Below are 72,089 nucleotides of genomic sequence, written 5' to 3'. Positions count from 1 at the left end.
TGTGCTTTTAAAACTTTGGAAAGGTTTGGTAAGGACTCTCTTCACAGCTTCCTTCACGTCCTTGTTCCTCAGGCTATAGATCATAGGATTCAGCATGGGGATCACTAGTGTGTAAAACAATGAAGCTATTTTATCAGTATCTAAGGAATGGTTTGACTGGGGCTGCAAATACATGAAAAGGAGTGTCCCATAGAAAACAGTGACGGCTATCATGTGGGAAGCACAGGTAGAGAAGGCTTTCTGTCTACCTTCTGCTGAACGTATCCTCAGGATGGCTAAGATGATGAGGGAGTAGGACACCAGGACAGTTGTTATGGAAAGGAAGAGATCCGTACCTGCACAGATGTACATTGCTGTCTCTGGCATACTGGTATCAGAACAAGATAAAACTAATAAAGGGATATTATCACAGTAAAAATGATTAATGACATTGGAAGAACAGTAGGACACGGAGAAAACACAAGAGGTGAGTGTCACTGCTACTGAGAAGCTATAAATGTACGCAAGGGCAACAAGTAGAATGCAAAGCTTCCGTGATACCACAACCATGTATAATAGGGGATTGCAAATAGCCACATAGCGGTCATAGGCCATGACAGCCAACATGAAATTCTCAGCAACAATGAAGACTAAGAAGCCTCCAAGTTGGGTTGCACATCCATAGTAGGAAATGGTTTTCTTCTCCACCAAGAAATTGACCAGCATCTGGGGAGCAATGACAGTAGAATTACCAAGATTGATGATAGCCAAGTGTCTAAGGAAAAAATACATGGGAGTTTGAAGTCGAGAATCAATACTAGTGAGTGTGATGATTGCCACATTTCCAGTTACTGTCACTCCATAGATTGCTAAGAAGATGAAGAAGAGGGGAACCTGAAGCTCTGGATCATCTGAGACTCCAATGAGAATGAATGTGGTCACATGGGAGAGATTTCCTGGAACCATTTTTGATTGGTTTCATCTGCTATGGGAATAAATGGAAAAACAGTTTAAAGTCAAGGATGATTTTTCTAGAACTTGTATATCAAGTAAACCACTAAATCCTGGGATTAATTGTTTGTTTCTTTTTTAAACTGTTTAGAGAAGCCTGTTTTAGATTTGAACAGATATTTTACCTGATTCCTGAACTTTGAGATGGTTTAAAAGAGCTGATTGTTAAATTTTCAGTGTGAGAATGTACACCTTGGAATTGGCAAAAGGCATAAATCCTGGCTTGATTTATTGTGTTGTTGAATGTCAAGACTTAAAAATGGAGGAAAAGTTAATAGTGAAGATTCAACTTAAAAATGCATATTGAGTACAGCCCCTCCACACACAGCTAGCTAGCTAGATAAGATAATAATGGTAGGTATCTTCCAGATTTAAGTCTCTGATCCTTGAATTAACAAAATTAATAGCTGCATAGCTGGAAAGCTGATATTTTCCTTGGCCTCTCTCACATATAGAAGAAGTGTATCAATCATGTAGAAAATGGTCAGTAAACGCCTGTGAGACACTACATTTAAATTTTACAGTAATTTTTAAATGACGTCTTGCCCAATCCACCTTAATTTTAGTACCCTCTCTCCATTGATTATCTAAAATTTATTCTGTCTACACCTTGTGGTGCATAGTGGCTTTCACGTTGTCTCCCTCATTTGATTGGGTGGTTCTTGAAAGCAGGCAATGTCTTTTGATTTTTTTTTTTAATATCCTCAGCAATTAGCAAAGATCTTGACACATAGCAGGATTTTAAACATTATTTATTGACAAGTTGATTGACAAATATCTGTCTTCTGAGGAAATCAATCACAATTTTTAAGTTCTGATGTTGCTATTTGTCAAGATAAGAATTGCCATGAGGGAAAAATATGTGGGGACTTTGGTAGATTCATGCTTGATATAAGTTCATAGTAACTATTCAATTCCATCCAAAAGTAAGTAAAATATTATGCTGAATTAATGGAAATATACTATTTAGAATGAACTGGAGTAATAGCCCAACTCTCGGTTGTCATGATGAAATCTCCTTTGTTTCCTTCTAGGCACAATATTTTAAGAAACATATTGACAAACTGGCAAATTTCTTTGATGGGAAGAATGCCCAAACTTTACCATGTAAATACTAGGTAAAGGAAGTGAAAATGATTGTCCTAGAGAAAATAAGACCTCGAATTGGTTGGGATAAAACATCTGTCTTCAAAAATTTAAAGAACTGTCAAAAAAAATTTTCTCGTTCTGCTTGGCTCATCAAGATAAAAATAAAAACAATCCATAAAAATGGCAGAAAATCAAATTTGACGGTAGTGGAGCCAAGATGGCAGACTTAGAGCAGGGACTGGCCTGATGGCTCCCCCAAATACCTTCAAATACCTCTAGAAAGTGACTCTGAACAAATTCCAGAGCAGCAGAACCCACAAAGTCACAGTCAGATTACCAACCCAAGATAACCTGAAAGGTCAACAGAAAGGGTCTGTTGTACTGGACTGAGAGAAAAGCACAGTCTAGTGCAGGCCCCACCATCATAGACCTGACTCCAGCAAAGCTGTAGCAGACCTTGGGAGACTGAATCACTGGCAACAGTGGTAGTTTCCAGACATCTCAGCCCACAGATGCTAGAGACAACTTAGAATGTCAGCAGAAGGGGTCTGTCAGAAATGGGTGAGAAACAAGCTCAGTCCTGTGCACGCCACAGCAAACCAGGAACAGACATTGGGAGTGAATGAATTAGCAGCTATAATGTCAGTGGCAGCAATGATGGTGGTGGCAGCAGTGGCAGTTGCTGTTCCTGGAGCTATCAGCCCACAGAAGGAATGTTTAAAAGTCACCTATTTTGACATCTGGGAACCAAAATGGCAGAGTAAGTGGTAAGTGGCTCTCACCCTCCCTTATTGACCTTGAAAAACCCAGAGAATATTGCCCCAGGAAAAATCCTGAAATAGTGGAACCAGCAGAAAGATGAAGTACAGCAGTCCTTTAGCTCGGGAGGCTAGGTGGAATAAAGGGAAAGGTCCTTGTTGCTGTGGCTGAAAGTGACCGGTACAGGACAAGAGACGTCTCAGCAAGCCATCAGCAAGCCCCACCTCAGCAAACCTGATCCGCAGGGTGGTGGAGCAGGAAAGCACCAATAGAGGCACGTACAATCTACCACCACCAGCTCCAGCTTTGCAACAGGCAAGCCACTAGACACCTACAGCCTCCAGCTGCAAGTACCTGATGCCCCAGGACATGAAACCAGTAATCAGGCCTCCAAACCCCAGCACAAGAAGCCTGGCACAGCACCCCTGTGCCCCAGAAGCAGAGATCAACTTTAAAAGCCAGAAAATAGGCAAACAACATGACCAAAAAGGAACAAAGCAAAACCATGACCATAGAGAAGTATCTGAAACCTTAAAGAAGATTATGAACTGGTTTTAAATCCAAAAACTTTCTTGGAAGAGCTCAAGAAGGATTCTAAAAATCAAATAAGAGGGGTAGAAGAAAAATTGAATACTTCCTTTAAAATACAATAGACAAAATGGAAAAAAAAATACACTGAGGAAAACATGTCCTTAAAAAATAGAACTGGCCAAATGGAAAAGGAAGTACAAAAAGTAACTGAAGAAAACAATTCATTAAAAATTAGATTTGGGCAAGCGGAAGCTAACAACTCTATGAAACATCAAGAATCTATCAAACAAAATCAAAAGAATAATGAAAAAGAAGAAAACATAAAATACCTAATATGAAAAAACTGACCTGGAAAATAAATCCAGGAAAGATGATTTAAGAATTATTGTTCAACCTGAAAGCCATTATCAAAAAAAGGAGCCTGGAGAGCATCTTTCAAGAACTCATCAAGGAAAATTGCCCTGAGATCCCAGAACCAGAAGGTAAGATTGTCTTCAAAAGAAGCCACTGATTACCTGCTGAAAGAGATCCCAAAATGAAGATGACAAAGAACATTGTAGCCAAATCCCAGAATTGTCAGGTCAAGGAGAAAATACTGCAAGCAGCCAGAAAGAAACGATTTAAATGTCATGGAACCAGAGTCAGGAGTACACAGGACCTTGCAGCTTCTATGTTAAAAGATCAGAGGGCTTGGAATACAATATTGCATAAGGCAAATGAGATGGGATTACAATCAAGGATCAACAACCCAGCAAAATTAAGCATAATCTTTCAGGGGAGGAGATAGGACACTCAATGAAATAGGGGACTTCCAGATTTTTCTGATGAAAAGACTAGAGCTCAATAGCAAATTTGATTTTCAACTACAAGAGTCAAGAGAGGCATAAAAAGGTAAACAGGAAAGAAAAAAACATGTTATTTATAAGGGCAAACTGTTTACATCCATACAAGCGAAGATGACACTTGTAGCTATTGAGAACTGTATTGTTTTTAAACCAATTAAAAGGAGTATACACAGGCAGAGGGTGTGGGTATAAGTTGACTTTGATGTGATAATAAAAAGTCTAAGTGAAGAAAAGAGATTGTACTGGGAGAAGAGGAAAGAAAGAGACAGAAAAGGGTAAATCACATCTCATGAAAAGGCACAAAAACCTATTGCAGTAGAGGGAAAGAAGAGAGGGAGATGAGTGTTATTTGAAACTTATTCTCATCAGAATTGTTTCAAAGAGGGAATAACATAATCAGGCAGACAAATCTTACTTGCCTTATAGGAAGTAGGAGGGGAAAGGGGAATGAAAAGGGAGGGTTCTGATAGAAGAGAGGGCAGATTAAGGCGGGTCATAGTTGAAAACAAAACACTAGTGAGGAGGGAAAGGGAAAAAAGGAAGAGAAAAGCATAAAGGAGGGAGGGGAAATACGACAGAGAGAAAGACACAGATATAATCATAACTGTGAATATGAATGGGATGAATGCTCCCATAAAACCAAAGCAGATAGCAGAATGAATTAAGAACCATTATCCTACAATACCTTGTTTACAACAGACACATTTGACTCAGAGGGAAACACACAAAGTAAAGGTAAAAAGCTGGAGTACAACATACTATACTTCAGCTGAAGTTAAAAAAAAAAAAGCAGGGGTAACAATCCTGATCTCAGAGAAAGCAAAAGCAGAAATACATCTAATTAAAACAAGGAAGGAAACTACATCCTGCTAATAGAAGTAATGAAGTAATATCATTACTAAACATATGTGCAACAAGTGGTATAGTATCCATATTCTTAGAGGAAAAGCTAAGGCAGTTACAGGAAGAAACAGACAACAAAATTATACTAGTGTGAGGCCTCCCCATCTCCCTCTCAGAACTAGATAATAGTAACAACAAAATAAATGAGAAAGAAGACAAGGAGATGAATAGAACTTTAGAAAAGTTAGATATGGATGACCTCTGGAGAAAATTAAATGGGGATATAAATGAATATACCTCTTTTCTCATTGGTACATGGCACCTACACAAAAACTGACCATGTATTAGGGCTTTAAAACCTCACAATCCAATGCAGAAAGGCAGAAATATTAAGTGCATGTTCTTCAGATCATGATGCAATAAAAATTATATGTAATGAAGGGCCATGTAAAGATAAATTAAAATTTAATTGGAAACTAAATAATCTAATCCTAAAGAATGAATGAGTGAAAAAACAAATCACAGAAACAACCAATAACTTCATCCAAGATAATGACCATAATGAGACCACATATGATAACTTATAGGATGCAGCAAAAACAGTTCTCAGGGGAAGTTTTATATCTCTAAATGCTTACATGAATAAAATAGAGAAAGAAGAGATCAACGAATTGGCCATGCAACTAATAAAGCTAGAACAAAAAGAACAAATTTAAAATCTCCAAATAGATACCAAATTAGAAATTCTGAAAACTAAAGAAAGGATTAATAAAATTGAAAATTGAAAAAAAAAAACTTGAACTAATAAAAAAACTAAGAGCTGGTTCTATGGGAAATAAACAATAAAATAGATAAACCTTTGGTTAATTTGATTAAAAGAAGAAAAGTCTATAGATTTCAAAGTCTATTGCCTTAAGTTGCCCAACAGTACAGCTAAGATCACAAGGACAATTAAAACAATGGTACAGTGTCACATTAAGTTAGCTTTGTGGGGACAATACTTTATTATGCTGCTTGGGAAACTTGTTAATTATTATAATATTTAAAATGAACTTTATGTGATCTTCACCCAAAATGTCAGTTGACCCCAGTAACTTTTGAAGAATACTGGAGATGGCTGCAAGGAATTTGGGGTTGCATCAGACCCTAAATCCACCCAAAATAGTTGTGTTGGGTCCTAATGGCCAGATCTTGTTTGGATCTACCCAAGCTTCTGTTTTGTGTTCTCTTTTGTTTGGGCTTCACACAAATTTTCTGGAATGTTGACATTTATTCATATCCATCTCAATCTACCTTGCTTTCAAGTTGACCTCTTAGTAAAACTTCCCAACTGCATATATGTGGTTCATCTTTGGATATCCTTGTCTAAATCTACATGATGTAAACCTTCCAGAAGCTGGGTGAGAGGGAGCCATATGTTCTTTCTAGCCTGTGCACTTCTAACAAATAATGTAACAAATTGCTTTCTAAAACAATTTCAGATTTTGACATTTGTTCTCATTAACAACAACTTAGAAGACTAATGATCATCCCCCCAAAAAATCTCCATGCCAATGACTGATGGGATTGATTATGGTGGGTAACCTATAGAAGTAGCAAGATATGACATTGACATATCAGCAGTAATCCAAGAAGATATTGAGACCCAAGCAAAAGGTCCTTCTCAAGTCAGAACAAAGCCGAGAATTCCTCATTCCCTCTTCCTATAATATAGTAGGGGACCATCATTTCTCAATACTTTCAATATTTTTCCACAGCCTTGCTCCAATGGCTTTCCTTTTTGTGAAATTCTAGCTCCTTGAAAGAGTAGTCCTCTTATTACATATTCATCGTGTTTCATGTGTGGAAGAGTGGAAATGGTCATTTTCCTTCTGGAACTCAATCCCTAAACAGAAGGTATGGATCACCATTTTTCATCTTTTTCGTAGGCTTTTTCCTTCTTCTTCTTTTAGCAGGTCACCTTGACCTAGTCTGAGACAAGCAGTAATCATATTCTAGAATGTTATCACTTACTTTAACAAGCAGGGGTTAGGTAGGGAATGAGAGAACAATTGTCACAAATTCCTTTAAACCATTATGTGTCACCATCTGTGGGAGACTTTAAAACTTTGTCCAAATCTACCTGGCTCACCCAATCATTCCAGAAAATTCATGCCTTTAGTCATCAGAACATCAGAAACAAGCTCCTAGGATTCCACTTTCCAGAAGCTAAAATATCTACATAACACCTACAAAAATCATTCTTATAGTAGCATATACTCTTTCAGGGATATTTAACTTCCGAAGAAGGAGGCCTTTAGTTCAACTATTCCTTTCACTTAGATAATTTATATTCAACTACTTTGCACAAACCTCATGACTGTTTTCACCTACAAATGGTTCAATGCTTTATCTGGATTGTTCATTATTTCCAAAAATATACTCAATACTCTAGTATCAAGTGTGCTGCATTTAATATTCAGCTTTCATTTTCCTGCTTAAGCTTTAAGCATACAATTGTCCCATTCAGATCAGGTTTCACCTGTACTCCCTCCTCAGGACTGCCTGAACATGTATCACACTAGTTGTACTTAAAGAATGCAATACCATTGTGTCAACTTCCTAGGCAAAATGTGATTGAGAGTTGAAATTCTTCCCCTTAGCTATCAAATATAGCTTTCTTTAACCCAAGGCAAATTATTGTGTTCCCTAGAGTACAGTAGCTATTGTTTGGTCAGGTTTTAGTTATGTCTGACTCTTGGTGACCCCATTTGAGGTTTGCCTGGGAAAGATACTAAAGTAATTTGCCATTTCCTTCTCCAACTCTTTTTACAGATGATGAAACTGAGGCCAACAGGGTTAAGTGCATTGCTGAGGTTGACACAGTGAATCAGTATTAGGGAAGATTTGACTCATCTTCCTGAGTTCTAGCTGGGCACTCTATCCACTGAGCCATAAAGCTTTCCCTAGTAAGTAGTACTCTACCATTAGTGCAGATAGTCAAGAGTTCCTAATTCCTCATTTCCCTTCCTGTCTGATATCACTTGAGAGATACAGGATGTATAAAAGGGTGTTTGGATTTAGAGGAATGGGAGGATAGGAGAGGGATTGTTAGAGAGGGAGTAAGTTAAGTAATAGGAGAGCAAGTTAGAAGGTAGATGTAAAGTAGAGGAGTTAGGAGAGATAGGAAAAAAAAGAGATATACACAAATATAAAAATGAGAAACACAAATATAGAAATGGGATTCAACGTTAGGAAGTCATGTTGTAACTGATTATCAAGCTAGAACAAAGCTGAGAATTCCTCTCCACTCCCTCCTTTCCTACCTCTGATCAGCTGTGTGATCCATCTTGAGTTGATTAATCTCCCAGTATCCTAAACAGCTGTCTAAGAGTTTGAACAAGAGTTGCAGATATATTGAAGGAAATCTGTACAAACTTGGGGAAAAAAAGCTCATGATGAAAATAGAAAATGTTCAATAGATTTTCCTTTTCTATTTTAAGCTCATAACTTATTTTCTAGAAAAGATATTTGAATAGTGTGCAATCCTTGGGCTCAGAAGCAGAAATAACATTCCAGACCTTAGTGTAATGACTATCTATGCAACATGTTGCTGACTTAATTAGCACACTGAAGGCTGCTTCCTTTTTGATCACATTGTTCTGCTCTGGTAAAAATAGATAGACAGATAGATAGATAGATAGATAGAGAGAGAGAGAGAGAGAGAGAGAGAGAGAGAGAGAGAGAGAGAGAGAGAGAGAGAGAGAAACAACAGAGTGATACTGCAGCCTACCTGTTGAGGCGAAAAGTTCTGTCCTAACCTTGTAAGGCCCAGACAAATGAAGTTTGTTAGGGTTTTTCCTTGCTCCTGAAGCATCTAGAGACTTCTGATTAGTAATAAATCACAGTCTCCAGCCTCATGTGACATGGAAAAAAATTCCCCAATTTACATAGCCTTCCTCAAGGGAACAAAGCAATATTAGGGACTCATTACTCTGGTCTCTTTCCATCATCCTTCTCCTCAAGTGAATACAGGAAAAGAATTTGGGAATTGAAGTTAGTATTTGTACTACTTTTTTCTGGTGGAATATTGCCAGGAATGATTTTTAACACATAGAAAAAAAATTGACTGAATAGGTCACAGTTAGCTTTCCCAGACCCTATGCTAGCTAGTCTCATCCTAAATATTTCTTATTTATTCCCACTGCTGCTCTCACTTCACCTTTCCTTCCTAGATTGTCCCCTCCAACTTCCCTCTTTGAATTTCACCATCATTTAGTAAATTAATATATGTGAACTGGTTCAACTGGTTTGGCCTCTCTAATTTCCCTGACACCAAAATGGCCATTGACTTGACAAATAAGTGTTAACTCAGCTATATGGATAGCTTCTGTGGGAGCAAAACCAGATACCATGCTATCTTTTCTTACATTTATGTATTGGCCAGTTGCCAACAAAAATATATATACAGGATAAATGTGAAATAATCAACTTAGTGAAGGCACTAGAATTTAAGGCAATTTAGGCAATGTGGCAAGAGCTACTGCCCAAATCTATGATTCTTCTTCCAGCTTACTTGAACCAGTAGTTCCCCCTAGTCCCAATCAATGCCATCACTCTGGGTACTTACTCTCAGTGTCTCTGCCAAGCTACATTTCAGAAAATATAATCTCTACTTTTGGAGAAGGAAATGGTGATTTACCCCAGTATCTTTGTGAAGAAAACCCCAAATGGAATCATGAAGAATCAGATATGACTAAAATAACTGAACAATAATAATCTTTGCTTTGGAAACTGTGTTGCCATATTGTTGGTGCAGGAAGGATGTCTATCTGGGTGTGGGCAAATAAGTGGGAGTGCAGAGAGAGTCTAAAAATGAGCATATCACTACTATATATTTTTCTAAAAGAAAAAAAGGGGAGGGATTTAGAAGGAGTCTAGAACAAACTTGGTTTTGTTAATACCTGATCAAATTAATAAATGATGGCAAATATCAAAGTGAAAAGTGAAGAAAGAGGGCATTCCAGGAAGGAATAAAAAGTGAGAATAACAATGAAAATAAATGAAGAATTTTAAGGATTAAGCCAGTTATATTAGGATACAGGTGAGCTGAAGTGAGACATTTTTTAAAACAATATGTATGTAATACAAGTCTACAATTCCATGCAAAATCTTCTTCATATGTACTTTGTATACTGTAAAAGTTATGTTTTTTAATTATTATAAAGTTCATCAAAAAGGAATATATACAATATGATATATTGTATATAAACATGTCTCACATGTTTCTACGTATATATATCATATATATGTATATTGGGTATCTTATATATTATCTATAAATACAATGTACATATTTGTGTGTTTACATATAAATACAAACATACATATATATGTTTATATGTGTATATATATACATATATACGTGCACATATCTTTTTTTTCATAACCCAGACATACCCAAAGGTTAAGGAAAAGGAACATAAAATCATAGTGTATGTGTGTGTGTGTGTTTGTTTGTGTGTGCATCACAATTTAAATTAAAACACCATCTTGGGAAACATCCTGTCTTTTCTACTTCTTGCCAATTAACATTGATAAATTTGAGCTACCATCTTTAGTGTCCATAATTCATGTTCAGTTCACTAGGATCTCAAAAGACTTAGAGTTTAAAATAATCTTGGAGATGCTGAATGGTACATTGGAAAGAAAACTGGATTTTGGGGGGAAAACACTGTTGGTGTATAACCTCTGCACTGTAATCCATACCTCCGTGACCTTGGGCAAGTCTCCTCAATTTCACTGGCCTCATTTCCTCATCTATAGCACTGAGAGGGAATGGCCTGCACTGTTTCCATGGATCCTTCTAGCCATATTCTATGAGCCTATAAATTAAGTTGTAGATGTCTCTCTAGTCATCAACAATGAACATTGAGGACATAATCTAATGTTCACATTAACATTAAACCTGTATCAGACTGCTCCCAACTCCAAGATTGCTGTGGAACAGTCACTGAGTTTGGTTGTTGGAGGACTCTGATTCCAGTCCCAGCCCTCATACTTCTTATTGGTATAACTTCTCTTTAAGTTATTTTAGCCATCTAAAAGTCACTTTCCTTCTTGACACAACAAGGGAGATATGTTGTATGATCTTAAGGTCTCTTTCAGCTCTCAATTTATGACATTATCACGTCAGTGGACAGAACTCTAGTCATGCAGTAAGGAAGATCTAAGTTCAAATATAACCACAGACATTTACTAGCTGTGTGACTTTGGGCAAGTCATTTAAAGTGTGTATGCCTCAATTTTCTCACCTGTAAAATGTAGCTAATAATAGAACCTATCTCCCAGGGTACGTGTGAGGACAAAATGAGATCATATTTGTAAAGTGCTTTGTGAACCTTAAAGTACTATATAACTAATAGCTATCTAGGGCAGAAAAGGATGCAAGAGGTTATTTAGCTCAACCTATTCATTTTACTCTTGAGGAAAATGAAATCTAGTCGGGGTAAGTTACTTGTCCAAGGCCATAAAGCCAAGAAGTGACCAAGCAAAGGTGAAGACTCTCATCATGTGATTTCAAACTAGGTACTTTTTTCCACCACAATAAACTCCTTTCAAGCATCTTGTTTCTAGGATCTCCAAACATTACTCCACTTTTTTTTTTCATCAGAGGACCAATCCTTTTGAGTATTTGCAGTAGTCATCGAAACTGATTTTATATACAATGATCCTTTTAGCTACCCACAAAGATTAGCAATTTAAAAATCAAAACAAAACAATAGCTTTAGCAATTCTGGCAGCAACTACAACAACAACAAGAAAAAAAAAAAACTACCCTAGAATTTGTTTCTCAATAAAACCCCAAACAAACCGCAAGGAGGGCTCTTTTTCTTCCAACAAAATATTTTTAAATGAGGTTTTGCATATAATTTCTCAATAACACTCATCTCACCTACCTCTCACTATTTAGCTACATTTTTACCCACTTTGCACTTTTTCCAACCCCAAAAGGATCTTAATTCCAAATGGGCTCCTATGCATGGATACATTCATGCTGTCCTGCTTTGAGATAAATAAACACTGATATAACCTAATCCTGTTTGTCTTTCTTAGACCAAACTCTGAAGGTTGACAAAGTGCACACTACCCCAAACCCCATCCTCCCACAATAACAGAATCAGAACCCTGTCTTATTATAAGAATGGTAGTAGTCCAACAAAAGGGATCAATAAATTGTCTATATCTTAAAATGCAGGCATCCTTTCATCCTCATTGCCCAATGTTTATTAGAAATCATGATTTCACAGTATGGCAGAGGCATCCTCAGAAGTCTGATCCTCTCACACTTGGTCTAATTCTATGTATGTACATATGCATGTGTGTGTGTGCATCTCTATGTGTGTATTTTACATATATGTGTATATATATATATATACATATACACACACACACATATACAGATATCCCTTCTACATCACAACTTTCCCCATTATGGTTTTGCTATATGTCAGGTTGGCATTGTCATAAGAAATTAAATGGGAATTTGGGGGAAGTTTTGTGGAAGCCACAAACAATAGGTGAAGCTCAACTGATGACAGAGAAAAAGTTTAGAAACTCAGAAATGCATAAAATATATGTATAATATCAATATATGTGATCTTTTAATGCACTGTAAACACCCCATTAAAAAAGAATTCAGACTTTTTCTCAGGTACAAAGGGAAGGCCAAAAACTTGTATGTGGAATTTCCAGATTGCAGGGGCATCACACCCCTAACCTCCCCTGGCCCCTCTCATGTGGGAGGGATAACTATATATAACTATAACTATATATATATATATATATATATATGTGTGTGTGTGTGTGTGTGTGTGTGTGTGTGTGTATGTGTCTGTGTATATATATATATATAACTTACATACATATACACATATACATATATATGCATATATACATCGTGCATGCATCTCATGTGCATATTTCATTTGCTCATGTGTCTGTACCGCATTTATATATATAAATATATATATATATATACACACACACATATATATACCATAAAGATTACTACACGTAAAACTATATATCTTTATCTATCTGTCATCCATCCATCAATTTAGTGATATCCCCTATAAAGATCTTTATTCTAAGTCAGCACCCAGGAAGGGAGTCTTATTAGGTAAAAACAGACCTTGTGTCAATAGAATATATCATGAGGGAACCATTCTCTTTTCACGTTTGCCCTATGTGAATTCTACCTCAGCCTCTTTGCCCCCAAGGGTTGGGCTATATCTCCTGAGATGATTCCCAGGAGAAATCGTCAGAAGCCAGAAGAAAAAAATGTTATAAGTGACCTGAATCAGATTGAATCTGCTTAACCCCTTCTCTCTGTTTCTCTAGTCCACAGGCAAGGTCAAAAACTCTCAAGTTTGGAAGAAATTCTGATGCATGGTAGAAACTGCTCATTTTTTGTAATTGATTTAATGAAAGGATTTTAATGTGTTAACGACTGGCATTGATACAATTTTTTTTAAATGCACTATCTCCTTGGGCCTCAAAAGGATTCTCTGAGTTCGAGAATTATCGGTACTATTTCCCTTTTTTAAAGTGTGAATCAACATACATCTATTAAGTGCCTTCTATTCCCAAATCAACTTCCTCATCATCCTGCAGTGATTTGAAGTGTCTGAGTCTGGATCTGAACCCAGGTCATGCCAACGGCCAGTCAATTCTGCCGTTAATTATACTGTGATGCTTCTCTGGTAAGTTGAGGGAATGAACCGGCCCAGAGACAAGTTTTTCTTAACCTTCATAAGGATGGAATAATCAGAATGAAGACATATGTTATATTTCACATAAGTTTACAGATATCCATAATCTTGTTAGGTCCTTACAAAAGCCTTGCAATGTAGAGAAAGCACAATTATTGTTATATCCCTTTTGTGTATTGAGGAAACTGAAGCATGGAAAGATTATATGAAAGAAATAGGCATTTAGTTGACACAGTGGATAAGGGGAGAGGGGAAGGGGAATAAGCATATATTAAGCTCCTACTGTATGCTAGGCACTGTGCTAAGCACTTGGGATTGTTATCTAAATACTAGTGAATAATAATGATGATAGCTTTTATAGCATTTCTCTATTACTATGTTTCAGGAACTATGCTGTGTTAAAAATATTATCTCATTTTATCTCACAACTATCCTGGGAGGTAGGTGATGTTTTTTCTCCCAATTTATAGTTAAGGAGACAAAGGCAAATAAAGGGTCACACAGCTAGTAAATTTCTGAATTTTAATAATTTAAATACAGGTCTTCCTGCGTCCAGCACTCTCTCTACTGTGCCACCTAGCTGCTTCTAATAAAAAATCAGAGATTTGAGTTTGAACCCTGCCTCAGACAGCTACTTACTACCCCCTATATGGATGATCCTGGACAAATCATTTAAATTCCCTCTGCCTCAAATTCCTCATCTGTAAAATTAGGATAAAAGTATTACCTACCTCACACTTTCGCTGTGAGGATAAAATGAGATATCACATGAAGAACACTTTGCAATACTTTAAGCATTATAAATGCTACTCATTCTTACTGCTATACTAAAGAGTACATAACTCTTAAGTGGTTAATGTGAGGATTCCAGTGTAGAATTTTAACATCATAATCAGCATTTCTTTCACTTTACTATCCCATCATGATAAAGAGTCCTACCACTTGGCAAATGGAGAGAACTTCTTGGAGGAATCTTATTTGGAGAATTCGGCAATAGACCCATGCATTTTCAGGTTCCTCTGAAGTACTTATTTCAGGAAGATGAGAATATCATCCAGCCAGAACAAAGAGATTAAAGGCCTCAGGACAGAGAAGAAGTAAAAGAAGTTAATTCATCTGTGCTGAGTTCAGGTAAATATCTTTCAGTTGTAATATTTATATTACAGAAGTGGTACAACCTGTTGCATTTGCAGTCTTGATGTGAGGAAGAGATGGGCTTGTGAGAAGGATGGTGTATTAATTCTAAGTAAATTTCCCAAATCAACTTCTAGTGTCTATTTTCCCCCAGTCTTATAAACTTTCATGTAATTACCAGTATCCTTTCTGAAAGATTTCTTTCTAATCAGCTTTTCTTTCTGAAATATCAACCAATTTTTCCCATGGCGTGTGGAATCTTTCTGATGTCTGCTTTGGTAACGATTGGGGCCATAATTAATTTCCTCTTTTTTTCTCCCTTTTCATCCTAGCAGTAATAAGACTTAAAAAGCTATATTCTAATCTGTTGTTATCCAGTCTCCCCAAAGCTGGGCTACTATTATTCTAGATCAGTCTGCTCAGTAGAATTGTTGAGCGAATAAATACATACTGAAGATATCTTATAGCAGGTGTAAGGTTCCTCATCTTCCCTCTGAAGCTCCATTTTCTAGATTCCCAATGGGAGCCTCTTTCTAGTAATGCTAGACAAAGTGAATAGTGTTTTAATATCCTAAATGTCAACCTGATTACAAGAGAAAACAGCAAATACAATAAAATGGAGGTGTTTAGGTGGAGGAAGTGAGTTACAGCCCAGGTTGCTACACAGCAAGTACTGGGGTACCAGAGGAGGGGGCAGGGAGCAGGGTTAACTTGGGGTACTAAGACACAGAGAATCCTGCACATGGGAGGGTTTAGGCAGAGGGATTAGCAAGGCTGCAGTGGGGAAAGGCTTAGGGAAAGGGATGGGCCAAGCTGAAAGTGGGCAGGGTCAGGCAGAGAGATGAACCAGACTGCAAGTAGGAGGGGTCAGGCAGGGGGAATGGCCAGTCTACTAGTGAGGGGTGCTTACGTAAAGGGATTGGCCAAGCTGCAGGTGGGAGGAATTCGGGGAGTCTCACAGTTTCACCTGTTAAGTTGTTTTGTATAACAAGCAAAAGTCCTCAGTGAAAATTTGGGAATCTCTGGAAGGGGAGAGTTTGGGACATTTAGAAAATTAGTCTGATGCTGGGAGTGATTATGTCTAGTCAGTCTCAGGCAATTTATGGGTCTGGGAATGGGGACAAGGTCATATTCAGTCCGTTGACTTTGACATAGACACTGTGCACATGAATTTGAAGCACATTTCAGTCTATAAAGCTTAAAAGCAGTGCAAGAAGCCAATTGTGGCCATTTGACATTGGGAAACTGGTTGCTTATTCCTGGCTTAGTGGATAATATCTCTACCGTGTTCGTCTTGGTGAGTGAGTGGACATCTGATATTATTGGTCTTTTTTCTCTGCCCAGGTGGCATTATACTGGAAATTATCTTTCCAACATTGATTGAGAGAGGGGGATGTGCAGAAAAGAGACAATGGGAGGATTGATGCACAAAGAATAATTGAGTGAGGATAGCTGAAGTAATCAAGGGAAGAAAAATATCTGTCATGACTGATATTGACAGAGAAGAAATAAACATTATAGTATTGTGTATTCTACAAGTAAATAAAAGATAGAAAACTTGAAGAAGTCATGGGCTGAGACTATGAGAGTTGAAGGGACCTTAGAATAGAACCTAGAGTGTCAGAGATAAAGAGTCTTAACTTAGAACATAGAATGATAGGTCTGGAAAGGACCTCAAAACTTACACATCCCGAGGATCTTGTAAGTTTAATCTAGAAAAAAACCCAAGAGGAAATACCATCTATGGAAAATATCTTGAAAAACTCTAGTGCATAGTGGGAAGCCCTTCTTCACTCAACAACCAGTGTATGATTTTTCATTCTCTCATTAAGTTGGCTTTACCAGAGAACTTCCAAAGAATGCAATTTGCTCATTTCATGAAGCCATGCATGCAGAGATTCCTAGGGGGCCGCTCAACACAAAGACAGATGAATTTCACATAACAGACAAGCCCTGATCCAATCTCATCCAATCCAATTTATTGAAATCTCTATTCATGGAACTGTGATAAGTAATAGAGGCAGAGGGGAAAAGAAGATTGTGCCTTCAAGGAACTGGCATTTTATTGTGAGCAATATACCACAGAAATAAAATGGAAAAAAATAACATTAAGAAGGAGGGGATCAGGAAAAATATAGGGTGTGGGATATAGGATGCGATTACAAAAGGGATGTTTTTGTCTTTATGAAAATCCTGCTCACTAAATACCTAAAATCAATTTCTAGTGTTTATGTAGACTTCTGAAATTTGTTAGGCTTCTAAACTTCTGTATAGTATATAATACCATTTCTAATCAGTCTTTATTTCAGAAATATTGCCCACTTTTTCCCTATGGATTTTGGAATCTTTCTGTCATCTACCTTGATTATAGTGGGGGACCAGATGTAGATTCCTCTTTCCCCCATCCTGACCTATATCTTGCCGCTGGACCCAGATGGCACTGGAGGAGAAAGTGAGGCTGTTTGGTGACTTTGTATAGCTCTTTCTCACTTACATCCAGTTCACTTGCAAGTCATAGCATCATCTCGCTAATGTTATGGTCCTCTTCAAGAAGGACGAAAACAATCTTTCTGGGTAGAATAAGACTTCAAAGATGACTTTTCTTTTACATTTAGTATCTGACTCCACCCAAGGTGTGCTGACATTATCCCTGAATATTAGAATTCTTGAGTCAATAAATATATACTGTAGATCTATAGTAAGGGTAAGGCGTATAAGTTGGGTCTTGAAGAAAGTAAAATATTTTAGAGATTCATTTAATGTGAGAAGCCATTTGTAGTATAGGACAAAGGAAGAGAACTGGTAGATAGAATTCCAAGTTCAAGTTACAATAAATAAAATATTTTTTTTCTGGAATGTAAAGTTAGTAATAGGAAGTAATATCTAATAATCCTGGGATTACAGGCTAGAGAAATTTTGAAAAGAAGTTATAAATTAGAGAATTTTATGAATTGAGCATTTAATAAAAATATGCCACAAGAATAATTTTCTCTTATCAACTATAAAATTGAATACTTTTTGAACACTTTTCAAATACTTGAGTTTCTGGGTCTCAGTGTCATTCTTTATAGAATGAAATAGTTGCACTGGATGGCGCTGAAATTTCCCTTTCAAATTAATTAGATTAAGTCATGGTTAGGGCTATTTAAGACTAAAATGACAATCATGAGATTTTAGATTGACTTTTAAATATTGTACCCACAGGAAAACAAAACAAAAACCTTGTATCTGTCATCCATACCAAGCTTCTCTTTCATATAGATATGTCATCATCATTACCAAGTGTAATACTAATTAAGGTGGGACTTTTTGCTGTTGACCTTTAATGATTCTGGCCTTTGTTTTAGTGGGACAGACAAAGTGGACTATTTTTGTATTTCTCAGCACTGAGACAATTGGGAGCCATTGATTTGTATCTGATGTGATATTGGGGGTGGGGAACTTCTCCGTGCCCAGCCTGGGTGAGGTCGTGGCCCTGAACAGGATATATAAGTGCAGATGTTATCATTCTCTCTCAGAACTCTGAGCCACAGCAGGAGTGGCACGTGACTCTTGATCAGCTGTTATAATGAACTCCCAGGCTGAATATTCAGATGTTGATAACTACGAATTATATTTGGCCTGTAATTCAGGGTGCTGGTTTTTTCCCCTGAACTAAGTAAATGATATTTGTATGCTGGATTAAAGTAAGATTGTTAACCCCTTAACATTGCTTTCCTTAGTAAAGCAGCTGAAAAGGACCTGGGCTTGCAGCATTCTGTGAGCTGGTTGTTGTTGGCTTTACACCCGCACAGCAGCTGCTAGCCAGATTGTTGAAACTCCAAGGTACCTAAGTGGACTTGTAAACAAATTAAATGCAGTTTACTTATTACATAAGTCTGCACTGTCTTTGTAAGCTTTTTCGTGGATGGCAAAGGTATTCTAAAATACATAAATGGCTCATTAAAATGTGAAAAAAATCAAGCAGCTGTCAGTTTAAACAAAAGTTTCCTTTCCCACTCAACACACTCATTTTTCTAAAGATAGTAGCAATAGCATGCTTCTTTGCTTCACCTTTGTTTGGACTGATTAATGTCTAGGGTAGTATGTAGCACCAAAGACATGTAAAGATTAATGTGACCAATGGTATGGGATCCAAACATGTCAACAATTGACTTTAATACAGATATTCTATTCCATATAGCATTGAACATGGGAGGTACTCCAAAAAAGTGTATTGAATAGTATTAAATAATATCCACAACTCTTCTTTGTCCTCAGGGTTGGATAAATTTAAAAAAGAAATGATGTCTAATAAGACAGAAGTCACCATGTTTGTTTTGCTGGGCTTTACAGACCATCTGGAGGTACAAATTATCCTTTTCTTTGTGTTCTTAGCAATCTATCTCTTTACACTGTTGGGGAATCTGGGATTGGTTGTGTTGGTTGTGGTGGATTCTCGGCTCCACACCCCCATGTACCATTTCTTGAGTGTCTTGTCTTTCTTGGATGCCTGCTATTCCTCAGTGATCACACCTAAGATGTTAGTCAATTTCTTAGCAGAGAATAAGACCATTTCCTTCTCTGGTTGTATAGCCCAGATGCTTATCTCTGTAACTTTTGGGACTACTGAGTGTTTCCTCTTGGCTGCCATGGCATATGACCGCTACATTGCAATCTGTAACCCACTGCTCTATACAGCCATCATGACTCCGCGAGTCTATGTGCCTCTCATCCTTAGTTCATACATAGGGGGTCTTTTACATGCTATTTTACACACTGCGGCTACATTTAGTTTATCCTTTTATGCATCCAATGTAATCAGACACATTTTCTGTGATATCACTTCACTCCTGGCCCTCTCCTGTTCTGACACTCATGTCAATGAACTGTTGCTTTTCATCTTTGTGAGCTCGATTGAGATCTTCACCATCCTGATTGTCCTGGTTTCCTATGGCTTCATCTTGGCTGCCATTTTGAGGATCCGCTCAGCTGAAGGGAGAAGGAAAGTCTTCTCTACTTGTGGTTCTCATCTGACAGGTGTTTCCATCTACCATGGGACCATCCTCTTCATGTACCTGAGGCCTGCTGCCAGCTATTCCTTGAGCCATGACATGGTAGTGTCTGTGTTTTACACCATTGTAATACCCATGTTGAATCCCATCATCTATAGCTTGAGGAACAAAGATGTAAAAGAGGCAGTAAAAAAAGTTTTGGGGAAAATCAAGTTCTCGAATCACCTTTTAAATGCTGAAGTAAATATCAGATGAAAGCAGTAGGAAATTTGATAGATTAGATAAGATAAAATAAAAAATATTCAAGAAAAATAGAATCAAAACTCTTGATTTATCTCACAATTGTTCAATTTGATCTTTATGTTTATTCCAGTTATAGTAATTTATGTATGCAGGTTGATTCAGGTGGCTATTTGTATTTTCCCACTAGACTCCAAAGGATGTCTCCAGGAGTCTAAAAATATCCGTAGGTCTTTCTTAATAATAGTTTTCCTCTTTTATGAGATACGTTTCTATATCCCTGGCCAGACTTCTGTTTTGGGGGACCATTGCTGCAGTTTATTTGTCCTACACATATGTTGTTACATATAACTGAGTTGAATATAGCCACCTCACTAATAAGATAAGACAAAAATTGAAATTGAGAGAACACCCTGTCCAAGGATAAGAACCTTCATGAGTACACAAAGGAAGGAATGAAGAATGAATTCCTTTCGTGCTATCACCTTTCCTGGGCAAAAGTTAAATATGTTCCCTTCTAGCATTGGTAATGTATTACAAGTCATCAGTAAAATTAGGTGATGTAATCACAAATGGGGGAAGGGGCATTTTATAAACTCTGTTATTATATTCAGTGCATATTTTCCTATCAATATTTTAAACTTCTGATGTACTATTCATGTTCAGTTATATGAAAGATAAGGGAAAATTAAAGTTGTAGCCATGTCAAAATAACGACTTCACAGTCATCTAACTGATAATAGTAACAGAGTTATACACCTCAACGCTGATGGAATGGAAAAAACAATATTGAAGTCTTTTTTAGAGGTAATCTGGAAATATATATAACTAGAATTTAAAACAATCACCTTCTTTGAACCAATAATGTGGTTATTATAAGTAAATACCATGAACATTATCATAAGAAAACAAGGGTTATGTGCTGAATGATATTTAGGTCGACATTAATTATAATTGAAAACTGTAAGTGATGCAAGTGTCTGATGGTTGTTGACTGCATCCACAAATGATAACATATGCATTAAGTAGCATATTGCAATGTAATGAAAACCAATAAGTATAGGGAGCCCACCTTAGGAAAATTTTGAAAGACTTTTATGAAATAATGTAAAGCAATAGAAACTGAAATAGAAGATGAGTATGCATGCTAACCCTGACTCTGTAACAGCAAATTCCACACAAATTTAGAAATAAGGAAGTCATCAGCAAAATATAATTGCCACTTTCAATGAAGACATTGATTTTAAGATTATGAATACTTGCAAATGCATGTTTAGTGTGTTTGGATATTTCAAGCAAAGTACATGACAAGTGATTTTAGATGGTTATTGATGTCTATTTTGACAAGAGTAGAGACAAAATATTTTACACTTTGCCATCTCCTCTATCACTAATACCTCACCCTAGAAGGAATTTATCCTAAAATCAAATTACTTTTTAAAATATTTTCTCTTGTGCTGAATTTTCTTGTGTATACTTTGTATCTTCTGCCTTGAGTATCGGATCTTGGAAGCAGCATTTCACTCTTTGGATTTTCCTAAACCACTTCACATATAAATGAAGCCTAGTAAATTGTTATTGATTTGAACTGAGTTAATTACTCTGGCATACCATGTTATGATTAAATACTTTCAGACAGGAAAATAAGCTGGGTTAGTAAAAATGGAACCACAATATCTCTGTTTCTCCTACATTACATCTTATAGTCATTGATAAGAATTTTTAAATTTTTGTTTTTAGTTCCAAATTCTCTCCTTCCCTGTATTCTTCTCTCATTTATTGAGATGGTAAGAAATATGATACCCATTATAAATATAACATTATGCAAAACATATTACTACATTAGCCATGTTTTCCCCCAAAGCAAGAAAAAAATAATATTTCAATTGAATAATGCTTCAATTCATACTCCAAGTTTTCTATCCGGAATAGAAGGGCATTTTTTCTTCATGAGTCTTCTGGAATTGTCTTGTATCATTCACAGTTGATTTTTGTTATAATTTTGCTGTTACTCTACGCATTAGTCTCCTGATTCTGCCCACTTCAATTTGCATCAGTCCATATAAGTCTTCCCAGGTATTTCTAAAACCATCCCCTTCACCATTTGTTAGAACACAATGATATTCTTTCACATTCACACAACACAGCCATGATGGGCACTCTTTCAGTTTCTGATTCTTTGCCAACATTATAAAAACAGTTATAAGTATTTTTGTATGTATGGGTACTTTTCCTTTGCCTTTATAGCCCCGTGGACAGAATTCCAAATTGAACTCCAGATTGGTTACACTACATCACAGCTCCACCAACAGTACTTTTGGCACATATATGTTTCCCCACATCCCCTCCATTTTTTTTTTTCCATTTTCCTTTTCTGTCATCTTAGCCAATCTGTTGGGTGTGAGGTGATACCTCAGAGTCGTCTAATTTGTACTGTTGTAATTATTACTATGGGACAGCTAGGTGGTGCAGTGGATAGAGTGCTGGGCCTAGAGTAAGGAAAACTCATCTTCTTGAATTCAAATCTGACCTCAGACACTAGCTGCCTGACTCTAGGCATGTCACTTTACACTGCCTCAGTTTCCTCATCTGTAAAATGTGCTGGAGAAGAAAATGACAAACCACTCCAGTATTTCTACCAATAAAGCCCCAGATAGGGTAACAAAATGTCAGGCACAACTGAAATCGACTGAACAACAAACAGCAATTACTGAATTAAAGATTTTTTTGTGAAAATTGATAGCTTTTATTTATTACAATGAATATTGCCTTTTGTATACTTTGATCATTTAACAGTTTTGGAATGGGCCTTACTTTTTATTAATTTTGCTCAGTTCTCTATATATTTGAGAAAGGAGACTTTTATCTGAGAAACTTGCTATAATCTCCATCCCCCCCCCACTCCCCCTCCGCCGCTGTTCCCAGTAATTAGCGTTTGCATAACAGGTTCAGAGGAATCACAAATTTTTTTTTGTTATTACCATCATACTTCCTAACCAGAAGAACTTCATATTCTCCTGACAGAGATATAGTATGTTCAGTGTTTTCCTGAGGAAACATTGTAATAGTGAAGTCAACCACCAACGTTTTCCAGGTGCATCATTCTCATTTATACTACGTATACCTTAATGGCCCCTCAGATGTGTCTCAATGTTAAGAAATCAGTGCAATGCTATGGAAAGAATTCTGTATTTGTGCCTCTGGTTGCTGCTGTTGCTTCTTGCTCCTCCTGCTGCCTCTTGCTGCTGTTCCCCTTGCTACCTCTTGCTGCTGCTGCCTCTTGCTGCTGGTTCTCTTGCTGCTTCTAATTTTATTCCAGTTGAAGTGTTTGATTTCATTATTTTAACATCATTCATGTATTCCACATGTAGTAGATTTCTCATGGGGAGAAGAAGTATCAGTCATAGGATGATTCAAAGCATATTATGCTACCAGTGATTCCAGAAGAACAATTCCTGGTACTTAAGTTAAGCACCTCTCATTAGAATATTCCTTTAGTGCTTTACAACGGTTTAGAAATGATCTAGAAGGGCAGCTAGGTGGCGCAGTGAGTAGAGCACCGGCCCTGGAGTCAGGAGGACCTGAGTTCAAATCTGGCCTCAGACACTTGACACATGTACTAGCTGTGTGACCCTGGGCAAGTCACTTAACCCCGATTGCCCTGCCAAAAAGCAAAAAAAAAAAAATGATCTAGAATTATTTAAGGATTTACTTACAAAGCCTAGTTTCTGTCACCTAGGGACCAGCCTACATTTGGTGAATCTTGTCATCCAGGCATGGCTGGCTGAAATTTTAAATCCAGAAATTCATGCACTTCATCTCCTTTATCATAGAAGAGTTGTGATATGATAGTCACAGATCTGAGTAGTCAGTAAGGGAGAAATTACATAGGATGGGACAGACACTGAAATAAATGTTGGAGAAAAAAAGAACAGCAAAAAATATTGTGTCTATTAGGGATGATAATACACAGACATCTATGTACATACAAGATTTATAAAGGGAAGGTAATCTCAGAGGAAAAGTACTAGTGAGGAAGGTAGGATAGAAAAGGGTCTTTTTTCAGAAGCTGAGTCATGAAGGAAGCCAGAGTGGCAGAGAGTGGGAGGGATAGCCACTGAAAAGGCACCCTAACCCTAGTCAGGGGATGGAGTGAGAGCGTAAGAAGCAGTAAGCCAATGTTACTAGATCATAGAGTACAAGGAGGGAGGGTAAGGTATAGGAATAATGGAATCTTCCTGTTGAGAGTTATGTTGACTCAGATTGTTCCCAGTCCTGCTTATCAACCAGTGCTAGAGGAGGCTCTGGCAGGGAAGGCGACTTGGTGTCTTGAGACCTGCAATTTTTCCTATCACCTGCTCTTTGTCACATACCCCACCTGCAAATTGTCACATTTTTGCTGCCTTGGGGATGAACTGAGATATAGGGGCCCACCCCCTTCTGCTGAGGTGGACCTATTGGAATTGTGTTGTTACCTATAAAAGCTGTCCCCACCTTGAAGCCATTGCTGATCTCCAGTGATCAGCTAGTCAATATGTTGCTACCTTCAGATACTTATAATAAAATCCTTTTAATTCTCTTTGTCCTGAGTTTTGCCTTGTTAATCAGGGTGGAAGCCCAAATGAAGAATTTTCCTTTCAGTAGTATGAGGGCAATGAAAGCTTTAAATGCTAAATCGAGGATTTTATATTTATTCTTATTCAACACAGAAGTGGTGATATTTCTGTTAACAGCAGTCACTCTCCTCTGTTCTTTTATGATCATCACAGTCTGTTATGTTGCCATCCTCTCTGTCATCCTGAAGATACGCTCCATAGAAGTTTGATTGGTATGGCACTGAATAAGTAAATTAGTTTAGGCAGAATTGCCATTTTAATTATATTGGCTTAGCTTACCCATGAGCAATTGAGTTTTTTTTCCCAATTGTTTAGATCTCATTTTATTTATGTTGAAAGTGTTTTGTAATTGTGTTCATATAGTTTCTGGGTTTGTCTTGGCAGGTAGAGTCCAAAATAATTTATATTGTTTACTGTTATTTTAAAAGGAATTTCTGTCTCTATTTCTTGCTGCTGGGCTTTGTTGGTCAATTAAAGAAATGCTGATGATTTGTGTGGGATTATCTTATATCCTGTACCTTCACTAAACTTGTTAATTATTTCAAGCAGCTTTAAAGTTGATTCTCTAGGGTTCTCTAACTATATACCATCATATCATCTGCAAAGAGTGATGATTTTGTTTTCTCATTGCCTATTCTAATTCCTTGGATTTCTTTTTCTTTTCTTATTACTATAACTAACATTTCTAGTACCCTATTGAATAATATTGAATCCTTGCTTCACCCTGATTTTATTGGGACGGCTTCTACCTTCTAGCTTATCCCCATTACAGATAATGCTTGCTGATGGTTTTAGATAGATACTGTTTTTCCTTTTATTCCTTATTCCTATGTTTTCTCATGGTTTTTTTTTATAGGATTGGGTTCTATATTTTGTCAAAAGCTTTTTCAGTATCTATCTATATAATCATATGATTTCTGTTGGCTTTGTTATCAGTATGGTCAATTATGTTCATAGTTTTCCTAATATTGAATCAACCCTGGATTCCTGGTATAAGTCCCACCTGCTCATTAATATGTAATCCTTGTGATGTATTGCTGTAATTACCTTGCTAGTATTTTGTTCAAAATTCTTGCATCAATATTTGTTAGGGAAGTTGATGTATAAGTTCCACTCTCTGTTTTAGGTGTTCCTGGTTTAGGTATCAGCACCATATTTGTGTCATAAAAGTCTTTTGGTAGGAGTCCTTCTTTGCCTATTTTTCAAAATAGCTTATATAGTATTGGAATTGATTTTTCTTTAAATATTTGGTAGAATTCATTCATGAACTCATCTGGCCCTTGGGAATTTTTCCTAGGGAGTTCTTTACTGGCATGTTCAATTTCTTTTTCTAAGATAGGATTATTTAGGCATTCTATTTCCTTATCTGTTAATCTAGGTAATTTATGTTTTTATAAATATCAGCCAATTTCACTCAGATTGTCAGATTTATTAGTACATAATTGGGCAAAATATTTCCTAATGATTGCTTTAATTTCTTCCTTGGTGGTGATTTTACCCTTTTCATTTTTGATACTGGATTTTGATTATCTTCTTCCTTTTTTAATCAAATTAAGCAATGGCTTATCTACCTTATAGGTTTTTTTGTTTGTTTGTTTTTGTTTTTCCCCATAAAACCAGCTCCTGGATTTATTTGTTAGCCCAAAAGTCTTTTCTTGTAGTAACACTCATGGATTTTTTTCTTCCATGGAGAAATGTAAAAGTTCACATTGCAAACCCAGGCCAAAATGCATAGATAGAATGTCCATCTTGTGGTGAGGAAGACTTAGGCTCAAATCTTGCTTCTGACACATATTAACCATGTGACCATTGTTATTTAAACTCTGCATACTCAGGCAACCATCTAAGACCATACATTTGAGAGGTACTGTCCATCTTTGTCAGCAAGGGAGTTTCTACACATGGTATTCCCTGTCAGGACAAAAAAAAAAAACATCTTTGTCCTGAACCCAACTATAAGCAAATCCAATTTCTTGGTCTATAGGACACCAAGCCCGGTTAAAAAGGTTAAAAAATAGTGTAATTATTGTAACTTTTTTCCTCCAAATAAATAAAAATTAATAATTAAAAAAGAAATACTGCAATGTTCTCCTAAGAGAAGGTAAATAAGCCTGCTAAGAGTTACTCTGTCACATACAATTTAAGCTCATTGACTACACAGTTTTCAATTAACATTAATAACAAAAGGTCCCTTTTCTGTCTCTCTAGGAGGCTAAAATCCTTAAATTCATTTAGTTAGAAAGTTAGTTAGAAAGCCAAGAGTCTGATCTGAGTTATCTTAAATATCTGTAGGATAAAATACAAATTTAATGTGTTATGCAATCAGGTTGACTTCTGCATTCTGAACTCTCTCTCTCTCTCTCTCTCTCTGTATATATATATATATTGCTCCCTTTAATACGTAGGTAGCATTTATGTAAGAAATACGGTGTGTCAGTCGGAGTGCTAAACTCTTTACAATTATCTCATCCGATACCTACAAAAACCCTGAAATGTATGTGCTGTTTTTACCCCCATTTTAAAGTTGAGAAAACTGAGACAGGTGAAAATTAAGTGACTTCTGCACCAACCAGGAGAGGGCAGTATCATGTAAGTTACATGAAGTGAAAATTTCGAAGTGGCACTTCTCAATTGTTCAGCCAAAAAATATTTTAAAAGTGACTATATATGTATGTATGTGTGTGTATACACACACACACACACACACATACACACACACACACATATATTACCACGTACTGTGCTAGGTGTCGGTAACATAAACACACAATTGTGACTGATCTTGCCTTCAAGGACCTTAGGTTGTACTAAGTGGATATAGTGTTCTAATAGTCAAGATAAATAGAACATATACATAATAAATATATAGTAAAATTAAAAACAAATGCATAGTGATGATTTTGGGGATAAGAACTTGGGAAATTAAAGAGTATCAAGTTCTATGAGCAACACTAAGTCTCTCTGAAGAACTTTGGAAGCAGTTGTGAGACATGGGAGACACTGGCACCACACCTCTCAGCATGGCATGCCTGCATCAGAGAAGGTACTGTGCTCTATGAGCAAAACAGAGTTGCAAATAGCTCAAAAGAAATGAGAAATAGACAATCCACTCTAAATGTTGGTGTGGACTATTTGCACCCAACTTGTGGTAAAGCCTTCTGAGCTTGCATTGGTCTGATCAGCCTCTGCTAGACATCCTGTACCTCGATGCCAATGTAGTGATGTCATTTTGGTCCTCTTGGAGAACGAAGGACAGCAATCAATGATCAAACACAAATTTAATGTGTTAGGAAACCTGCTGGTCCTCCACCTTCCAGGAGTACACATTATTGCATTTAACACATGACTATCGTTGATACAGGACATACTGTTTGGCAAGCATTGTGCTAAACTCTAAAAATATCTCATTTGATCCTCACAAGATCCCTAGGAGTTACGTGCTATTATCAGCTCCCTTGGGAAACTGAGGTAGACATAGGTTAAGTGACTTGCCCAGGGTCACACAGCTAGTAAATATCAGTTTAAATTTGAAGTGAGATCTTCCTGGCTTACTTTCTTGGCCAAGTGCCCTATCCACTGTGCAACATAATAGCCTTCAATGCACTTTTCTACGTAGTCAAACTGTTCTCATTATTATTAATAAAAAAATTCCATCTTCCATCTCTGTGTCTTTGCCCACTATTTCTACTTTTTTGTTTTCCCTTAATTAACTCCCTACTAAAGTCAACTTCTTAGAATCACTAGATTTCCTCAAAGCTACTTCTCAGTTAAAGGGATTCAGACAAGTGGTTAATTGTGAGAATTAATAGAACCATAATTACTCCTTCTTGTGACACAGTTCCGGAGCTCCTTTAATTTCTATTAAGTTGTGGGTCTAGTCCAATTTCTGTGTTATCTGAAACTTTATTCAATTGAGGGAATTGGGAGAAAACCTCATCGTATTGTTTGAATGCCTGGTGCTGGGTGGCTGGGAAACTGGACCACCTCTCCCTGCTGCTTACACATCCTTCACTAAAAGACCTAGACTATGATGTCCAGAAACTCAGATAGATCCAAAGACTGATGCAAGGAGTTTTCTCACAATAGTCCATCTCAAGCAACCCCTATATATTATCTGAAAACTTGTACCATACTTATCAGTTATTGTTTCCATGTTCCTTTGATTTTTACAGACACTTGGGAGGAATGGGACACCTCTTTTCTTGAATTCAGGGAATTGTACCTGTTTCACTTTCCCTGTCCCAATTCGGAAATTCCCTACTCTTTCCTCAAGGTAGAAATCAGTTTACCTCATGTTGTATTGTTCTCTTTTTTATTAACAACCTTATTTGATTGATTGTTTTTAATCTATAAAAATCTGTCTTCCCCTGTATTCAGGGTCCTGGATGAGGAAGGGGTTTGGCCTCAGTGTGTTAGGTAATTAGCATTCATTGCTTAATAAATTTATATGCTTGGGAGATAGACCCTTTGTTTCCTCAGTCATTTCATCTTTCACCTGCCACAAAGTTCCAGAGACACATCGAAAGTGGAGGTAAGGAAACAGGAAGAAAAAGAGCTATACACAGGTAAAATGGGCTATTTTTGGTAAGAGTCTCATCCTCTGCACTTGAAAGAGGCCTTCAAGAAAAATCTGGAGACCACTTGCTACAGACATTATAGAGAAAGTTCCTGGTTCTGTATAACTTGGGGTAGAAGGTCTCTGAAGTCCTTTCCATTTCAGAGATTCTAAAGTTCTATAAAATCACCTAAGCCCTTTACCATTGTTATCTCATTGGATCCTCACAACAAGATGGGGAGTTAAGTGCTCTTATTATCCCCATTTTACAGGTGAGGAAATTACATCAACCAGATGTTAAGGGACTCACCCAGGGAAACACAGATTGTATCTTAGGCCGAATTCGATCTCAGTTCTTCCTGGATCCAGGCCTGTCACTCTATCTACTGTACCAACTAGCTGCCTCCTATGCACATACCTGCCAAGTATGGAAGAATTTGAGGAGTATATCATAGCAGCACAGAATTATGGAATTTTAGGGTTATGAAGAGGCTCATTAGCCACATAGTCTAATAAAATTTTAAAGGAACTGCTACTATAATATCCCCAACAAGTGACCATCTGTAACAACAATCCTGCTTGGAGCTGCTATGGAGGTATAAGCCAACCACACCAGCACACAGGAGTGCTGCTAGCACAAGTTCTTTTGATCTGCTTTTCTAAGGAAAGCAACTTTAAGGGGTTTACAATCTCACTTTATTTAAACATACATATATCATTCACTTAGTTCAGGGGGAAAAGTCAGCACCCTGAACTTCAGAGAAAGCACAAAGAGAAATTAGATGCAGAAATTATATAAACAGAGCAAAACAGAGAAGCATCAACATCTGAGTATTCAAAGCTGGGGGGGGCTCCTTAATGGCTACCCAGAGTGTTGTCTGGATGAATCACATGAACACTCTTTCAATGAGTGAGCCTCCAAAGCAAAATGCTAACCTCAGAGTATGTATACACTTCTTCAGCCCACAGAGGGCACCACAACCACGTGACTCAAACTTATGTGACTAAGGCTATCTTGTGATTTAAGCAGGGCATCAAAGACTTTTAATTCAGTTAAAAGGCTCTTGATTCAAACAAAGGCAAGGCTCAATCAAAGGCACTTGATTGTCTTAGTGCTGAGAAGTACTCCACAAGAAAAATAAACAGCAAAAAGGCCCACTTTGCTTGCCATTATACCAGGCAGTGCCATGAATGCTTCTAATGAGAGGGAACCCATCACATCTTGAGTCATCACTCTCCTCTTTGAGGAACCTCAAGTTAGAATTTGTTTTTTGTCGAACGCCATCAACTGATCCTCATACAGTAAGGAGTCAAGGCCTTCACCATCCTGACTGCCATGTCCTAGATACTCTTTAGATTAGCGATGTCATTTTAAAAATGAGTACCTAGATAAAAAAACAAACAAACAATAATGTCATTATGCTTTATCCAGAGCAGATTACTACTGTCTTGCCCAAATGTTTCCAAGTTTAAAACAGGTTAAATTAAAGAAATATTGACAGAGGAATCGATGATATGTCTTTCTCATTGTTTAATTGTTTTTCAGTCATGTCTGACTCTTCATGACCCCTTTCGGGGGTTTCCTTGTCACAGGTACTGGAGTTGTTTGCCGTGTCCTTTTCCAGCTCACTTTACAGATGAAAAGACTGAGGTAAATAGGGTTAAGTGACTTGCCCAGGGTCATACAACTAGTAAATATCTGAGGCCAGACTTGAACTGAGGAAGAAGAGTCTTCCTGACTCCAAGCCCAGTACTCTATACACTGTGCTTCCTATATCTTTGATTCCTTATATAATCTTAATTCCAAGTTGTGGAATCATTAGTTTGGAAAGCAATGCAGGGATCAAATAAGTCAACTTTTTCTGAAAGAATGGAGAATACATCCCTTGGTGATTCACTTGCCATATGGGCTACATTTTTCAGCATTTTAATATGTACAATTTAGAGGGATATATGCCTATATCTAAACACACATATGCGTAGATATATACACATATACACAAATATAAATATGCATATATGTATACACTCACACACACACTATATGTAATTGTCAAAATTGCCACGGCCTTCTATGCCTTTGTCTAAACCATCCTCCATGGGGAATGCATGATGTTGTCTTCACCTGCTAGAACGATTGGCTTCCTTCAAGTCAATTCAAGACCAAGTTCTTTTTGATTTCCCAGGGAAGTAATGCTCCTCCTGTCTTCACTTAACTTTTATTTACATATTTGTGAGCATGTTTTATCATGCAAGTACAATGTAAGGTAGGAGCAGCAAATATTCTACTTTTGGTTTTAAAGCCTAAATACCTAGTACATTGCCTGTAAAAATTGTTGGCACTTAAGAAATGATCATTGGATTGAATTGATAAAATCATTAAAAGTCTGTGTATTAACTTTTACAACTCAGTTCTCAAGTTTATGGATCGTACCATACTACGGTATCAAATTTTTAGTCTTTCTTAAATGCATGTCTCCTTTGTAGTGGGAGGGAGAAGGTCTAGATTAGGAAATGTAAGGATTGAAAAATGAAAAAATAATAAGGGTAACAGAATGATATATAATTCCATAAACCAGATTCTGGACTAAAATGGTTAGCATTAATAACAATTTAGAATTTTGCTGTTGTTAAGTTATGTCTAATGCTTCATGACCCCATTTAGGGTTTTCTTCATCAAGATATACCAGAGGTTTGCTGTATCCTTCTCCAGTTCATTTTATGATGAAGAGTTAAGGCAAACAGGGTTGTCTGACTTGCCCAGGGTCACATAGCTAGTTGGTATTAAGGCTGGATTTGAATTCAGAATGAGGAGTCTTTCTGACTCTAGGCCCAGCACTCTAACCACTGTGCCACTTAACTGTCCCTAAATTTACTATTAGAACGTTTAAAATTAAACTGCCATTTACTACCTCTATGTCCTTAATGCCTCTTATTGCTCTAAATCCAATCATACTTAACTTTCTGGGAATTGCCTTGTTGCTCTAAGTTGTAACTTGTAGGAGTGAGCATACCACTCCTAGTATACAGATCTCTGATGTGGAAAACCACAGTGATATATACTCAGTGTATTATTATATTGTTAGTTTTCTTTTTTAAGTGATTTTTCTTGGGATGTGAGAAAATGTATATAATAGAACAAAGTGACAGGATTTTAGTGATCAATCCAGAGAAAGCTTGATTGAATATATGAGCATTTTTATCAGATATTACTGGTCATCCTATTGGATGTAGCTGAGAAAGAAATTTCTAGAGATAAATTCTTCAACTTGTCCTTTGGGAACATATAGAAATTAATTAACAAATTTATCATTGGGATACTGTGAAGGGGGAGGTATTATTCAGGAAATGAGAGTATTTTATAAACCCAATGTAACATTATGTGTGACTTTTTATATATAAAAAATGGCATGGTTCATGGTGCACTTGGAATATAGATAAGTTCTGGATTAAGAGTCAGAATCTTTATTTTGCTACTTATTCTATGAATGACTTTGGATCACTCCGTTCCCCTCTTTGAAACTCTGTTTCCCTATGTGTAAAATATAAATTTTAGAACAGGGGATCTCTAAAACCTCTTCTAGCTCTAAATGTGATAATAGGACATTAGGAACTAATATAATAATAGTTATTATTGTTATAGCTAACATTTATATAATGTTTTCTATGTGCCAGGCCTTGTGATTTGTGCTTTGCAGTTATCTCATTTGAGCCTCACAACAACCCTGGAAGGCAGATACTATTATCATCCCTGATTTACAGATGAGGAAACTCAGAAAGATAGAGGTTAAGTGACTTACTCAGGGTCATACAAATACTAAGTGTGTGAGTCTGTTTGAACTAGGGTCTTCTTGATTCCAGGCCTAGTGCTCCATCCACTAAGTCATTTATCTGTCTGTCTATCTATCTATCTATCTATCTATCTATCTATCTATCTGTGTGTATATATACATGTGTGTATGTATATATATATATATAGTGTTGGCAAAGTATTTTATATATCATTTACAAAGTACTATAATTATAAATTAATAAAATACTTTCTAAATTTTAATTTAAAAGTATTTCACATATTATTTTTATATATTACTTAAATGATATGTATAATATGCACACATTTATACAGTTCACAAAGTAATTTATTTAATATATAGTTTACAAAATTCTATATATAAAAGTACTTTGCAAACTAAGAAGTACTTTACATATAAATGTGCTTTATAAAATATTACACAGTTTTAAATGTACTTCATATATATTTATAATATCTTACTTGAATATTATGTATCTACACATACATATATATCAGTTTACTATCTATCTTTCTGTCCGTCTATATCTCAGTAGCTCTACACGGCAATCTTGTCAGGTAGACCTTTTTATTATCTGCATGTTACAGATGAGGAAACAGACTAACAGAGGTTATTTTACTTATTTGATGTTGCCCACCTATAAGTGTTTGAGCCAGAATTTGCACTCAGGTCTTCCTGAATCCAAATGTAGCATGCTATTCACTATGCTATCTTGCTGCCAAATGTTGAGGGACCTGATCAGGTCATGAGTCTACGTTTGATTCTTCAGTGGGTTCTGAGTGGTATCATCTGGGCTACAACAATGACTACTGGGGAGAAAAAATAAAGAATCAATATAATTCTTGACAAGAATAACCATTTGTTGTATTTCTTAAGTTCCAGTTTATATAGATGACTTCCATTTTCAGTTAGGTTACAAAAACACCCATGAGCAAGGATAATATGCAAAACTTGCTCATAAAATCACAGAACTGGTATTTGGAAGACAAATGGTTAGACAGTGGTCACTTTATCCAACCTATCCTCACAACCAATGCCCAGTATACCAGAACCACAAGGTGGGTCCCTGACCATTGCTTAAAGATCCCCAGTGAGGGGGAAACCACTGCTTAGCTACATAAAGCATTCCATATTTGGAAACCTCTCATTGTTAAGAAGTGCCCCCCAACCCCTGACACTGCGCATATATTTATTTTCTTGTAATTTCTACCATCCTCCTTTTTTCTACACTTTGTGGCCAAACAGGACAAATATGGTCCCTCTACCATGTGACAACCCTTCACATATTCAAAGACAACTATCGTGCCCTCCCTAAGCATTCCCTTTCCCAGGCTAAATACTTCCACTATATTCAACCGGTCCTCAAATTACATGAGCTCAAGATCCTATCTTCTTTGCTATCTTCCATGTATTCTCTACCTTATGATTCATTATTCTTTTTCACTGGAGTTCAAAAAAATATAAACATCAATTACAGGCATTCATTTATTCATATAGCATTTGTTAATTACATATAATGTGTGAGGCATCTGGAGAAATGAAAAAAAAATAACGAAATGGTTCTACTCTTAAAAAATAAATTATAGTTTGCAGAGGAGGGGGCAGAGATTAAGCATTTATACAGTGCTTACTACATGCAAGGCACTGCGTTAAGAACTTTTTGCAAATATTATTTCCATTAATCTTCACAACAAGCTTGTGAGGGAGGTGGTCTTATTATCTCCATATCACAGTTGAGTAAATTGAGGCAAACAGAAGTTATATGACTTGCTGTCACAAAAAAATGCACCCTAGCATACCCAGGATGGCCTGCTAGCACAGGTTCTTTAATCTGCTTTTCTAGGAAAGACTGCTCAAAAAGATGTTAACAATCCTACTTTTGATCACATTCACTAGCTCAGGAGAAAAGTCAGCACTCTGAACGTCAGAGAAAATACAGAAAATATACAAGCAGTGAAATTTGCATAAAGACCAACAGACAGGGCTCTTAACTGCCTGAACTAAAGCAATATTGCTATACACTTTACATAAACCACTGGATGTAGAGAGCCTTTATATCTGAGCAGTCAGGGGTGGTGGTGGGTGGGGGAGAGGTCTGAACATACTGCTAGTCTAGTCAGAGTTGCCTGACTAAGGAATCACAAGGTCCTTCTTTTAAGTGAACACCCAAAGCAAAATTCCAACTCAGAGTGTATACCTACTTTTGCGTAATAGGCTCAAAGGCGGAAGGCATCACAACCCTGTGACTCAGTGCCTAATTAGCTTTGGTACAAAAAGGTACGAAAGCCTTCCTACAAGCAAGCCACCCCCTAAGTAAGCTCCTCCTTAGGCAAATCCCTCCCTCAATGGGCTCCAAGTGAGGCCTATTAATGGGCAGTGAAGATCTTATTATCCCATTAACATGACAATGTCAGAGCCAGAATTTGGATGCAGGTCTTCCTGGGGATAGGATCAGGACTTTATCCACTGACACACCAGCTGCCTCAGTAAACAATGGGAGTATTGCCTATTTACATCAATAATACACATAATAGTAATATTCACAAACATTCATTTTGTCTTCCTTCTTCCCCCCAAAATGATCAATGATTGGGAAGGGAGGTAATAGAACGTGTATATTCATGAATATAATACACATTATATAACATGTATTATGAGTCAATATGAAGGAGAATTACTGTTTCTTGAGAAAAAAAGGAAAACTGCCTAGTAGAAATAATCTTTGAAATTGGTCACGAAGGATGGGAAAGACTTGAGCCGGTCCAATAGATGGAGAGATTTTTGAGGAATGCAAACCAGTGGGAGCAAAGGTAAAGATGTGAGCAAACTTGGTGTAAATTCAGGGCATAGCAAGTAGCCAAATTGTGTGGGAAATTTTGTGTCAATGAAGGCACTTAATATAATGCAGTAAGTTGTAACTAGTGTGTAGAGGGACTTAAATGTCAGATTTAGCAGTTTTGACTTTATTAGGTAATGTGCAATCATTAAAGATGATTTAGCTGCTGCTTAGCATAGTAACATTACAACATGCTTGCACAATCATAGTCATTGGGCAAGTATTTTCCTCTGTACCATTTTTCTCAGAGCCTCCTTGGTCTCCTTGTTCTGTAAATCAGGAGGTTAAGAACTGGAAGCAAAAGAGTATAAAACACAGATATGATTTTGGCCCATTCTGATGGATGGGCCGAGCTGGAGCACAAATATGTAAATATCACTGTTGCATAGAAAAGAGTGACCACTGTCAGGTGAGAGGCACACGTGGAGAATGTTTATACCTACCTTGGGGACAAGGAATTTTCAGGATGGTGATTAAGATACTGAAGTAAGAGCTAATAACTATCAGAAAGGTGGTTACTGATGTTACCCCCGAGAAGATTAGGAGCAAAATCTCATTCCTCTGAACATCAGAGCAGGCCAGATGAATGAGCACTGGGATATCACAGAAGTAGTGATTGATAATATTGGGGCCACAGAAGGACAAGCTCAGCAAGCTTCCCATATGTGTGAGGGAGGTCACAGAGCCAAATATGTAGGAACCAGCCACCAGGTGCAGGCAGAAGCTGGTCGTCATGATGACTTGGTGGTGAAGGGGTCTACAAATGGCCATGTATTGATCATAGGCCATGGCTGCCAGAAGAAAGCATTCTGTGGTCAGGAAAATGTTAAAGAGGGAAAACAGAAGGATGCAGCCAGTGTAGGAGATGACTTTTCTCTCAGTTAAGAGATTCACAGGCAATTTAAGGATGCAGATAGATGAATAACAGAAATCCAAGAAGGCCAAGTGGCCGAGGAAAAAGTACTTGGGGGAGTGAATTTGGGAACTGGAGCCAATTAGTAGAATGAGCCACAGGTTTCACACCACAGTGATCAGATAAATTAGGAAGAAGAATACAAACAGGACATGCTGAAGGTGCAAGTACATACATATGCATATGTATAATAAGCAGATATATATATATATATATGGCACATCATACATTATGACATGTGACACGATGCAATATAATATGGTATACTATCATGTAAGGTAACACAATGCATCATAACACAACATGATGTAAGGTAACATAATGTGGCATATAAAATAGAACAAACTACAAAGTGTGCATATATCTTCATATTTACTCATATGCCCATTTCATATACTTATGCATGCATATATAGTTATATTATCTTCCTATATGTTTTCTCTCCTACTCCCATAGAATATAGGGATTACAAGGCAGAACCTCTCGTTTTTCTTGCCTCCTCTACTCCTGCACCAAGCACAATTCATGGTGCACAGCTGATATTTGATCAATGCTTGTCCAATAAACAGATGTGGCTTTTCAATGCCAGGAAATGTGCTCTTCATCTTCTTCCTGTATATCTCACAGCTTGGTTTCTGATATGAAAAGTAACATGCAGGCTCTCTCTCAAAATATTTCTTACTGTCTCAAAAGGTTATATATGGATGAGCTTACATCAGCTAAAGCACAAACCATGCTGCCAATGCACCATATAAAACTATATTAAACTGTTCTCTATCTGTCTCTCTGCCCCTGTCTCTGTCTCTCTCTGTCTCTGTCTGTCTCTGTCTCTGTCCCTGTCTCTCTCTGTCTCTCTGTCTCCCACATTCTCTCTCTCTCAATCTGTCACCATTCTGAATACCAATTTCTCCATAGCCATCCTGGACTACAACTTGCCAGACTCTAAAAAGACAATGCATTCTGGATGGTCAGACTTTCAAAGGAAGGCACTGACCAGACAAGTCTTTGAAGTCTAAATATTTCATGTGGCTGTCATGAAGCTGACGTTTACACTTATTCCAGAGATTGTAGTAATATCCACTTCCTCCTCTCAAAGAGCAGATTCGAACTGTTTGCTGGCACACTTCATCCAACATTTCATGGATCTTCCTAGCAAGTTAAGGTCAGTCCTCTGAATGAACCCAGTCTGATGGATCCTGGACAATGAAGGGAGAATAGAGAAAATGAAAGAAAACATCTGGATACAGATCATTCACTGTTGAAAATGAATGTTACAGCTACTATACTGTGACCAGAATGGCCTTTGTTTTCTTTGAGTGACTCAGCTTACCTCATTGAGCCTCGATGGGTGCTGGGGCTTCTCTTCCGGGGCAGGAAGCCCAGAGAGCATGCCAAGAAGCAGAGAATGTCCTGTGTGATGAGTCATGGGGCTGGCTGAGGGAAGGTGTTGACTCCAGAGCCACGCCCTACTGGGTGTTAACCTAGTCTACGCTAAGGGGAGGGGCCAACTCAAGAACCAGTGGGCCCTGGTCATTCAGGTGGCGCTTGATGATGTCAAAAACTCTATAAGAGGGAATAGGACAGCTTGAAGAGCCCTCTTTCCTTTTCCGGTTGGGGTGGGAGCAGTGGCAAGCGTGACTCTGGGCCAGCCCTTGCTCTCCAGCAGAGCATAGATGTTGGTACCTATGAATTGTATTGCATCTGTCTGTTGATATTTGTAATTTGTTTGTATTTTGGTTTTGAGGTTCAGGGTACTGGTTCATTTCCCCCGAACTAAATGAATGTTCTGAACCTCAGGGTGTATTTGGTCTGTCTCTTGATGCTTTCCTCTTTGCTCCCCTGAACAAACTGAATGCTAACTGAATGCTGGTGTTTTTTCCCCTGAACTAAATGGATGTTGTCTTTATGCTAACTGAATGCTGGATTAAAGTAAGCTGGTCAACCCTTTCACTGTGCTTTCCTTGTTTAAGCAGATAAAAAGAACCTGTGCTTTCCCAGCAGCCGCCTGCCTGCTGGCAGCCTCCTGGGTGCTGGCTGTGGGGGAGATATTATGCCCCCAAAGGAGCTACTAGCTGGATTGTTAAAACATATACCCACTAAAAATGATAACTATTGAGTCTACTGCAATCCTATGATCTGCCTACATGATAAATTGGTAACCTTTTAGAAATTTAATTTTAGGTGAGTCCCATGTATTGCAGAGAAGTTTCAAAAATACCAGGGGAGAGTAAAACATGGACAGTACTGGTCAAACTTTATTAAGGATGCACAAATATCTTCCTATATTATATGAGCATACTTTTCCAGCTGGAAGCAATTTTTAAGGTAATTTATTGCAAACCACTGAACTTTAGGTGAAACTGATGCTCAGAGTTGTGTTTACACAAAGTTAAATAGATAATGCTTAAAAGAGTCAGTACTTAACATAGTTCTTGGCACATAATAGGGCCTTAATAAATGCTTTTGAATGACAAGTTTTAAATTTACATTGTCTGGCTCAAAATCCAGCATTCTTTCCATTTTGTTTTGTTACCCATTACATTGTAAAATCAATTGAGTCACTGTGACCATTTCATTCCTCTCGGTATGCCTTCCCCCCCCCCCCCCCACCATATTGGCTAGCATATAAATTATCTCTGGGTTCTCTTCTACCTCTTACAATCTCTGGTTCAGCTCCTCCTTCTTTGGTGTCAGAAGGAAACTTCTCATCCTGCACAAGGATCTAGAAATAGAAACTTGGTTTATTCTTCAGAGAAACTTTATGTAGGTATTCTCATTGAGTGTTGCCAATATATCACATCCTTCATCCTGCCTTATCCCACCACTCCATCTCCCTACCACCAGATTGCTGAATAATCTGCAGGGAAGCATAGACTTCCACTTTTCCTATTCTTATTTTACAAACTACATGGTCCAATTCACCTACATGACAAAGTGGTAAAATTGAGAACTTAAAAAGTAGTCCCATGCTCATAATTTTAGAGGAGTAAACTGAGTCCCAGATAGCCTTGTTCCAAATTCAGAAAGCAAAATTTTGTAGCAGATCTGGGACCATATCCTGAAAGTCCTGATTCCCAGGGCAGGTGTTATTCTACTCCACTAACAGAATTTACTGAAGTCAACACAACGGAAAGATAAAATACATGTGAATGTAAAGGAATCAATTTAATTCTTAATAGTACCAAGCATGTCCTGAGAGGCCATACAGCTTTAGCAACTGTCATCAAATCACTTTAATTAGACTAGTATGTATTGTTCCCTTTCTGTGTGAAAGACTATGAGCCAGGTGCTTGAGATACAGTGACAAAGGGGGAACACTCTACAAGCTCAGGGAACTTCTATGATAATGGAATCAACCTGGCAAAATAATTATGATGGATTACTTCATGTGTCCAGGGATGTTGATCCTGTTGGGGGTTTAGGCTCTGCCCATCCATGGTCCCCCAAAAGTGCTGCAGTTTTACGATGTGTTGTGGTGGAAAGGTCTCAAAGAATTCAGAGTCGGACCACCTTTAATCCAAGTATAGGCACTTATTGAGAGTGATGCCTCTCATGAAGTTCCAGGAGGAAACAGCGACTTCAGAGAAAGCAAGATGGATTTTTACTGGGTAAAGATGCAATTACATAACAGAAATTATGAATGTTAAAAATGCAGAATGAGTTTGCTAAGTCATCAGGCAGTAGGGGAGGGTTCCCAGCCACTGTGGAACTGTGCCTGCAATTACCCATGATGCATACAGAAAAAAAACCATTTGAGGGGGTATGTACGTATGATAATGATATTATAATAAGCCTCTCTATGTCATGAGTTCACTCTTGGTCACCTCTGTATTATTACTCGGGGTGCCTACATAGGGAAAGTCCCTTCTATTGTTTTAAAATTGATTACTCAATGTATTTATGTATACCATCCTGAACCTTTTGTTACAATTGTAGTTAATCTGGCAACTTTTAAATGAATTTATGTATTGGAGTCCATCTTCTTATAAAAAGTGTCCTGTTATTAATTCCTTAGTGGAATCTTATCTTCCAAAGGGCAAATGGATAATGTGAAAGTAAAACTGGGTTCTATTTTTTTCTGTTTTGATGTAAGTTCCCTGTTCTAAAAGTTTACAAACTTGATTATTATAATAAAAGAGCCATAAAGCTGTAACAACAGTGTGGCTTGCCACTACTGTGACTGTGTAACAACAGCACACAGGAAGGCTACTACCACAGATTCTTGGATCTGCTTTTCTAAGGAAAGCAACTTTAAGGGGTGGACAATCTCACTTTAGTCAAACATATGTCTATATCTACATCTACATCTACATCTACATCTACACCTACATCTACTTCTACATCTATATATCATTCACTTAGTTCAGGGGAAAAATCCAGCATCCTGAACTTCAGAGCAAATACAAATAGAAATTACAGACAGAAAATATCAATAGATCAAATAACACAAACTTGTCTATCCATAGCAATACATAGTTACCAGAGAAGCACCAACATCTGAGTTTTCCAAAACTGAGGGGCTCTTAACAATGGCTGTCTAGAGTCGCATCTAGTCAAATCACACAACAGTCTTCCAGTGAGTGACAATCCCAAAGAAAATGTTAACCTCTAAGTTGATATACCCTGTTCAGGGTCAAAGGGCATTACAACCATGTGACTCAAACCTATGTGAACTAGGCTTTCCCTTGTAATAAGCAGATCATAAAACGTCCCAATTTAATCAAAGAAACAACGGCCAGACTCATGAAATACACTTGATTACTTAAGTGTTCCAAAAGAGAAAAAAGCAAAAAAAAAAAAAAAAGTCCCACCCTAAATAGCAATATACTCCACCCATTTCCAGGATCCTTGGCTTTACACAATCTAAATAACTATGGATCCTGGAACAAATAGTGGCATTATACATTGAGATCCAATCTGGGAACTAAAACAAAATATTCACAACATAAAACACATCATTCAGGATCATTTCCCAAAAAACTTGTTTACAATACAAACACCACCCACCCCTAGGTCACAGGGTCTTTAGTAAATACAAGAGTCTCTAAGTAAAGTCCTTCTTGAGGGTTCCTCCTGGCATCTTCAGATACCAGTGTGCCTTAATTAGAAAAATCCCAACCCAAAAAAAAGAGTCCAAGTAAAGTTCTCTTGGGTGTCTGTTCTCCCCATACTACTCCAGCACCCTGCTTCCAAGTCCTAACGGGCAGCTGAGCAACAAAACCAACAGGGTGGGGTCCTTAGGGGTCCCTGAAACTTCCTCCCACCCACCACAGACAGCTCCACCCTCCCCCTGGGTGCTAAATCATCCTAGGAGAAGGCAGCAAAAAAAAATCACACTCAGTGCCTTGCAACAAAGTTTCCATTTGCCCCAGAACTGAATTTCAAGCTCCTGGGTTCCTGGTAAGTCCAGCTCCTGTTGGCTGCTCCTGACCTCTGCCTAAATCCTGATGCAGGCAGCTCCCTACTCTCACCTTTCCGAAGTCCTTTGCTCTGGCTGGGTCAGTAAGTTGGCAGCCATCTGCTTGTTGTCTCCCCTCACCAACTGTTCCTGCTAAGTCTGCACAAAGGCAGTTCTCTGCTCCTGCCTCAAGGCTCCACATATACTACAATCTCAAGACATCCACCCCTTCAGCAAAGTCCTGAGCTGGGCTAATCCACTCAGGCGGTGGTCATCCCTGCCCTCCCTCCCACAAAGCCTCTGGTTGTTTTCCTTCCACAGCTGCTGCTCTGGCCTGTCTCCTCTGGAGTGCCAGTGGGATAGGGAGGGGGAAGGAGAGGATATCTCCTAGGGCCCCTGCTCTAGGCACCCAGGAAACCACTTCCATCACCGTTACTTGCCTGTTCACTTTCAGGCCTCTGCTGCCCCTGGGGCTGCACAGAATCATAGCCACCACAAGGATAAAGAGCCACCCAACAACTGGGACACATCCAACCACTATCTCAGGTACCCCACAACTCCATACTTTCCTTTTAATCTGCAGATCCTGCCAACTGCACGATTTTGTAACATCAGTGTGGCTTGCCAGTATTGTGACTTTGTAAGACCAACAACAGCACACAGAAAGGCTGCCAAAACAGGGTCTTCTACCTGCTTTTCTAAGGAAAGCACCTTTAAGGGGTTAACAATCTCAGTTTAATTAAACATACATATATCATTCACTTAGTTCAGGGGGAAAAGATCAGACTCCTGAAGTTCAGAGCAAATACAAACAAATTTCAAGCATACGTTACAAACAGAGCAAATAACACAAACCAGTCATTATTTGAGCTGGTTATTGGCAAAGTGATTTAAAATTGTTTTATGACAAACTTACAAGAGATTTTTAACAAAGAAAGAGGATCCCAACAAGTGATCTGACAGTCAGCTGGAAACTGCTTAGACAAAACCCAGAGAACTTCTTCAGATGGTGTCCTGAGAACCAGACAGCTATATGAAATCAGACTTCTGAGCCTTAAATAGACAACTTTATTCACTGTTTGCTTTTTTCATTTGTTTCTTTTATCTATAATGTCTAATTGCTAAAGGAGACTGCCCCCTTTGGTTTTGTCAATGCATCAATCAATTGCTCTCCTTTCCCACCCTCCCCAACATTGTCACCCTTTATCCGTCCTAAAGCCCTTGAAGAAAACTGATATAGCCATATCAGTTAGTTATTTGTTGAGGATGTTATATCTCTGAATAGAATCAGATGAGGGAATATGAAAAATTATTATTAATAGCCAATATCTTGGAGTTTCAGAGCTTCCCCTAGCCCCCTTCTTCCAAAGTCCTCACTTTAAGCTCAGTTTTTCTTCAGAAGGAGATTACTGATAATGAGATTGCATTGACTCTCCTTGACCTGGTCAGCCCTTACCCAAGCAGGCGAATTATTCAATCTAAGGTAGGGAAGCCCATTGTGTTCTACATATGCTTAGGTGGAGACAGATTATTTTCTCTAGATAGCCCCAAAATGGGAATAGTCTGGGATGGCTGCGAGTAGTCTGATAGGCCAGGAAGTGATCTTGCATAGAGTTATTTTCTCCTTACAGGGCTGAGGGAGTAAAATCAGTCCCTGTTGGAGGGGTATATAAACTGAGCAACCGAAACCCAAAGTGAGCTTAATTGCAAACTGCAGCTCCCATGCATGGACACATGCATGCCACCAACTTTAAGAGAAATAAACATAGATACAACCTAGTTCTGTTTCTCTTTCTTAGATGGAACTCTGAAGGTTGACAACATATAAAGTAGAAGTACCCTAAGTCTTTGAGGTGAAATGAGATCCCTGCATGTGTAACATAGCCTGCGGCATTTCCTAATGGTGTGTACAATGATGGCGTGACAAACACATCCATGTGTATATATACACACATATATTTATAAATACCATCAAACTGGTTGTGTGATATTAGTGGTATAAGAATTTATGGAGCCTGAAAAAAGTGAATTGGCATCATTTTGGCAATTTGTAATTTTAGAGTGTTGCCTAGCCACAGAAGGTATTAAGGATAGAATTATGAATCATATACCAGGTTGAACCCTACTCACATATTTCTTAATCCACTTTTAAATTTAAATTAAAAGTTTTATTGATGTAATTTTTTTAACATTACATACATTTACAAACTACGCCTTTTTTCATCAGAGTTCTCTTGTAACAAAGTTAAACCCATTAAATGAAGGTAACAATACAGTAAAATGAATGTGCCTGTAACATTTCACAATTATAGTGTCCCTCCAGTTTTTTTTTTTAATTTACAGAATCTATACTCCCTAATGCCTACTTCCATGTCTTTGGGGAAAAAAAAAGAATTGAAAACAATTTTGGGGAGTAAAAATATGCATATTCCAACCAAATTCTATCAGTTGCTATATACACACACACACACATATATAGATAAATACAAACATACATACATACATACACATAACCTCTGTTTTTATACCCTAAATTTATCACTTCTTATGTTTCACTAGTTTGACTACTGAAATCAAGAATGGCCCTTGTATTGTTCATAGTTCTTACAGCTTGGAAAAAAAAAATTTATATGAGTTGATATAGAAGGAAGGAGAACCAGATGAACAATTTCCACTATAAGATCACTATTACAAAAACGAATAATTTTGAGAACTCTTATTGATTGAGGAAGAATGGAATGAGAAGGACCAAAAATTTTTATACAGTATCAATAATGAACATGTTAATTTTAATGTTGGGCTTTTTTATTTATACAAATTTCTGGAATATTTGGCTGAACGGAAGCAAAACACTATTTAAATCTGCATCAAGTTTATTTTTGTATTTTTATTGAAATTAATTCAAATAAAAATGTTTCCTTTTTCAAGTACGTGGTAAAAAATTGTAGGGGAATTTTATATGCTCCCTTGTTGAGAGAGACAAATTCTCTGTTGAGAGACAGAAACAATAGACAAAAGTGAAGAGACAAATATATCAGAAAATATTTACTTTTCTAATAGTTTATGATAAGTTTATGGTGTGTTATATTAAATTATACATATACTTAAATTCAATTGCAATTTAAATTCATTTTATTAATTTTTCACTTCCTAGTTGCCTTCCATTCCTGGCAATTTACTGTTTGGCCCCATCACACTCCTATAGCTCCTGCCTCAGATCATGACTCTCTTGTTTTATTCAAACACTTGTCAAATCACCTGCTTTTAAAACTTTGGCAAGGGTTGGTGAGGACCCTCTTCACAGCCTCCTTCACGTCTTTGTTCCTCAGGCTATAGATCATAGGATTCAGCATGGGGATCACTAGTGTGTAAAACACTGAAGCCATTTTATCAGTATCTAAGGAATGGTGTGACTGGGGCTGCAGATACATGAAAAGGAGTGTCCCATAGAAAACAGCGACAGCTACCATGTGGGAAGCACAGGTAGAGAAGGCTTTCTTTCTCCCTTCTGCTGAACGTATCCTCAGGATGGCCAAGATGATGAGGGAGTAGGACACCAGGACAGTTGTTATGGAAAAGAAGAGATCCATAGCTGCAGAGATATAGATTGCTGTCTCTGGCATATGGATATCAGAGCAAGATAAAGCTAATAAAGGGACATTATCACAGTAAAAATGATTAATGACATTGGAAGAACAGTAGGACATGGAGAAAACACAAGAGGTGAGTGTCACTGCTACTGAGAAGCTATAAATGTATGCAAGGGCAACAAGTAGAATGCAAATCTTCCGTGATACCACAACCATGTACAAAAGGGGATTGCAAATAGCCACATAGCGGTCATAGGCCATGACAGCCAACATGAAAATCTCAGCAACAATGAAGAGTAAGAACCCTCCATGCTGGGTTGCACATCCATAGTAGGAAATGGTTTTCTCCTCTACCAAGAAATTGACCAGCATCTGGGGAGCAATGACTGTGGAATTACCAAGATTGATGATAGCCAAGTGTCTAAGGAAAAAATACATGGGAGTTTGAAGTCGAGAATCAATACTAGTGAGTGTGATGATTGCCACATTTCCAGTTACTGTCACTCCATAGATTGTTAAGAAGATGAAGAAGAGGGGAACCTGAAGCTCTGGATCATCTGAGACTCCAATGAGAATGAATGTAGTCACATGGGAGAGATTTCCTGGAACCATTTTTGATTGATTTCATCTGCTATGGGAATAAATGGAAAAACAGTTTAGAAAGTCAAAGATAATTTTTCTAGAGCTTGCATCTCAAGTAAACTACTAAATCCTGGGATTGTTTGTTTCTTTTTTAAACTGTTTAGTGGAGCCTGTTTTAGATTTGAAAAGATAATTTACCAGATTCCTGAAATTCAGAGATGATTTAAAATTGCTCAATGGTAAATTTTCCGTGTGAGAATTTAGCCCTTGGAAAAGCATATATCCAGGCTTGATTTATTGTGTTGTTGAATTTCAAGACTTAAGAATGGAGGAAAAAGTTAATAATGAAGATTCAACTTAAAACTGCATGTTGAGTATGGCCTCTCCACAAACAGCTAGCTAGCTAGATAAGATAATAATGTTGGGTATCTTCCAGATTCAAGTCTCTGATCCTTGAGTTAATAAAATTAATAGCTGCATAGATGGAAAGTTGATATTTTCCTTGGTGTCTGTCATGTATACGAGAAGTGTGTCAATCATGTAGAAAATGGTCAGTAAACACTTGTGAGACACTACACTTAAATTATACAGTAATTTTAAATGAAGTCTTTCCCAATCCCCCTTAATTTTAGTACCCTCTCTCCACTGATTATCTGTCATTTATTCTGTCTATACCTTGTGGTGCATAGTGGCTTTCATGTTGTCTCCGTCATTTGATTGAGTAGCTCTTGAGAGCAGGTAATGTCTTTTGACTTTTTTTTAATATCCTCAGCAATTAGCAAAGCTGTTCAATAACAGCAGGATTTTATACATATTAATTGACCAGTTGATTGATTTCCTCAAAAGAGAGAGATTTGTCAATCAGTTTTCAAGTTCTAATGTTGCTATTTGTCAAGACAAGAATTGCCATGAGGGAAAAACATGTGGGGGCTTTGGTAAATTCATGCTTGATATAAGTTTATAGTAATTATGCAATTTCATCCAAAAATAAGTAAAATACTATACCAAATTAATGGAAATATATGTTTAGAATGAATTGGAGAAACAGCCCAACTCTCAGTTGTCCTGATCAAATCTCAAGTTTGTTTCATTCTAGGCACAATATTTTAGGAATCATATTGATAAACTGGAAAATTTCTTTGATGGGAAGAATGCTTAAACTTTACCATGTAAATACTAGGTAAAGAAAGTGAAAATGATTATCCTACAGAAAGTAAGACTTGGAATTGGTTGGGATAAAACATCTGTCTTCAAAAATTTAAGGAATTGTCAATTTTTTTTTTCTCATTCTGTTTGGCTCAGCAAGATAAAAATGAAAAGAATCCATATAAATGGCAGAAAATCAAACTTTATGGTGCCAAAATCAAGATGGCATACTTAAAGCAGTGACTTGCTTGAGCTCTCCCCCAAATACCTCCAAATACCTCTAGAAAGTGACTCTGAACAAATTACAGAGCAGCAGAACCCACAAAGAGACAGACTGATGCTGATTACCAGCTCAAGAGAACGTGGAAGGGCAACAGGAAGGGTCTGTTGTACTGGACTGAGAGAGAAGCATGGTCTAGTGCAGGCCACACCATCATAGACCTGATTCCAGCAAAGCCACAGCAAACCTTGGGAGACTGAATCGCTAGCAACAGTGGTGGTTTCCAGACTTATCAGCCCACAGATCCTAGAGATAACTTAGAATTGCAGCAGAAAGGGTCTATTGGAACTGGGTGAGAAACAAGCTCAGTCCAGTGCAGGCCCCAGCAAATCAGGAACAGATCTTGGGAGTAACTGAATCCGTCGCAAGAAGTGGCAGCAATGATGGTGGTGACAGCAGTGGTAGTCACTCTTTCTGGAGCTATCGGCCCACAGAAGGAATGTTTGAAAGTCACCTATTTCGACATTTGGGAGCCAACATGGCACAGTAAGTGGTAAGTGGCTCTCACCCTCCCTCATTGACCTTGAAAAACCCAGAGAATAATGCCCCAGGAAAAATCCTGAAATAGTGGAACCAGCAGAAAGATCAGGCACAGTAGTCTTTTAGCTAGGGAGGCTAGGTGGAATAATGAGAAAGGTCCCTCTTGCTGTGGCTGGAGGAGACCAGTACAGGACAAGAGACATTCCAGCAAGCCATTAGCAAGCCCCACCTCAGCAAACCAGCAGGAGATCCTGAGCACCAGGGTGGTGGAACAGGAAAGCACCAATACCAGTTACATACCAGCCACCACCACCACCTCCAGCTCAGCAACAGGCAAGCCACCGGACACCGACACCCTCCAACTGCAAGTACCTGATGCTCCAGGACATGAAACCAGTAATCAGGCCTCCAGCCCCCAGCACAAGAAGTGTGGGACCTAGAAGCCAAAAAAAAGGCAAACAACATGACCAAGTAGCAACAAAGAAAAACCATGACCATAGAGAGTAGTATCTTGGTGACAGAGAAGATCAAAACACATATTCAGGAGAGGACAACATTGTCAGTATACCCATATTTGCAACCTTAAAGAAGATTATGAACTAGTTTTAAATCCAAAAACCCTTCTTGGAAGAGCTCAAGAAGTATTCTAAAAGTCAAATAAGAGGGGTAGAAGAAAAATTGAATGCTTCCTTTAAAATACAAGTGATGAAATGAAAAAAAAATACACTGAGGAAAACACGTCATTAAAACATAGAATTGGCCAAATGGAAAAGGAAGTAGAAAAACTAACTGAAGAAAACAATTAATTAAAAATTAGATTTGGGCAAGTGGAAGCTAACTGCATGAAACATCAAGAATCGGTCAAAAAAATCAAAAGAATAATGAAAAAGAAGAAACATAAAACACCTAATATGAAAAAAAACTGACCTGGAAAATAGATCTAGGAAAGATAATCTAAGAATTATTGTTCAACCTGAAAGCCATTATCAAAAAAAAGGAGCCTGGAGAGCATCTTTCAAGAACTCATCAAGGAAAACTGCCCTGAGATCCTAGAACCAGAGGGTAAGATTGTCTTCAAAAGAATACACGGATTACCTCCTGAAAGAGATCCCAAATGGAAAATGACAAAGAACATTGTAGCCACATCCAGAATTATCAGGTCAAGGAGAAAATACTGCAAGCAGCCAGAAAGAAACAATTTGAATATCTTGGAACCAGAGTCAAGATTACACAGGACCTTGCAGCTTCTACACTGAAAGATCAGAGGGCTTGGAATATGATATTGCATAAGGCAAAGGAACTCGGATTACAACCAAGGATCAACTACCCATCAAAATTATGCATAATCTTTCAGGGGAGGAGATGGATATTCAATAAAATAGTGGACTTCCAGACATTTCTGATGAAAAGACTAGAGCTCAATAGCAATTTTGATTTTCAAATACAAGACTCAAGAGAGGCATTAAAAGTTAAACTGGAAAGAAAAAAAAAAACATGTTATTAATAAGGGCAAACTGTTTACATCCATACAAGGGAAGATGATACTTGTAGCTCTTGAGAACTGTACTGTTTTTAAACCATTTAAAAGGAGTGTACATAGGCAGAGGGTGTGGGCATAAGTTGACTTTGATGTGATAATAAAATGTCAAAGTGATGAAAAGGGATTGTACTGGGAGAAGAGGAAAGAAAGAGACAGAAAAGGGTAGATTACATCTCATGAAAAGGCACAAAAACCTATTACAGTAGAGGGAAAGAAGGGAGGAAGATGAGCATTATTTGAAACTTATTCTCATCAGATATGGTTCAAAGAGGGAATAACATGATCAGAGTGGATTAAGAACCATTATCCTACAATAACTTGTTTAAAACAGACACATATGAAGCAGAGGGAAACACACAAAGTAAAGGTAAAAGGCTGGAGTAGAACATATTATGCTTCAGCTGAAGTTAAAAAAAAATCAGGGGTAGCATTCCTGATCTCAGACAAAGCAAAAGCAGAAATACATCTAATTAAAAGAAGTAAAGAAGGAAACTACATCCTGCTACAAGGCACCATAGACAACACAATAATATAATTACTAAACATATATGCACCAAGTGGTATAACATCCAGATTCTTGGAGAAAAAGTAAGGCAGTTACAGGAAGAAATAGGCAGCAAAATTATACTACTGTGGGACCTCCTCTCCCTCTCAGAACTAGATAATTCTAACCACAAAATAAACCAGAAAGAAGCTGAGGAGATGAATAGAACTTTAGAAAAGTTAGATATGGATGACCTCTGGAGAAAATTGAATGGGGATAGAAAAGAATCTACCCTTTTTCTCATTGGCACATGGCACCTACACAAAAACTGACCATGTATTAGGGCATAAAAACCTTACAATCCAATGCAGGAAGGCAGAAATATTAAATACATGCTCTTCAGATCATGATGCAATAAAAATTATATGAAATAAAGGGCCATGGAAAGATAGTTTAAAATTTAATTGGAGGGGGCAGAGCCAAGATGGCAGCTGGAAAGCAGGGACTAGCCTAAAGCTCTCCCCCAAACCCTCCAAGTACCTATAAAAAACGGCTCTGAATAAATTCTAGAACTGCAGAAATCACAAAATAGCAGAGGGAAGCAGTTCTCCAGCCCAGGACAGCGTGGATGGTCGCTGGGTAAGGTCCATCATCGCATGGAGCTTGGAGCAGAGCAGAGCCCAGCATGGGCTGTGCCCATACCAACCAGACTGGGAGCCGGGCCGAACGCACTCTAGTGCCCTGAATCAGTGAGCTGTGGCAGTTACCAAACTTCTCAACCCACAAACACCAAAGATAACAGAGAAAGTTAGTGGGAAAAAACTGCAGGGAACAGAGTGAAAAGAGTTCATGGTTTGGCCACTTCCCCGGGGGCAGTGGAGGTGGTAAAGCTACAGAACTACAGCTGCAGTTGCTTCTGGCCCCAGGCCCACTTGGTGGGAGGAATTAAGTGGTGGACTCCAGCGGGAGTGCATAGCCTGCTGAGATCTGAGTCGTGGTGCGGGTTGGTTGTTCTTGGGGGAGGAAGAGTGCTACCGTGGCAAAGCTTAATGTATAGAAATAGCTCTGAAAACAATAGTGCATCCCCTCAAGCTTGGGTCAAAGTACTCTATGCTCTACAAGTAGTCATACCCCTAGGAAAAACTCAAAGGTCAAGTAGTTGGCTGGGAACATGGCCAGGGTGTGAAAGCACTCTCAGATCCAGACTCAAACTTTGGAATCTTTGGTGACAAAGAATCTCAAAACATACAGCCAGAAGAAGTCAACAAATTCAAAGAGCCTACATCAAAAGCCTCCAAGAAAAACATGAACTGGTCTCAGGCCATTGAAGAGCTCGAAAAGGATTTGGAAAAGCAAGTTAGAGAAGTAGAGGAAAAATGGGGAAAAGAAATGGGAGTTATGCGAGAAAACCATGAAAAACAATTCAATGACTTGCTAAAGGAGACACAAAAAATACTGAAGGAAATAAAACCTTAAAAAATAGACTAACTCAAATGGCAAAAGAGCCCCAAAAAGCCAATGAGGAGAAGAATGCCTTGAAAGGCAGTATTACCCAAATGGAAAAGGAAGTCCAAAAGACCACTGAAGAAAATACTACCTTAAAAATTAGATTGGAGCAAGTGGAAGCTAGTGACTTTATGAGAAATTAAGATATTATAAAACAGAACCAAAGGAATGAAAAAATGGAAGACTGTGTGAAATATCTCATTGGAAAAACTGTGAAAAACCTGGAAAATAGAGCCAGGAGAGATAATTTAAAATTATTGGGCTACCTGAGAGCCATGATAGAAAAAAGAGCCTAGCTATCATCTTTCAAGAAATTATCAAGAACTGCCATAATATTCTAGAGCCAGAGGGCAAAATAGAAATTGGAAGAATTCACCAGATTGCCTCCTGAAAAAGATCCCAACAAAGAAAACTCGTAGAAACATTGTTGCTAAGTTCCGGAGCTCCCAGATCAAGGAGAAAATACTGCAAGCAGCCAGAAAGAAACAATTTGAGTACTGTGGAAACACAATCAGAATAAGCCAAGATCTGGCAGCTTCTACCTTAAGAGATCGAAGGGCTTGGAATATGATATTCCAGAGGTCAATGAAGCTAGGACTAAAACCAAGAATCACCTACCCAGCAAAACTGAGTATCTTGCACCAAGGCAAAATATGGATTTTCAATAAAATAGAGGACTTTCAAGCTTTCTCAGTGAAAAGACCAGAGCTAAATACAAAATTTGACTTTCAAACACAAGAATCAAGAGAAGCATGAAAAGGAAAACAAGAATGAGAAATCACAAGGGACTTACTAAAGTTGAACTGTTTTGTTTACATTCCTACATAAAAAGATGATGTGTATAATTCATGACACCTCTGTATTAGGGTAGCTGAAGGGAATATATATATATATATATATATATATATATATATATATATATATATATATATATATGTATATATACACACACACACATATATACACATATATATGTATATATGTATATATATAGATAAATATAGATATATATAGATATATATAAATATATAGATATAGATATATATAGATATATATAGAGAGAGTGAGAGAGAGTGAAAGAGAGTGAGAGAGAGAGAGAGGGAACAGGGTGAGTTGAATATGAAGGGATTATAGCTAAAAAAAAATAAAATAAAATTAAGGGATGAGAGAGGAATATATTGAGAGAGGGAGAAATGGAGAGATAGAATGGGGTAAATTATCTCACATAAAAGTGGCAATAAAAAACAGTTCTGTAGGAAGGGAAGAGGGGGCAGTTGAGGGAGAATGAGTGAATCTTGCTCTCATTGGATTTGACCTGAGGGCAGAATAACATACACACTCAATTGTGTTTCTGACCCCACAGGAAATAAGGAGGAAGGAGATAAAAAAGGGGGAACAATAGAAGGGAGGGCAGATAGGGAGAGGAGGTAATAAAAAACAAACTCTTTCAAAAAGGGACAGGGTCAAGGGAGAAAACTGAACAAAGGGTGATAGGATAGGAAGGACCAAAATATTGTTAGTTTTTCACAACCTGAGAATTGTGGAAGGGTTTTACATAATGATACACATATGTCCTATGCTGAATTGCTTGCCTTTTTAGTGATGAGGTGCTTGTGCCTGGACCCTAAATTCTAACAGCCTCTGCATGGGTGCCTGTGCCAGAAGCCCAATTCCAAAACATTCTGTTCTCATAAACACATACAGTTCTCAAAACATATTCTCTCTCAGACTATCTCTCTCTAGTTAAAGGCAGCCTGCCCCAACTTATCTCTGCTTCTTCCTTCATGAGCAGCTATGCACAACTACAGACTGATTTCTGGATGCTGATAACTGACTGAACACTGAGGCATAACCATATTTACTATTCACTGACCTTCCTAACATGTATCCCAGACATAGTATTTTGTCTAACAAAACACGAGACGAGAAACTTTTCCCTTTTAGCCCCGACTGACAGTGAACTTAGTGATGTTTCACAGTAATGACCACACCCCTAGTAACCCCATGTTGGCTCTTTCCTAGAGAACTCTGGGTAATACGCCCGAGTAGTAGATATTAAATAAACATGTTCCTTTAAGAACTAACCACTCCTTGAACATGGCCTAAATCACTTCCTAATCCAACCCCCAAACACCTAACTGACATGCCACCCACCTTAATCCCCTATTAGCTTCTACATAGATTTCCCCTGCACCTCTGTATGGTTGTAGGTTCCCTAAGAACTCTTGCCCACTGAAAAACCATAATAAATCTTTGCCTCCTTGACTTAAAGAATCTTTGGATCTGTGAATTCATTCCTGGCGGCCCCTTCCTGAGAACTTTGGTTTGGGATCTCTGCATCCCTGGGTTTCTTCTCCCCACCCCCCAACATTGGGGAGGGTGGGTGGGAAGGGAAGAGGGGAGAGAATTTGGAACTCAAAGTTTTAAAAGCAGATGTTCAAAAAAGTTTATTGGAAACTAAATATTCTAATCCTAAAGAATGAATGAGTCAAAAAACAAATCATAGAAACAATCAATAACTTTATCCAAGAGAACGACAATAATGAGACAACATAGCAAAACTTATAGGATGCAGCAAAAACAGTTCTTAGGGGAAGTTTTATATCTCTGAATGCTTACATGAATAAAAGAGAGAAAGAAGAGATCAACAAATTGGGCATGCAACTAATAAAGCTAGAAAAAAGGAACAAATTTAAAATCTCCAATTACATACCAAATTAGAAATTCTGAAAACTAAAGAAGGGATTAATAAAATTGAAATTAAAAAAAAACTTGGACTAATAAATAAAACTAAGAGCTAAAACTAAGAAAAACAATAAAATAGATAAACCTTTGGTTAATTTGATTGAAAAAAGAAGAGTCTATAGATTTCAAAGTCCCTTGACTTAAGCTGCCCAACAGTACACCTAAGATCACAAGAACGATTAAAACCATGGTTGAGTCTCACATAAAGTTAACTTTGTGGGGGAAATACTTTATTATGCTGCTTAGGAAACTTGTTAATTATTATAATATTTAAATTGAAATTTATGTGATCTTCACCCAGAATGTCAGTTTACTCCAGCAACTTTTGAACAATGTTGGAGATGGCTGCAAGGAATTTGGGGTTGCTCCAGATCCTGGATACACCCGAAATAGTTGTGTTGGGTCCTCACAGCCAGATCTTGTTTGGATCTACCCAGGCTTGTGTTTTGTGTTCTCTTGTGTTTTGGCTTCACCCAAATTTTCTGGAATGTTGACATTTATTCATATCCATCTCAACCTACCTTGCTTTCAAGTTGACCTCTCAGTAAAATTTCCCAACTGCATATATGTGGTTCATCTGTGGATATCCTTGTCTAAATCTGTATGATGTAAACCTTTCAGAAGCTGGGTGAGAGGGAGCCATACATCCTTTCTAGCTTGTGCACCTCTAACAAATGGTCTACCATACATACCCATGTATAAGATATACCCCTTTTCGAAAAATTTGGTGTCTAAAAACTGCGTGCGTCTTATACAGTGGTTGTAGATTTTTTTTACTTGCATTTCCCACTTTTTAGTGCTTGTTGTCTTTATGCTCACTGTTTTGTATTTGTTACTGGCATATTATGTTACGTTTTGAAACATTCTGCCCAGAAATGGCTCAGAAAAGATTTTTGTACAACGCTGAATTCAAGTTAAAAGTGATCCAGTTTGCAAAAGTGAATGGAAATGGTGCTGCTGAATGTAAGCTTGGTCCTCCTCCAACTGAGAAAACAATCCAATCATGGCTATGGTAAGAAGAAACCCTACTGAAAACACCATGGCAGAAGAAGGCCATGAGAGGATAGTCAGCAAAATGGCCTGATTTAGAGGGGGAACTGAACATATGGATTGAAGAGCAAAGGACAATTGGAATTCCTGTGTCCACAAAGATGGTTTAGCATGAGGCAAGAAGAACTGCTGATGAAAAAGAAGTTACTGATTTCAAAGGAGGACACAATTGGTGCTTCAGGTTCATGAAAGGGAGTGGACCAAGCATGTGTACATTCACCAGACTTTCCCAAAAGATGCCTGAAAGCTATGAGCAGATGAATAAAACTTGAGTTCAATAACTTTATGTAATACATTTTTTTCAAATTTTGAGCCCCCAAATTAAGGTGTGTCTTATACATGCAAGCATCTTATATATGGGGAAATACGGTAACTAATTTCTTTCTAAAACAATTTCAGATTTTGGCATTTGTTCTCATGAACAACAACTTAGAAGACTAATGATCATCCCTCCCCCAAAAATCTGTATGGCAATGACTAATGGGAACAGCAGGATATGACACTGACATATCAACAGTAATCAAAGAAGATATTGAGACCCAAGCAAAAGGTCCTCCTCAAGTCTGAATGAAGCTGAGAATTCCTCGTTCCCCCTTCCTATAATACAATAGGGGACCATCATTTCTCAATACTTCTAATATTATTCCACAGCCTCACTCCAATGGCCTTCCTACTTGTGAAATTCTAGCTCCTTGAGAGAGTAGTCCTCTTATTACATAATCATCGTGCTTCATGTTTGGAAGAATGGAAATGGTCATTTTCCCTCTGGAACTCAAATCCCTAAACAGAAGGTATAGATCGCCCTTTTTTTCATTTTTTTTGTATGGGTTTTTTTTCTTCTTCTTTTAGCAGGTCACCTTGACCTAGTCTGAGATACGCAGTTATCATATTATAGAATGTTATCTCTTACTTTAACAAGCAGGGTTTAGGTAGGGAATGAGAGAACAATTGTCACAAATTCCCTTAAACCATTATGTGTCACTATCTGTGGGTTACGTTAAAACTTTGTCTAAATCTACGTGGCTTGCCCAATCATCCCAGAAAATTCAAGTCTTTGGGTCATCAGAACATCAGAAACAGGCTCCTAGGATTCCACTTTCCAGAAGCTAAAATATCTACACAATACCTAAAAAAAACATTCTTAGAGCAGTATATACTCTCGCAGGGATACTTCACTTCTGAAAAAGGAGGCCTTCAATTCAACTATTCCTCTTACTTAGATAATTTTTATTCAACTACTTTGCACAAACCTCGTGACTGTTTTCACCTATAAATGGTTCAATGCTTTATTTGGATTGTTTGTTGTTTCCAAATACATACTCAATACTCTAGTATCAGGTGTGCTGCATTTAACTATATTCAGCTTTCATTTTCTTGCTTAAGCTTTAAGCATACAATTCTGTCCCATTCAGATCATGTTTTACCTGTCCTCCCTCCTCAGGACTGCCTGAACATGTACCACACTGGTTGTACTCAAGGAATGCAATATCATTGTGTCAACTTCCCTTGCAAAATGTAATTGAGAGTTGAAATTCTTTCCTGTAGCTATTAAATATAGCTTTCTTTAAACCAATGCCAGTTATGTTCCCTAGGGTACAGTCGCTGTTGTTTGGTCAGGTTTTGGTTATGTCTGACTCTTGGTGACCCCATTTGAGGTTTGCCTGGCAAAGATACTAGAGTGATTTGCCATATCCTTTTCCAGCTCCTTTTACAGAACAGGAAACTGAGGCACACAAGATTAAGTGGACTGCTCGAGTTCACACAGTGAATGAGTATTAGGGCAGATGTGTGAACCCAGGGAGATGAGTCTTCCTGATGTCTAGCTGTGCACTCTATCCACTGAGCCATCAAGCTGTCCCTAGTGAATTATACTCTACCATTAGTGCAGGTAGCCGAGAGTTCCTAATTCCTTATTTCCCTTCCTGTCTGATATCATTTGAGAGACACAGGGATGTATAAAAGAGTGTTTAGATTCAGGGGAATGGGAAGATAAGGGAGGGATTGTTGGAAAGGGGGTAGGTTAAGTAATAGGAGGGCAAGGTAGAAGGTAGATGTAAACCAGAGGAGGTAGGAGAGATAGGAAAAAAGAGATGCACAAACATAAAAACGAGAGACATAAATATGGAAATGAATTCAACATTAGAAAGTCATGTTGTAACTGATTATCAAGCTAGAACAAAGCTGAGAATTCCTCTCTGTTCCCTCTTTTCCTACCTCTGATTAGCTGTGTGATCCATCTTGAGTTGGTTAATCTCCCAGTATCCTAAACAGCTGCCTAAGAGTTTGAACAAGAGTTGCAGATGTATTGAAAGAAATCTGCACAAAGTTGGGAAAAAAATGCTCATGATGAAAGTAGCAAATGTTCGATAGATTTTCCTTTTCTATTTTGAGCTCATAACTTATTTTCTAGAAAAGGGGTTTGAATAGTGTGCAATGCTTGGGCTCAGAAGCAGAAATACCATTCCTTAGATTCCAGGCTTGATTAGCACACTGAAGGTTGCTTTGATTTTGTTCTGCTCTGGTAAAAATAGATAGCTAGATAGGGGGAGAGAGAGAGAGAAAGAGAGGAAGAGAGAAGGAGAGAGAGAGAGAGAGAGAGAGAGACAGAGAGAGAGACACAGAGAGAGAGAGAACAGCAGAGGGATACTGCAACCTACCTGTTGAGGCTAAAAGCTCTCTCATGAGTTTGTAAGGCCCAGCCAGATGAACTTTGTTAAGGTTTTTGCTTGCTTCTGAAGCCTTTAGAGACCTCTGATTAGTAATAAATCAGTCTCCAGCCTCATATGATGCCAAAAAAGTCTCCAAATTACAGAGCCTCCCCCAAGGACAAAGGAATATTAGGGACTCATTACTATGGTCTCTTTCCATCATCCTGCTCCCCAAGTGAATATAGGAAGAGAATTTGGGAATTGGTGTTATTATTTGTACAAGTTTTTTTCTGGTAGAATACTGCCAGGAATGATTTTTAACACACAGAAAAAAAAATTGACCGAATGGGCCACAGTTAGCTTTCCCAGACCCTATTCTAGCTAGTCTCATCTTAAATATTTCTTATTTATTCCCACTCCTGCTCTAACTTCACCTTCCTTCCTAGATTGTCCCCTCCAACTTCTCTCTTTGAACTTCACCATCATTTAGTAAATTAATATTTGTGAATTAAGAATCTGATATTTTCCTTCTTTCAAGTATATGTCTTACATCACATGACTCAAGTAGTATAATTTATGTATTGATCAGTTGTCAACAAAAAATATATATACTGGATAAATGAGAAATATCAACTAAGGGAAGGCACTAGAATTTAAGGGAATTTAGGCAAGGTGGCAAGAGCTACTGCCCAAATCTATGATTCTTCTTCCAGCTTACTTGAACCAGTATTTTCCCCTGGTTGGAATCATTGCCATCACTCTGGGTACTTTCTCTCAGCATCTCTGCCAAGCTACATTGTTGAAAATATAATCTTTACTTTTGGAGTAGGAAATGGTGAATTGCCCCAGTATCTTTGACAAGAAAACCAGAAATGGAATCACAAAGAGTCAGATATGACTAAAATGTCTGGACAATAATAATCTTTGCTTTGGCAACTGTGTTGCTGTATCGTTGATGCAGGAAGGATTTCTATCTGCATGTGGGCAAGTACGTGGGAGTGCAAACAGAGTCTAAAAATGAGCATATCACTACTATGTCTTTTTCTAAAAGAAAAAAAAGGGGGGGGTGTTTAGAAGGAGTCAAGAACAAACCAGGCTTTGTTAATACCTGATCAAATTAATACATGATGGCAATATCAAAGTGAAAAGCGAAAAGAGAGGGCATTCCAGGAAGGAAGAAAAAGTAAGAATAACAATGAAAATAAATGAAGAATTTTAAGGATTAGGCCAGTTATATTAGTATAGAGGTGAGCTGAAATTGTCCAAATGAGACATTTTTTAACACAAAATGCATGTAATACAAGTCTACAATTCCATGCAAAATCTTCTTCATATGTACTTTGCATATTGTAAAAGTTATATTTTTTAATTATTATAAAGTTCATTAAAAAGGTATTTATACAGTATGACATATATGAACATGTATCATGTTTCTATGTATATATGTCATATATATGTATATTGTGTGTATCTTAAAGTGATCTTGGAGATGCTGAATGGTACATTGGAAAGAATACTGGATTTTGGGGGGAAAACACTGTTGGTGTATAACCTCTGCACTGTAATCCACACCTCAGTGATCTTGGGCAAGTCTCCTCAATCTTACTGGCCTCATTTCCTCATCTATAACACTGAGAGGGAATAGCCTGCACTGTTTCCATGGATCCTTCTAGCCATATTCTATGAGTCTATAAATTAAGTTGTAGATGTCTCTCTAGTCATCAACAGTGAACATTGAGGACATAATCTAATGTTCACATTAACATTAAACCTGGATCAGAATGCTCCTCACTCCAAGACTGCTATGGAGCAGTCACTGAGTTTGGTTGTTGGAGGACTCTGATTCCAATCCCAGCCCTGACACTTCTGGTTGGCATAACTTCTCTTTAAGTTATTTTAGCCATCTAAAAGTCACTTTCCTTCTTGACACAACAAGGGAGATATGTTGTATGACCTTAAGGTCCCTTTCAGCTCTAAATTGATGACATTATCATGTCAGTGGACAGAGCTCTAGCCATGCAGTAAGGAAGATCTAAGTTCAAATCTAACCTCAGACATTTACTAGTTGTGTGACTTTGGGCAGGTCGTTTAAGGTGTGTATGTCTCAGTTTCCTAACCTGTAAAATGTAGATAACAATAGCACCTATCTCCCAGGGTAGGTGTGAGGCCAAATGAGATTATATTTGTAAAGTGCTTTGTGAACCTTAAAGTACTATATAACTAATCTAGAGCAGAAAGGGATGCAAGAGGTTATTTAGCTCAACCTATTCATTTTACTCTTGAGGAAAATGAAATCCAGTGGGGGTAAGTGACTTGTCCAAGGCCATAAAGCCAAGAAGTGACAAAGCAAAGGTAAAGACTCTCATCTTGTGATTTCAAACTAGGAGTTTTTTCCACCACAATAAACTGCTTTCAAGGATCTTGTTTCTAGGATCTCTGAACATAACTCCACTTTTTTTTTTTCAACAGAGGATTAGTCCAATTGAGTATTTGCAATAGTCATCTAAACTGATTTTATATACAATGATCCTTTTAGCTACCCACAAAGATTAGCAATTTGAAAATCAAAACAAAATAATAGCCATAGCAATTCTGGCAGGAAGAAGAAGAAGAATAAGAAGAAGATGAAGAAGAAGATGAAGAAGAATAAGAAGAAGAAGAAGAAGAAGAAGAAGAAGAAGAAGAAGAAGAAGAAGAAGAAGAAGAAGAAGAAGAAGAAGAAGAAGAAGAAGAAGAAAGAAGAAAAACTACCCTAGAATTTGTTTCTCAAAAAAAACCCCAGAAAACAAACCACAGGGAGGGCTCTCACAGAAAGTATTTTTTTCTTTTTCTTCCAACAGAATATTTTTAAATAAGGTTTTGCATATGATTTCTTGATAACACTCATCTCACCTATCTCTCAGTATTTAGCTACATTTTTTCCCACTTTGTAGTTTTTCCAATGTGTGCTAATAAATGCTTAACAATCTAGGTTTCGTTATCTATCTAACAATCTTATTCAATAATTATCTAGCGAACAATCCTAGGTTTTCAAAGAGAATAAAAAAGATCACATACACTTTTCAATTTATCTGCTTTATTAACACTTTCTATGTATCAACAAAACTTTCTAAGTAAAGATAAAACAATAAATCAAAACCTAAATTATCATGATTGTCAAATTCAGTTGACTGAGTCTGACCTTGTTCCTATTCCCAGATCCATTAATTGCCTGCAGCTCACACACACACACACACACACACACACACACACACACACACACACACACACACACACACACACACACACACACACACACACCCTCCTCTCCCGGCTTTCTGTAGGGACTTTCAGTAGTTACAGAAAAAATTTACCTTGTCAAATCATAGAATATTCCAACCTCCTAGCTCCTGAAGCCACATTCCCCCCTCCTAACTTTTTTACTTTCTCCCACCAGCAGCCTGGCCGCTCCCTCTGTCTGATCATTCTCACCTGCAGCCTGGTCATTTCCATTCTGGAAAGTGTGTGTGGAGTGGAGACACCAGGGTTTAAAAGGCACATGCACATTGTAGTTTAAACCAAGCAGAGCTGCACATGAAAAATGCAAAGTGAATTGGAAAGTCCAGATCCTGCCTTCCCCCCAAGCAGAAGCAAGAAGAGACTAAGGGAGGTGGGGAGCTGTTAAGTATTTGAAGCTGAATTAAATGCTGAAATTTTCAAGAATCAGCTCATCTGGTATCCAAAGAGAGCAGAGCTGGAGAGAGAAAGTGGAGAGAACTGCCACCTCTATTCATCACTTCCCCCTCCCCATAACAAACTCTTGCCTGTGATATTTTTTTTTCTCAATGTCCACCTATATCAGACCTGGGAAAGCTGTCAGTTTGCACTTTCGGAGTATACATTGTCCTATTATCAAATGTCCCTTGATTTGTCAAATTTCACTTTAATTCCAATTTTCTGTCAATCATATTTCCCAAACTGAATTGTCAATGTTTTCCATCTCTATTGCCCTTGTCCTTTGGATTGACTTCATATGACTTGGTACTTGAAAAAGGTTATCTACTACCCTGGCTTCAGACATTTACTAGCTGTATGACCCTGAGTATGTCACTTGATCCTGCTTACCTCAGTTTCCTCATCAGTAAAAGAAGTTGGAGAAGGAAATTGCAAACCACTCCAGTATCTTTGCCAATAAAACCCCAAGTGGGGTCATGAAGACTCAGACACAACTGGTAAGTGACTAAAAAACAACAAAAGAAAACCCAAGAAAATCTGTGTTATAAAATGTCTACTGAAACCTAATACCAGAGAATTTGAGATTATTCAATAAATAGTTATTTGTTAAGAAGCTACTGATGATGTTAAGCACAATGACAAGGTAGAAATCCATGTGTTTTTAGGGCTACTCGAGACCCCAAAATACCAACACACCGGGTCCTGCAGAATGAATTTGACTCAAGCCTTCTCAGCCAAGGAAAACAAAGTTTATTAAAGATTCACCAAAATATATAGTCTTAAGAAATCTCATCATTTATGATGCTTGTTCTTACAAGCGGGCCAGATTCAATCTAGTGAGCTAGATTGATTCTGAGCCCTTCATGGAAGCAAGATGGAGCTTATATACAGAAAGACTGTGGGAGGGATTGAGGGGTGGTCAAGTAGTCTGGGGTGACTAGAGGAGGGGTTTAGGGAGGATCTTGAGGAGGAGTCTAAGGAGGCTCTTGATGAGACTGGGGTGATAAGAGGTCAAGACTCCAGGAAATAACAGAATAGGATTTTGATGTAATCAAGGGTGGGAAGCAGCTGGACAATAGAGGGCTAGGCTAGGTAGAGATTTGGGCCTAGATAATGAAAGGCTTATGGCCTCAGGTGAAGGCCAGATCTAGAGAGAAGATTCAAAGAGAGTTCAAGGGGGTTCCCAGAGACTGTACCCCATCAGATTCAAGGGGATTCCCAGAGACTGTACCCGCATCACTATTATGTGCCAGGTACCATGTTAATCACTGAAGCTACAAAAGAGAGTCCCTATCCTCAAGAAATTCACAAGCTAATGGTGGAGACGACATACAGATAAATATATACAAACAAGATATAGCTAGGATAAATAGGAAATGATGAATTGAGGGAAGTGTCTAGAATTAAAAGGGGTTGAGAAAGGCTTTCTGTAAAAGAGAGGATTTTAGTTGAGAACTTAAAGGAAGCCAGGGTACAAAGTGGGTATGGCTGAGGAGGTAGATCATTCCAGGCTTGAGAGATAAGTCAGAGAAATGCTTGTAAAGGAGGCACATAGCGTCTTTTTTGTGGAACAAAAAGGAGGTCAGTTTAATTGGATCAAATATCATTCAGTGGGAGCAAAGATATAAGAAGAATGAAAAGGTAGGATGGCTGTGAAGGACTTTAAACATCAAAGAGAGAGTTTGCATTTGATCCTGGAGGTTATAGGAAGGCAGTGGAGTTTATTGAATAATTGAATGGTTGAACCTGCACTTAAGGAAAAACACTTTGGTATTTGAATGGAGGATACATTGGAGTAGGGGAAAACTTGAAGCAGGTCAGCTTAGCAGAATGCAATAATTCAGCCATCAGAGGATGAGGGTCTGAATTAGAATGATGGCAGGGTCAGAGGAGAGCAGGGAGAATATTGGAGACGCTGCAAATTTGAAACTGACAGGCCTCAGCAACGGATTGGGTATAGGCTACAAAGAAATAGTGAGAAATTGAAGATGACTTCAAACAACAATAGCTAACATTTATATAGTGACTACTATGTGATAGACATTGTGCAAAGTGTATGACAAATAATATACCATTTGCTCCTCACAACACCCCTTGGAGGTAGGTGATGTTATTACCCTCATTTTATAGTTGAGGTTACTGAGGCAAACAGAAGTTAAATGACTTACCCAGAGTCACACAGATAGATACTACATATGTGAGGTCAAGTTTGAACTGGGGTCTTTCTGACTCTAGAGCTGGTGCTCCATACGCTGAACCACTTAGTCTTTCCAATATCTTCAATCTAATGCTACCCCACTGGAGCTCACCTTAATTAGTCTGGAAGCTGTATCTCTTTCGGACCAAGTTGTGTAAAGTATTCCATTGAAATTCCTCTACATTTACTTCCTTCCATTCAACTTCTACCAAGACTGCCTTAGTCCAGGTTTCAAATATTTCTCTCATTGATTACTATTATAATTCTTAACTGATCTCCTTTTCTTCCATGTCATTTGTTCAAATCAATCCTACAGAAATAACATGGAAATAGAACTTTTAAAAATAGGCCTTTTTAATAGGGGAAATGTTCCTTTTTCAGGTTCTTGAGGATGCTTGTACTACACTAAATTGCACTATATGGATGGTTGATTGAGGGCAGCTTAATAATGGTGTTGATTCATAAGAACTATCACATGCTTCATTTCTCATCTAATAATTATAATAAAAAATATTTAAATTGAACTATAAGTTTGGCAAATCACTTTATTACTATTATTTTGATTTCACAGGTGGGGAAACTGAGGCAGACTGACTTGCCCAAGGTCAGAATTTGTACTCTGGTCATCTTTAATGTCGGGTCCAGTACTCTAACCATTGTGCGATCTAGCTGTCAATTCCAAGTTGTGAAAAATGATTATTAATAACCAATATCTTAGAGATTCAGAGCTTTCCCTGCTCCCTTCTTCCAAAGTCCTAACTTTTAAGTTCACTTTTTTTTCTTCAGAAGGACATTATTGATAATAAGATTGAATTGACTCTCCTTATCCTGGTCAGCCCCCACCCAAGCTTGTAAGTAATTTAATCTAAGGTAAGAACATAGCCCACTATGTTCTACTCAAGCTTCAGTGAAGGCAAATTCTTTTCTCTAGATAGCCCAAATGGGGATGGCAAGGTGTTCTGATAAAAGAGGTATTTCCTTTGTCCAGGGATAAAATGATGATGGGATGACATCAGTCCCTGTTCAAAGTTTATATAAATTGTGCACCCTAACCCCGAAAGGATCTCAATTCCAAACGGGCTGCTATACATGGATGCCTTCACGCTGCCCTGCTTGGAGAGAAATAAACACTGATGTAACCTCATCCTGTTTGTCTTTCTTAGACCAAACTCTGAAGGTTGACAAAGTATGTACTACCCCAAACCCCATCCTCCCAAAAAACCAGAATCAGAACCCTGCCTTATTATAAGAATGGTGATAGTCCAACAAAAGTGATCAATATATTGGCTATATCTTAAAATGTAGGTGTGTCCTTTCATCCTCATTGCCCAATATTTCTTTTCTAAGAATCATGATTTTACAGTATGACAGAGGCATCCTCAGAATTCTGATCTTCTGACACTTGGCCAAATTCTGTGTATGTACATATTCATGTGTGTGTGTGTGTGTGTGTGTGTGTGTGAGTGTGTGTGTGTGTGTGTCTGTGCATCTCTATGTGAGTATTTAATATATATACATATATAGACATACATACACACACATGTAAAGATATCCCTTCCACATCACAACTTTCCCCATTATGGTTTTGCTATATGGCAGGTTGGCATAAAAAATTAAATGCGAATTTTGGTGGAGTTTTTTGGAAGCCACAAACAATAGGCGAAGCTCAACTGATGACAGAGAAAAAGTTTAGAAACTCAGAAATGCATAAAATATATGTATAATATCAATATATGTTATCTTTTAATGCATTGTAAACACCCCATTAAAAAAGAATTCAGACTTTTTCTCAGGTACAAAGGGAAGGCCAAAAACTTTTATGTGGAATTTCCAGATTGCAGGGGCATCACACCCCTAACCTCCCCTGGCCCCTCTCATGTGGGAGGGATAACTATATATAACTATAACTATAACTGTAACTATAACTATATATATATATGTGTATATATATGTGTGTGTGTATATATATAACATACATACATATACACATATACATATATACATCGTGCATGCATCTCATGTGCATATTTCATTTGCTCATGTGTCTGTACCGCATATATATATACACATACACACACATATGTTTATATATATATATATGTATATATATATATATACCATAAAGATTACTACACGTAAAATTATATATCTTTATCTATCTGTCATCCATCCATCAATTTAGTGATATCCCCTATAAAGATCTTTATTCTAAGTCAGGACCCAGGAAGGGAGTCTTATTAGGTAAAAACAGACCTTGTGTCAATAGAACATATCATGAGGGAACCATTCTCTTTTCACGTTTGCCCTGTGAATTCTACCTCAGCCTCTTTGCCCCCAAGGATTGGGCTGTATCTCCTGAGATGATTCCCAGGAGAAATCGTCAGAAGCCAGAAGAAAAAAATGTTATAAGTGACCTGAATCAGATTGAATCTGCTTAACCCCTTCTCTCTGTTTCTCTAGTCCACAGGCAAGGTCAAAAACTCTCAAGTTTGGAAGAAATTCTGATGCTTGGTAGAAACTGCTCATTTTTTGTAATTCATTTAATGAAAGGATTTTAATGTGTTAACGACTGGCATTGATGCAATTTTTTAAAAATGCATTATCTCCTTGGGCCTCAAAAGGATTCTCTGAGTTCAAGAATTATAGGTACTATCTCCCCTTTTTACAGTGTGAGTCAACATACATCTATTAAATGCCTTCTATTCCCAAATCAACTTCCTCATCATCCTACAGTGATTTGAAGTGTCTGAGTCTGGATCTGAACCCAGGTCATGCCAACGGCCAGTCAATTCTGCCGTTAATTATACTGTGATGCTTCTCTGGTAAGTTGAGGGAATGAACCGGCCCAGAGACAAGTTTTTCTTAACCTTCATAACAATGGAATAATCAGAATGAAGACATATGTTATATTTCACATAAGTTTACAGATATCCATAATCTTGTTAGGTCCTTACAAAAGCCTTGCAATGTAGAGAAACCACAATTATTGTTATATCCCTTTTGTGTATTGAGGAAACTGAAGCATGGAAAGATTATATGAAAGAAATAGGCATTTAGTTGACACAGTGGATAAGGGGAGAGGGGAAGGGGAATAAGCATATATTAAGCTCCTACTGTATGCTAGGCACTGTGCTAAGCACTTGGAATTGTTATCTAAATACTAGTGAATAATAATGATGATAGCTTTTATAGCATTTCTCTATTACTATGTTTCAGGAACTATGCTAAGTGTTAAAAATATTATCTCATTTTATCTCACAACTATCCTGGGAGGTAGGTGATGTTTTTTCTCCCAATTTATAGTTAAGGAGACAAAGGCAAATAAAGGGTCACACAGCTAGTAAATTTCTGAATTTTAATAATTTAAATACAGGTCTTCTTGCGTCCAGCACTCTCTCTACTGTGCCACCTAGCTGCTTCTAATAAAAAATCAGAGATTTGAGTTTGAACCCTGCCTCAGACAGCTACTTACTACCCCCTATATGGATGATCCTGGACAAATCATTTAAATTCCCTATGCCTCAAATTCCTCATCTGTAAAATTAGGATAAAAGTATTACCTACCTCACACTTTCGCTGTGAGGATAAAATGAGATATCATATGAAGAACACGTTGCAATACTTTAAGCATTATAAATGCTACTCATTCTTACTGCTATACTAAAGAGTACATAACTCTTAAGTGGTTAATGTGAGGATTCCAGTGTAGAATTTTAACATCATAATCAGCATTTCTTTCACTTTACTATCCCATCATGATAAAGAGTCCTACCACTTGGCAAATGGAGAGAACTTCTTGGAGGAATCTTATTTGGAGAACTCGGCGATAGACCCATGCATTTTCAGGTCCCTCTGAATTACTTATTTCAGGAAGATGAGAATATCATCCAGCCAGAACAAAGGCTTCAGGACAGAGAAGAAGTAAAAGAAGTTAATTCGTCTGTGTTGAGTTCAGATAAATATCTTTCAGCTGTAATATTTATATTACATAAGTGGTACAACCTGCTGCATTTGTAGTCTTGATGTGAGGAAGAGATGGGCTTGTGAGAAGGATGGTGTATTAATTCTAAGTAAATTTCCAAAATCAACTTCTAGTGTCTATTTTCTCCCAGTCTTCTAAACTTTCATGTAATTACCAGTATCCTTTCTGAAAGATTTCTTTCTAATCAGCTTTTATTTCTGAAATATCGACCATTTGTTCCCATGGAGTATGGAATCTTTCTGATGTCTACTTTGGTAATGATTGGGGCCATAATTAATTTCCTCTTTTTTTCTCCCTTTTCATCCTAGCAGTAATAAGACTTAAAAAGCTATATTCTAATCTGTTGTTATCCAGTCTCCCCAAAGCTGGGCTACTATTATTCTAGATCAGTCTGCTCAGTAGAATTGTTGAGCGAATAAATATATACTGAAGATATCTTATAGCAGGTGTAAGGTTCCTCATCTTCCCTCTGAAGCTCCATAGGGTCAATGTTTTCTAAATTCCCAATGGAAGCCTCTTTCTAGTAATGCTAGATAAAGTGAATAGTGTTTTAATATCCTAAATGTCAACACTGAATACAAGAGAAGACAGCAAATACAATAAAATGGAGGTGTTTAGGTGGAGGAAGTGAGTTACAGCCCAGGTTGCTACACACCAAGTACTGGGGTACCAGAGGAGGGGGCAGGGAGCAGGGTTAATTTGGGGTACTGAGACACAGAGAATCCTGCGCATGGGAGGGTTTAGGCAGAGCAATTGGCAAGGCTGCAGTGGGGAGAGGCTTAGGGAAAGGGATGGGCCAAGCTGAAAGTGGGCAGGGTCAGGCAGAGAGATGAACCAGACTGCAAGTAGAAGGGGTCAGGCAGGGGGAATGGCCAGTCTACTAGTGAGGGGGGTTTACGTAAAGGGATTGGCCAAGCTGCAGGTGGGAGGAATTCGGGGAGTCTCACAGTTTCACCTGTTAAGTTGTTTTATATAACAAGCAAAAGTCCTCAGCCAAAGCTTGGGAATCTCTGGAAGGGGAGAGTTTGGGACATTTAGAAAATTAGTCTGATGCTGGGAGTGATTATGTCTAGTGGGTATCAGACAATTTATGGGTCTGGGAATGGGGACAAGGTCATATTCAGTCAGTTGACTTTGACATAGACACTGTGCACATGAATTTGATACACATTTCAGTCTGTAAAGCTTAAAAGCAGTGCAAGAAGCCAATTGTGTCCATTTGACATTGGGAAACTGGTTGCTTATTCTTGGCTTAGTGGATCATATCTCTACCATGTTCGTCTTGGTGAGTGAGTGGCCATCTGGTATTATTGGTCTATTTTTTCTCTGCCCAGGCAGCATTATACTGGAAATTATCTTTCAAACATTGATTGAGAGAGGAGGATCTGCAGAAAAGAGACAATGGGAGGATTGATGCACAAAGAATAGTTGAGTGAGGATAGCTGAAGTAATTGAGGGGAAAAAAATATCTATATCATGACTGATATCGACAGAGAAAAAATAAACATTATAGTATTGTGCATTCTACAAGTAAATAAAAGATAAAAAAACTTGAAGAAGTCATGGGTTGAGACTATAAGAGTTGGAAGGTACCTTAGAATAGAACCTAGAGTATCAGAGATAAAGGGTCTTAACTTACAACATAGAATGATAGGTCTGGAAAGGACCCCAAAAGTTACACATTCCAAGGATCTTATAAGTTTAATCTAGAAAAAAACCCAAGAGGAAATACCATCTATGGAAAATATCTTGAAAAACTCTAGTGCATAGTGGGAAGCCCTTCTTCACTCAACAACCAGTGTATGATCTCTCATTCTTTCATTAAGGTGGCTGTATCAGAGGACTTCCAAAGAATGCAGTTTGCTAATGTCATGAAGCCATGTATGACAGAGATTCCTAGGGGGCCCCTCAACACAAAGACAGATCAACTTCACATAACAGACAAGCCCTGATCCAATCTCATCTAATCCAATCTATTGAAATCTCTCTTTATGGAACTGTGGTAAGTAATAGAGGCAGAGGCGGGAAAAAGGTTGTACCTTCAAGGAACTGGCATTTTATTGTGAGGGACATACCACAGAAATAAAATGATTAAAAAAAAACATTAAGAAGGAGGGGATCAGGAAAAATATAGGGTGTGGGATATAGGATGGGATTACAAAAGGGATATTTTTGTCTTTATGAAAATCCTGTTCACTAAATATCTAAAATCAATTTCTAGTGTTTATGTAGACTTCTGAAACTTATTAGGTTTCTAAACTTCTGTATATTTGGTAACATCATTTCCAGTCAGTATTTTGGGAATATTGACCACTTTTTCCCCATGGACTTTGGGATCTTTCTAGCATCTAGCTTGGTTATAGTGGTTATAGATTTAGGTTCTTCTTTTCCCCTTCCTGACCTATATCTTGCCAGTGGATCCAGATGGCTCTGGGGGAGAAAATTAGGCTGGTTAGTGACTTTGCATAGCTCTCTGTCACTTATATCCAATTCATGGGCAAGTCATAGCATCATCTCCCTAACGTTACAGTCTTCTTCAAGAAGGACAAAAACAATCTTTCTGGATAGAATAAGACTTCAAAGATGATATCTTTGTTTTTGTTTTTTTTTTTTTCATTTAGTATCTGACTCTACCCAAGGTGTGCTGACATCATCCCTGAATATTAGAACTCTTGAGTCAATAAATATATACTGAACATCTATAGTAAGGTTAAGATGTATATGTTGGGTCTTGAAGAAAATAAATATTTTAGAGATTCATTTCATGTGAGAAGCCATTTGTAGTTTAGGACAAAGGAAGAGAGCTGGGAGATAGAATTCCAAGTACAAGTTACATTAAATAAAACATTTTTTTCTGACATATAAAGTAAGTAATAGGTAGTAATATCTAGTAATCCTGGGATTATAGGCCAGAGAAATTTTGGAAAGAAGTTATAAATTACAGAATTTTATGAAATGAGCATTTGATAAAAATGTGCCACAAGAATAATTTTCTCTTATCACCTTTAAAATAGAATACTTTTTGAACACTTGGCAAATATTTGAGTTTCTGAGTCTCAGTGTCCTTCTTTGTAGAATGAGGTAGTTGCACAAGATGGCTCTGAAGTTTCCCTTTCAAATTAATTAGATTAAGTCATGGTTAGGGCTATTTAAGACTAAAACGAGAATCATGAGATCTTAGTTTGACTTTTAAATGTTGTACCCACAGAAAAAAAAACAAAACAAAAACCTTGTTTCTCTCATCCATACCAAGCTTCTTTTTCATATAGATATGTCATCATCATTACCAACGTACCTAAGTGGACTTGTAAACAAATCAAATGCAGTTTACTTATTCCCTTAGTCTGCACTGTGTTTGTAAGCTTTTTCTTGGATGGCAAATGATGTTCTAAAATACTAAATGGTTGATTAAAATTAAAAAAAAATCAATCAGCTGTCAGTTTAAACAAAAGTTTCCTTTCCCACTGAACACATTCATTTTTTCTAAAGAGAGTAGCAATAGCATACTTCTTTGCTTCACCTTTGTTTGGACTGATTAATGTCTAGGGTAGTGTGTAGCACCAAGGACATGTAAACATTAATGTGACCAATGCCATGGGATCCAAACATGCCAGCAATTGAATTTCTATGCCATATAGCATTGAACATGGGTGGTACTCCAAAAAAAGTGTATTGAATAATATTAAATAATATCTGCAACTCTTCTTTGTCCTTAGGGTTGGATAAATGTAAAACAGAAATCATGTCTAATAAGACAGAAGTCACCATGTTTGTTTTGCTGGGCTTTACAGATCATCTGGAGGTACAGATCATCCTTTTCTTCATGTTCTTAGCAAT

General features: G+C 37.7%; 4 protein-coding genes and 1 pseudogene across 4 annotated transcripts in view; 2 read left to right on the top strand and 3 right to left on the bottom strand.

The window, feature by feature from the left end:
- The window catches only part of LOC118855068 (olfactory receptor 8J2-like), a 1,011-nt gene extending 66 nt beyond the window's left edge, over positions 1-945 (bottom strand). Inside the window, exon 1 of the mRNA XM_036765192.1 lies at positions 1-945. This exon is cut by the window's left edge and continues 66 nt beyond it. Coding sequence (XP_036621087.1) covers positions 1-945 — 945 coding nt within the window.
- Positions 946-19,200: 18,255 nt separating this feature from the next.
- On the top strand, positions 19,201-20,193 carry LOC118855067 (olfactory receptor 1102-like). The gene has a single exon (XM_036765191.1). The coding sequence runs from the start codon at positions 19,228-19,230 to the stop codon at positions 20,191-20,193; it is 966 nt and encodes a 321-aa protein (XP_036621086.1). The 5' UTR covers positions 19,201-19,227.
- A 16,013-nt stretch (positions 20,194-36,206) lies between these two features.
- Positions 36,207-37,083, bottom strand: LOC118855066 (annotated as a pseudogene).
- Positions 37,084-45,562: 8,479 nt separating this feature from the next.
- On the bottom strand, positions 45,563-46,510 carry LOC118855065 (olfactory receptor 8J3-like). Its single transcript, XM_036765190.1, has one exon. The coding sequence runs from the start codon at positions 46,508-46,510 to the stop codon at positions 45,563-45,565; it is 948 nt and encodes a 315-aa protein (XP_036621085.1).
- Positions 46,511-71,994: 25,484 nt separating this feature from the next.
- LOC118855063 (olfactory receptor 1102-like) overlaps positions 71,995-72,089 on the top strand; it is a 963-nt gene continuing 868 nt past the window's right edge. The window contains exon 1 of the mRNA XM_036765189.1: positions 71,995-72,089. This exon is cut by the window's right edge and continues 868 nt beyond it. Coding sequence (XP_036621084.1) covers positions 71,995-72,089 — 95 coding nt within the window.

Source organism: Trichosurus vulpecula, chromosome 6 (assembly GCF_011100635.1).
Source record: "Trichosurus vulpecula isolate mTriVul1 chromosome 6, mTriVul1.pri, whole genome shotgun sequence".
NCBI classification, from domain to species: Eukaryota; Metazoa; Chordata; class Mammalia; order Diprotodontia; family Phalangeridae; genus Trichosurus; species Trichosurus vulpecula.
This window is presented reverse-complemented; position numbering and strand designations above follow the sequence as displayed.

Coding starts and splice junctions, on each gene's coding strand:
- LOC118855067 (XM_036765191.1), top strand. CDS start 19,228: ATGATGTCTAATAAGACAGAAGTCACCATGTTTGTTTTGCTGGGCTTT.
- LOC118855065 (XM_036765190.1), bottom strand. CDS start 46,510: ATGGTTCCAGGAAATCTCTCCCATGTGACTACATTCATTCTCATTGGA.